A 68,815-nucleotide genomic window follows, 5' to 3' on the forward strand; every position below is an offset into this window, starting at 1 on the left:
CCCTCTCAGTCTTCTTAGGGCTGAACAGACCCAGTTCACTCAGCCTTTCCTCATAGCAGAGATGCTCCAGGCCCTTCACCATCTTGGTGGCCCTCCGCTGGACTCTTTCCAAGAGATCCTTGTCCTTTTTTGTACTGGGGAGCCCAGAACTGGACGCAGAGCTCCAGATGAGGCCTCAGCAGGGCAGAGCAGAGGGGGAGGATCACCTCCCTCCACCTGCTGGCCACGCTCTTTTAATGCACCCCAGGATGCCATTGGCCTTTTTGGCCACAAGGGCACACTGCTGGCTCATGGCCAACCTGTCATCCACCAGGACACCCAGGTCCCTCTCCGCAGAGCTCCCCTCCAGCAGCTCATCCCCCAACCTGTACTGGTGCATGCAATTATTCCTCCCTAGATGCAAGACTCTACACTTGCTTCTGTTAAACCTCATCCGGTTTTTTTTTGCCCAGCTCAAAACACATCTGGTTCCAGGAGTTAGTATGGCACATTGTTGATGAAACGCTGCTCCGTTGCTCAGAGGGCATGCAGCACGCCGCTTTGACAGGCACAACAGCGCTGCGGCATCCAAGCTGAGCAGCAAAACCTCCCCAACTCCCCTGGCCAACGCTGCAAGGGAAATGCACCGCCTGCAGCCCCACATGGCTCACTGCACGGACACTGGGGGGCTGCCTTAGTCTCAAGTGGAGGGATTTTCTTCAGAGTACCTGGTATGATGGTATGTTTGGGCTCTAGGAGAAAAATCACACTGATAGCACTCTGATGCTTACAGATTCTGATAAGCAAAGTTGCACAGAGCCAAGGCCATTCTCAGCAAAGCTCTCAGCAAGAGGCTGGGAGGGAAGAGAATGAAGACAGCTGATGTAAACAGCTAGCTGGACATTGGTTGGCGGGTCGTGAGCCACTGCTTGTACATCACTTGTGATTTATTCATATGTATATATATTCAAAGATATGTACACACGTAACTACTATCTTTTTATCTTAGTCAACGGTTTTATCTCAACACATTACTTCGACTTTTTCCACCCAATTCCATGAGGAAGAGAGGAGTCAGCGAAGGACCATGTGGTGCTGAGCCACCCGCTGGCTTAAACCACAACAGAGCTGCAGGGCAATGGGAGCAACATGAAGTGCACTGCTGTCAGGAGGAAATGAAAATGAGCTTGAGTTACACAATTCAACTGTTTCATTTTCCATAAAACAACGTATGGCGTCAATGAAACCTTTCCCTCAATAAAAACATTTGCAAGGATGCTTTGAATGACTGAGAGCATAGGATACCTTTAACGTCACACTGCTGACAAAATGTCCTTTTAGTGCAGCAACTCCTGGCACCAATACCTCTGAGTACAAGCAGCAAAGGGCACTGGGTTGCTCTGAATGAAGTTTGAGCACGGATCTGAGGCCTCCGTGGAAAGGCCTTGCGGAGCACATCGTGTCCTGCACCAGGCAGAGCGCCGTGCATCTCTCATCTCTCCAAGCCTCGGGGCTTTGAAGCTGCACAGTGTTTCTTGAGAGCTTGCCCCCCAGAACTCCAGGGCACACTGAGCTGTTCCCCTGCAATTCAGAACTTGCAGAGTGTCAAACACAACAAAGAAAGAAGAACAATACTTGGGGGGTACCGTGGGGTCATCGTGGGGCAGTGACAGCCTCATAGCACCCCACAGTGCCCCACAGCACCTCATTCCTCCCAAGAACTACTCCAGTGTCTCCATGTCTCCCCCACAACCCCCATGCTGCAACTCCCCTCACCCCCCTAGCACCATGCCCATGAGGACCACTGTGAGGAGCACCTTGGGGCTACCACTTCCTTCCACCCTACAGCAAAAGGGGATGTAGGGTGGAGGTGGGTGCTGTGGGGTGCCAAGGGGGCCATAAAAGTGGGGCACAGGGATCGGCAGGACTTGTCTGTAGGGAACCATGGGAGTCTGTGGGGACTGTGGGGGACCATTGTTGTGTCTTGTATGAGACTTTGGGGTCTGTGGGGAACCTCAGTGAGCACAGAATGGCACAGGGGCCATAGTGGAGCACGGGATCATAAGGGACATGGGAGTTGGTAGGGGAAATGAGGGACGTGGGGGTCTATAGGAGATTGTGGAGGACCATGGGGGTCCAAAAGGGGATGCAAGGTATGCAGGGCACCATGGAAGGTATTTGGGTTCACAAAGAATTTCGGGCTCCGTGGAGGGCTGTGGGGACCACATTGTGGATTCTGTGGGGGGCACAGGGACCCGGAGGCCTATAGAGGGCACTGTCCTGCACACCACTGCAACTGCAGTTGTGCAGCACATCACTCTGCTGTCTCTGCTCTGTGCTCTTTGTTGCTATGGTAGAAGTCCTCCAGGCTCAAACATGCACACACTGGGGGTCTTGGAAGGGCTGACTCTTTTGCTCCGTGTGGTCCTGATGGGCAATGGTTGGAGCTGAGTGTTTCTCACTCTGAGGGGCACTCGTGTGACTTTGAGTACAGGGGTTGACCCACAGATGCACTGCAGAACCCAGGGGGGCTCCAAGTATCTGACTGGGTAGACTGGGATACACTGGAGGTTCCTAGGGACTCAGGGCTATGTGTCAGTATTAAAATGTCTGCTCCCCTATCTGCTAGAAATGTCTTTGAGGACAGACTGTGATCCACACACATTGGTCATCGCAGCTCATCCATTGATAAACCACCCTTGGCAGACATTCATTTTACTTTTTTTTTTTGCCTTATGGCTGTATGGGAGCTGTGAGGTCACGACCTGAAGCAGTGACTGAGCACCTGGCGAGGGCTGCAGCTCTACGAGCACAGCTGGCAGCAGCTTACTTGCATGTCTGCAGCGTGATGCCGCCAGCGGCGCTTGCGCAGTGCGGTGCCGAGAGTGGCGCCGAGCCGATAAAGGCACACGGGCAGTTCTGTGCCGGGACTGGCGCTGGAGTGAAGCAGTGCCCTGATTCGTGCATGTGTATTGCTTTCCTGAGACTTCTGGTCCCGGGTTGCTGTGGAGTCGGTGCTGCTGCACGCCGGTACCGCGACAGCGAATCTCCGGGCTGCTCACGTTCCGCTGTCGCTGTGAGGGCTTTTACGCGGCTGGGGGACGGTGCGGGGCTGGGGCTGGAAGGGGCTTTTGCTGGTTCACCAGAGTGGCGAGCAAATTGCGTGGCACGAGGCGCTGTGGAGCAGCTGTGAGCCCAACCGCTCCATTCCTGGTTGGGTTCGGGCATAAAACGGCAGAAATAAACGAGGGGCATCCTGGATTAGAAGGGGGAGAAGATCGCTGAGCCGGCAGTCCAAGAATTGGCAGCTTGCCTGTACCTGTGGTGGTGTTTCGAAAAAATTGCCATTGTTAAGTTGATGGGCGCATGTTTGCTATTAGCTGGAGGACTGATCACCATAGAGAGTGGCGGATGAGCTGCGCAGAGCGGCTAAAATGCCACTTCCGCATTTCACAGAATGACAGAATCACAAGGTTGGAAACGACCTGCAAGATCATCCGGTCCAACCACGCTCCCATTGCTGTCATTTGTGGGCACACGCGCTGTGCTGCTGGCAGGACTCGGCGGCAGACAGCGGCAATTCCGCGCATTGGCCACGAGGTGGCAGCAGAGACCGCGGAAAGAACTTTTCCGACGGGACTGGGGGAGCGGCGGCGCAGCGCCTGGCGATCCGCACTGTGCTGTGAGGAGGGGAGAGGAGCACGAAGTTCGAAGTGGAGGGGTTGTGGGGGGAAAGAGGAAGAAAGAGGGAAACTACTCCAAACCCAGGAGAGCTGTGCCAAGTGCTTATAAATAGCTGTAAAAAAGGAGTTGGTTTTTTTTTCTTTTTGCCAGCGTCTGTTGTGTTGTTTCTAAATGTTTGAATACCAAAATGCAACTGCCCAGCAAATTTAATGATAATGGAATTAGAGCCCATTGGCAGAAAGCGCCAGGCCGTATTAATGTTTGCTCAGCCTGTCTTGTTTTTACTTCCACGTATTTTTTTCCAAGGACCTTTCTTTCACTGCAGGTTTCATTTTTGGCTTTTTGTTCTTTTCATGCCATAAAATGGGAAATTTTAGGTCCTAGCAAGTCTAAGCAGCCAGATCTGGCACAAAGCTGCAGTTTTGAGTTCTGTGTGGACCATTACAGTGTTCCTACAAAGATTCACAAAAACTGCAGTTCTCCCCCAAAGTTTACAGATGGAAAAAATTAATTCACCTGCCTAGGAAGAATTGATGTGTCACAGCTGCCATTGGCAAGACGGCCCGAGAGTTGTGTGGGTGCATCTAGCTGTGGAAGGACAGCTTGTTCCTCCCTCTGATGGGGGCAGCTTCTCAGCTGCCCTACCCTGGTCTTCCTGCAGCTGGACAGACAGCCCAGAAGGGCACAGGGTACGCAGACCCTCCCCGGCCAGCTGCAGCGGTCGCTCCTGCCAGCACTCCCTTTCCCCCCGACCGTTCCCATTTCGCAGGCTGGAGCCCTGTGTGGCAGAGGAGGAGAGAGCTGCAGGCAGAAGGAAAACAGGGTGCTGGGATTCCTGCAGCTCGCTGCCAGCTGTCTTCTCTGACATTTTGGGGGTGGGCAGGGGACTGTGGGAGCACCCTCAAGGCTCTGGGCAGGAGGGAAGGAAGCAAAGATGCAGCTGCAGGCAGCGGGCTGTGAGCTGGAGCAGTGCGGCTGGGCACCGTGCAGCTCCCAGTTTGGGCACACAGAGCAAGTTTGTCCAGCTGAGGGCTGCAGGGCTGTCCTTATCAAGCACTCCCCCATCCCACAGGTCTGCAGCGACTGCACCAGTTGCTCGAGCTCTTCTCACTGCAGGAGCTCAGAACTGACAAGAACCCTGACACAAGCAGGTAATGGCAACATATGCACACTGATACACACCTGATACAGAATCTGGCACTTGACAGTCCTCCCAGAGCTTCTTGCTGCTTTTTAGGCTGCTCTACAGCTATTCTGTCCATTCCCCTTCATTCCCCTATGTCTTGCCCCCTTTCTTCACCCATTCCTTTTTCAGGTTTTCTCCTTGCTCTCCTCACTTCCTTCCCCATGCCTTCTGCCTGCAATGGCCCCATGTTCTGCTGCTCTTCTCAGCTGACGATCCTTAAACCACACTTGTCAAAGACATGGGATCAGACCACATACTATCACTGATTTTAAAACAGCCAAAGAAGTACAGTATTACGTATGGATAACAAACTCCTACCTGCTGGAAAACCAATATCAGCTCCTCATCCTGGAGCATAACCATCGCCCCCAGGTTGGGCTGGTGCTGCTTATCTGCCCTGCAGTGCTGCTTGAATGGCACCGGCACCTCCTGGCACAGCCTGCCATCTCCCTGTGTCACCTCTACGTGTCACCTCCTCTCACCTCTGTAGTTCTAACTCCACACATCAAACCCATGTCCCCCCATGTCCTCACACGTCCCTGTGTCCCCATATGCCCTCTCATGTCCCCTCAAGTCCCCCCATGTACTCTGCCCCACTTTGCTCCTTGCTGATGTCACTGTGGGGTTGAGGATAGGGACAGGGATGCCTGTGGGATGCGTGGAGTCCTGGGACGAGTTGATGGCCGTGTGCAGTGGGGTGATGGTGCCCTCGGCGCACAGCTATGACACTGGGGGGGGGTAGTGCCCTGCAAGTGGAGGTCATTGCCCCCAAAATGGGGCTGGTGCCCCACGCACATGGGCAAGTTGTACGGGCAGTGCTTTCTGGAGATGATCTGTCTTTTTTCCAAATCTGCAGCAACTTCAGCAATCCCTCGTCGAGCCGCAGCAGCAATGGGGCACTGCAGCATATCAGCGATCTCTGGCTCGAGGAGCGCAGGGCTGCATGAAGGACGCACTGCAGCCTCCCTGTTTATGTGGGGCTTGGATTGCTGCTGGAGCCCAAAGGCCACATGCTGCCATACAGGCAGTTGCCAGGTTCACCCCCTGAGGACACCAAACCCTCCAGTAACGTCACAGCGACCTTGAATTGCTGTGCGAGGAGATGACGCGCGTTTCTCCCTGGGGAGCCGTAAGCTGAGCCCGGCAGCTGGGCAGCCAGCACTCGCTCCATTGACGCCGCTCATCTCAGTCCTTCTGCTGCACGTGCAGCTTCTCAGCACCTCACTGTATCAGCACTGAAATCTGTGCTCCCCTATCTATTAGAAATGTCACCAATGGCCATTGGGGACAGACTGGAATCAAAATATGTGGGCCATCCTAGCTCGTCCATCAATAAAACTCCCCTTGCCACACAGGCAGACCCAATTGGCTGCTGGTCATTTTTTTTTATTTTTTTTTTCCACTTCATGCCTTTATGGGAACTTTGAGATCACAGCCTGAAGCAGTGATGGAGCACCTCGTGAGGGGTGCAGTCCTGCAAGCACAGGTGGAAGCAACACAGCCGTGGGAGCAGATGGGGCTGAGCCTGGCTCCAGCCCTTCCTCACCTCATCTGAGAGCTGGCAGCCCCACAGGCAGGGTTTCTTCCCAGTGACCCCCCCCTCCTATGGGTTGTTGGGGGGCTCTGATTCTTGGAAAGAGGTAAGCAATTCTTTCTTTATTGTAGGGGTTTGGTCTTTCCCTTTCTGTGGGGATCCTAAGCTGGTTTAGAGTAGCTCTATCTGCTTTGCCTGTCTTTATGGTGCCTTTCAATTGTTTTCGGGGGAAGTGAAGGGGGTATCTCCCTTTCTCTGAACTGGTAATGCAGGGACTGATGCTCATTTCTTTCTTTCGCTCTTATCTCATTTCTGGAATGCACCGATCAGCCCCAAGGTAACGCTGGTTGGCTGACTGAATTGCAACTCTGGAAATGCCTGGAGCTGATGCTCTTTTCTGTAAAGCGATTCTGTGTTCTGCAGATCTTCTTTGCAGCTCTTTTTAAACTCAATACTTCTCCTGAAGTCTCTGCTCCCTCTTTTGTGGGCACGTATTTAAATTATGTTCTGTGTCTCTTTGGATTTCATTCTGTTTTGCAGCTCGATGGGGTTTAAGGGTTTCTGGGGCTCCTCTGGTTAATGGATTAGGCACTGTGAAATCTGTGGAGCGGGCAATGGAGCCCCTCATGAGCCCCCTGTTCATGCATCACTTGTATGCAGGTGGGTTTTGTGATGGCTGTTGGAAGCTCACTTAAAGATGGAGTGGGGGTCACAAGGGGCTCCCTGGGCTCTGTTCTTCCAGCGCAATAAGTGATGTGACTGGTGATAGAGTGCGGTGCATCCATCAGGCTGGGACCTGAGCTTAAGAAGATCTCTGGGCCCCAGTGGCCCTTTTCTTCATCCTCACTTAGTGCAATGCAGGCTCCACTACTCGAGCACACTGAACACAAGCGTTCTGTTCCTGTTTTGTCTGGTTCTCTCCTGAATCCCCCTTATGAATTTGTAACAGATGCCAGGGCATGGAGCTCAGAGCATGCTGTGGCTGACCACCCTGAGATCCTATGTTTTTTTCTGTTTCTTGCAGATCTTGTTTTGTATTTATAGAAAACGTATTCAGAGGAAAGATTTCCCTCTTCTGGACCACTTTGTCCGGATCAGCCCAGATCTCCATCCCAATTGTCAGGGGATGCTCTTAGTTTCCTAATGATACCCAGCGCCCCCCTTTCTTCCACCCCCTGATTCCCGTTAAACATCTAGCTCTGCAGCTATGGGACCCAGCAGTGTGATGAAACAAGGCCTCTGGTCTGCTGAATACTGGGACTGCCATGGACAGGCTCTGTGCTGATGTGGATCTGGTTGGACTGCTTGCTGAGTGTCCCCAGAGCTGCTGAGCACTCAGGCTTCCCTGCCTGCCCTGATTGCTCACCAGGCCATCGACGTCCTTTGTGTTGCCATTCCTCATGGCATCGGCTGTCACACCATAGACTCCTTAGAGTTGGAAGGGATCATTTGTGACAATCTAGTTCGTCTTCCCACAAGGAACAGGGGCATCCACAGCTAGATCAGAGCCCAATCCAAGCTCACCTTGGAAGGGACAGGGCATCCAGCACATCTCTGGGCAACCTGTTCCACTGCCTCATCACCCTTACTGTAAAAGATATTTTCCTTACATCTAACCTAGATTTTCCCTTGTTCTTTCCTTTTGCTCCAATTTAAGTATTGAAAGGCTGTTACCAGGTCATCTCGGAGCCTTCACTTCTCCGTGCTGAACAGCCCCAGCTCTCTCAGCTGTCCTTGGAGGAGAGCTGTTTGATCCCTTGGTTCTTTATTTTTTTTTGTGCCCATCCTCTGAAGTGATCCAACAGGTCCATGTCTCTTTTGCACTGAGGACTCTACATTCTGACACAATCTCCAGATGTGGGATTGTGCAGAATATGGACTCAGATAAGGGAAGCCTCTTTACTTCACAGGTCCTACAGGAGCTGATGAGAACTTCAGAAATGAAGTGGGAGCTCCATACTCCGTGGCACCCTCCTTCTTCAGGGAAAGTAGAATGAATCAATCAGATGCTGAAAAGGCACTTGTCAAAATTGGTTTTAGAGACCAAATTACCATGGACAAAGTGTTTGCCTGTAGCCCTTGTCAGAATATGAACCACTCACAGAAAAGGCTTAGGAGTATCACCATACGAAGTGCTGCTTGGGTTGCTGTACTTGGGAGTGGTGAGATGCCTCTTCTTGAAACCAAGGGTAAGTTTCTTCAGAACTGTGTGCTCGGGTTGTCTGCTGCTCTGTTACCCCTTAAGGAATGTGGGCTGTTGGCTCAAACTACACCTCTGGAATTTCCAGTGCACTCATCCCATGTTGGAGACTGGTCCTAATACACACCTGGAAGGAATCAAGGCTTCAGCCTGACTGGGAAGGACTATTTCAGGTACTGCAGTGGATGTTGTCTACCTTGACTTCAGCAATGTTTTGTTACAGTCTCCCTGTGACATCCTGGTAATGAAGCTGAGAAAGTGTGGTAGATGAGTGGATGATGAGGTGGGCTGAGAACTGGTTTACTGGCTGAGCTCAGTGGTGGTGATCGGCGGCGCAGAGTGCGGCTGGAGAGCTGTGAGCGGCGGTGCTCCCGGGGGTTGGTGCTGGGTCTGGTTGTGAAGGAGAGATTGTGTTTGTGCTGTAGAAGCTTTTAGTATTTTTTGTATGTAGTATTGGCCTTTATTGAACTTACAGCCCTCTTGTGAAGGAGATGTTTGCCTTCCACTAAGAAAGTTGCTGAGCAGAATGAAAAGATAAAGATTTGGGGTGTTCTGAATTGAGCCAGGCACAAAATAAGGCAAATGTGCAGGGTGGAGAGAGAGAGCCCAGCACAGGGCAGAACAAACGTGCTCACTCTTGGTTGGCACACCAAAAGCCTGTGCTGCCATTCAGGCTGGGGAGCTGGGCAGTATCAAACCAGATGAGATGCCACAAAAGCAAGTGTTGAGCCTTGCACCTGGGAAGGAATGGCTGCAAGTATCAGTACAGGCTGGGACGTGACCGGCTGGAGAGGAGCTCTGCAGAGAAGGACCTGGGGGTCCTGGTGGATGACAGGTCGGCCATGAGCCAGCAGTGTGCCCTGCTGGCCAAGAAGACCAATGGGATCCTGGGTGCTTAAAAGGAGCGTGGCCAGCTGAGCAAGGGAGGTGATTTTCCCACTCTGCTCTGCCCTGGTCAGGCCTCACCTGCAGTACTGCATGCAGTTCTGGGCAGAAATGACAGGGATCTCCTGGAGAGAGTCCAACAGAAGGCCAGGAAGGTGATAAAGGGCCTGGAGCATCTCCCCAGTGTGGAAAGGCTGGGGGTCCTGGGTCTGTTCAGCCTTGAGGAAAGAAGACTGAGAGCAGATCTGATTAATGCTTATGTATTTGTTAAGTGTGGGAGTTCAAAGGACATGGCCAACTGGTTGTCAGCGATCTGTGGGGACAGGAGAAGGAGAAATGGCCACAAACTGGAGCACAGGAAGTTCTGCACCAAAATCAAAGGATCCTCTTCACAGCAAGGATGATGGAGCACTGGAACAGGCTGCCCAGGGAGGCTGTGGCTTCTCCTTGTCTGGAGATATTCCAGACCCTCCTGGATGCCCACCTGCGCAGCCTGCTGTAGGGAGCCCGTTTTGCAGGGGGGTTGGACTCAATGATCACTGGGGGTCCCCTGCAACCCCAATTCTGTGGTTCTGTGATTTTAATCCTTGCTTCTTGCAGCGATGCAGTGTTTCAGAAGAGAGAAAAGCACGGCGGGCATCAACTGGATTTCTGTGGTTGGTAAAGCTGTGCTGAGAACTGGGCTGGCTGCTGCCCCTGGAAATGTGTCTGCAGACTTTGCACCCAGAGGAATGACTTTTCCCTGCAGGCTGGGCTTGTCTAAGGTAGGTCACTGCTAGGTGAGCTTCGGCTTTAAAACATCAAGTTGTATAAATAAGGAAACTTCAAAATCAAGATTGCCAATTCTTTTTTACATAGGTGATTTTTTCACAAGGAAAGATTTGAAATGCTGTTTGCTAATGGAAGATGGAGAGAGGAAAATCAAGTGAAAGGCACGCTGTGCACAGCCAGCACGTAGCATCTGCACCGCTCTCCCCCTGCACAAAGGAGGAGCAGCTCAGCAAGCTTGGCCTGGGCCATTGAAGGCAGCACACAGACATCTGGACCAACCCCAGCGGAGCTGCTTCTGCAGGTTGGTTGTCTTCCACTGTGTGTCTGCCATCCTGTCCTCCGGGGTAGGTTTGTTCATGTTCAGTTCATGGATCTGAGGTCTGAGTTTAAGGCTGTGGGCATTGTCCAGGAGTTGGGGTAAGGTATGAGGCAAGGAAAATTACGGTAAGAGGATGAGGTTTAGGACCAGGAACCTCTTCCATCACTATTAGCTCTTCTGTTCTCTTTTTGGCTCAGGAATCCATGTGGGTTTTTTAATGAAGAACAGACTCGTTGTGCAGCTTGTGAGTGAATTCATTCACACCTGTTAATTGGCATTCTTCTCTACGTGGAGCTGCAATTGCAATGGATGCTTGTGGTCTGATGTGCAGCCCCCTCTGATGTGCTCAGATGAGCCAAGTTGGCAATGCCTGGCTCTCGGTTGGTGAGTTGTGCCCAAGGTCAGAGAGGTGACTCTTGTCGGCTTTGAGACACATCTTCCAGTTGCACACTGTGTTCTTCCTGTTGCGTTGAGCTCTTGAGATCCAGCCCTAAGTGAGGATGCAAGCGCTACCGCAGAAGGAACGGGTTGAGATGGGAAGTGCAGTGCAAAGGGCTGGAGCCAGCAGGAGCAGGGATGTGATCATCCCCTGTACTCAGCTCTGGCGAGCCCTCACCTTGAGTGCTGTGCTCAGTTCTGGGTCCCTCACTACATGAAAGACATTGGAACCCTGAAATGTGTCCAGAGAAGAGCAGTGAAGCTGTGAGGGATGTAGAGCACCAGTCTTATGGGGGGGCGGCTGAGGGAACAGGGATTATTTAGTCTGGGGAAGAGGAGGCTCAGGGCAGACCTTATCCCTCTCTACAGATAGCTGAAGAGAGGTCATGTTGAGCTGGGGTCGTCCTCTTCTCTTAAGTAAGTAGTGATAGGACTGGGGGGAACGGCCTCAAGTTGCACGGGGGGAGATTGAGGCTGGATGTTAAGAAACACTTCTCCACAGGAGTGGTCCAATGCTGGAGCGGGCTGCCCAGAGTCGTGCAGGTGTTCAAGAAACATTAGATGTTGTCCTGAGGGATGTGGCTTGGTGGGAAATATTGGTGGTGGGTGGACAGTTGGACTGGATGATCTTGGAGATCTTTTCCATGCTTGCTAATTTTATGTTTCCATGAAAGGCATCTGCTGGGCGAGTGCTTTGGTGGGTGAGCATCAGGCTGCTGGACAGCAGGCAGCTGTTGTCTGTGCAGACAGCCACATCCATGGGGAGTGGAGGCTCTTTGACCTTAACGTTGTCTTGCATGTCTCATGTGCAAAAAGGCATGTTGTTATAAAGCAGCATTGTAGGGGCAACCTTGATTTCCGCAGGCACCAGAGCTCTCCCCCATGCTTCTCCCTGTGGTGTGAGACCATATTGGAGGCCGTGCAGAAGCCTGGGCAGGTGAAGTCCGTTGCTCTTTCTTTCTCCCCCCAATGCTGGGAATAGCAGGGAATGGGACTGGGGGACATCCCAGCAGTGAGTTCCTACCTCAGCAGAACCGAATGGCCGTTCTGGTGCATGTATTTTGAGTGAATCTGACGCCAGTTAGAGAAATGAGGGGCCCGTGAACAAAAAGAATGTGCTGCTTTTTGCAGTGTAAGATGTTCTCTGAGCTTCTGCTAACAGTGCCCAGCATGCTTCCTTTTCGATGGGGAGAGGTTTAGCAAGGATTTTTTTAAATGAAAATAATTAATCCCATATTTACTTTTCATTGATCTTTCTTTCATCTAGTTCTTGAAAAGTTACCTTTGGATTCTACGTTACTATTGATTACTGAAGAGAATACACGTGCAACCTGCGCTTTTCATCTGTGCAAAGAATCTTGTAAACCTCTGTGTGTGTGTTTCTTCTTGGCACTGAGATGAAGCTGTGTGGAACACAGACTTGGATGACTTTTCAATCAGGTGCAGGGACGTGTAATACTCATCTTAGATGTTGTGCTGATAAGAAGAGCAGAGAGGTAAATTTTATAGGGTTGCATGCTATTTTTTTTAATTTTAATTATTTTTCAGTCATAACCATGGAACCACAGAAGTGTTACCCAGACAGAAGGAGCCTTTGTCACCTGGAATTCCTACCAATGACGCAGGCAGTGGAAGTCAGCATCCCAAGCATCCATGAAACCCCTGCACAGCACTGGTGAGAGTTACCCTGGTGCCGTCCTTTGGCAATCTCAGGCCTCTCTGTAAGCTCCCACGCTGTGTCGTAACTCCTCCCGTGGTGCTGACTCAGCTCTCCCAGTCTTTTGTGGGGGAGAGCTGGAGTTGAACTCCTTCCTGCTTCCTGCCTCTGACCTCCCTGCTTTGCCCATGGCCCACTGAGCCTCCATCCTTGTTAGGTGTCTTGAATTACTGAGTTGCTTAAGGATTGGGTGGACCAATTAAATTCTTAGCGATGTCTCTAGATCCACGTGTGCACAAAAGCACACTCTAATGCAGTCAGTGTAATGATGAATACACGCCTTGTTTCCTTTAGCCCGTATTTTTAGTTCAGGAGAACAGATTTCTGGAATGATGTTCAGCTTGGCACCAGAATCCCCTTGCCGCCCCCCATTGCGGTCACTCACTAGGGCTTGAGATCCATAGGGAGGAAGTATTGCCGATAATTACAATCCGTGGTTTTAAAAGTGATTTAATCTATGGTGTATGATATGAATAGTCGTGGTGAATGATGTGGTGAGGCATCTCGGCAATTTTCAACAGGAATACTTCAAGGCAGCTTTTCAAGGTTTCTTTGAGAACTTTCCAAGTCTACAGGAATTTTAAGCGCCAAGGTTTCTTAGCCTTCCGAATGGCAGTGTTTCTATCTAAGCTGGCAGCCTTTAAACCCAAACCCAAAACGAAGCTTGCTCATCTCAGTGGAGGTACCTTAGCTATATTCTAACGCTGCGGGCAAAATGAGTTTCACGTTCACTTGTCCTTTCTGACTCGCTACGTGTTTGATTGCACAGGAAGAAAAGCTTGATGTCTGTGCCAAGGGAGACGTACACCGCACTTGCGCTGCCTGGACGATGTGGAAACTGGAAATTGTGGGGTGTGCTGAAGCATGCCCTCTCAGGTCAGTCTAAGCATACATAGAGTAGACCTGTCGAACAAAACAGGGAATAGACAGTTAAACCCATTCTGTTGGGAAATACTCTCTCTTTCTAAGTACCTTTAGAACGTGAGTTTCTTCAATTAATTACTCAACTCATTTGCTTTTCCTGAATGATCCTAAGTTCTTCTCTCAGGCGACATCTGCACTCTGCTCAGTCCAAGGAGAATCCCTGCCCGCAGATGCAATGACACAGCATGGCTCACCACCTCATTTTTCATTGCTTACTCTTATGGTAGCTGCCATCCATGTCCACCCTGCATATTCTTAGAGCTCTTCTGGAGTCCATGGGGCAGACTTATGGTTGAACTAAAGGGAATTTTTTCATATTGCTCTAGCTCCAGATGATTATCCCTAGTATCATTGTATTAAAAAAAAAAAAAGGCGTTTTGAAGTAGTGCGATATATCTTCTGTGCCTCAGAATGTGGCACGTGTGGCATGAGAGAGTTTTGAGGCCACGAGGACTGCCCAGACAGCATGAGAACTGTAAGAGCAGAGAGCTATAGGTGATGCAGCGCTATTGGTGCCACCCGCAGGAAGCGGTAGCTGGAACAAAATATGGCCAGACGAGTGATCAGATTGCGTTTGGTAAGGAACTATTTCATTAGTTGTAGAACTTTGACAAAATGTATATTCAGGATGATGATCAGCATGCCAGGTGCTGGGACCATGCCGAAAGAGAAATGGTCTGAAAACGTCGGTGCAATTTGCAATATATCCCCTTCCACAAAGCCCTCAGATCCATGCTGCAACTGCATCCAAAGCAACGCAGAGCCCTGTGCTTGTTGTACCCGGAGCTGTCGGTGCCAGGAGTTGCTGCTGTGTTAGCAAGGACGTTGTGTCAGCAGTGTGCCGTCAGTGGGGTTGTTTGATGGCAATGAAACCGCTGAATGGTGTACCTCAAGACTCAGAAAGAAGATGGTAGTGGTGACTGTGTGTCTGGGTATAGATAGCTTGATACAGATCGATAGGACTGCAGTGTGGATTGTACATAGGCCCTGCGCTGCGAGGTACGCTGTTGGGAAGCAATGTCCATCTGCCCGAGGGCAGGAAGGCCCTGCAGAGGGACGGCCTGAGGCCAGCCGTACGAGGCTGCACAGGAGCAAGCGCTGGGTCCTGCGCTGTGGTCATGACAACCGCATGGCAGCTTGTGCAGGATTGGGCTGAGGTAGAATTCCAAGGGCCCACTGATTCTAGAATGTTGGGTGCGGTGTTGGCATCTTCTGGTCGTGTGACATGGTCTTGCCTCCCCACCCTGTCGTCATGGCGGAGCAGCCTGGTGGCCCTTAGTGATGTCACAAGAGGCTGGAATGAGGGGAGGAGCAGTGCGTGCTGCGTCCCTTCATTGGAGCGCTTGAGCTCTGCGTGAGTAGCTCGCTTGTTGCCCTTGTGCAGCGACTGAGTGCCTTCATTTTCAACCCTTGTGTCTTGTGCAGCATCTTGTAGGTAAGCTGAGACAGGGCGTGGGATAGAGGGGTGGGCAGTGAGCTGCTGAAAACTGCTGGCTGGTGGAGCTCCTAGCAGCTCGTACTGCTTACTCTTGTCCATCAGACGTAACTTTCAGCCAGTACCTGCATTCCCAAGCGATCCACAAAGATGGCATTTGTCCCGTGGCTTTTCCCTTGTTGTCTTTGCTACATTGTGCAAGCTCACAGACCTGTTCCTTCTCTCTCCTCTACCCGCTCCCTTGGTGCAGCTTTCGCTCGTGGAAGCACAGAGCAAAGTAACAAGAATCAGCTGCGAGTTCAAGGAATTGTCTACCTTGTTCTGATCTCCTGCCAGGTACGTGCCACGCTTTGTCCCCCCACACGGTTTAGCAGCTCGTGTCGCACCATGTTTGGTAACACAGCCTCACCCAGCGTTGATGGGACACTGGTCCCGTGTGGCTTTTTTCCCTTCCCCTGCAGCTCCGCCCTCAGGAGGATGCTGTGTGTGGTGCTGTGACCAGCTGGTCTGAAGGAAAGCAATCCCTTAGGCAAAGAGTCCTAGGCCCAGTTTGTGCCGAGCTGCACAGCGTGACCCAAGGTCACAAGCACGCACGCTTGGCCTGTGAGAGTGTGCGCGGCAGCTGTAGGGAGCACAGCAGAGATGCGAGCAGAGGAAATCCTTGATGTGCGGGGCTGCAGCAGGTGCCGGTGGTGAGGCTGCTGGGAGCCGGGGCCGGGGAGCAGATGCACCTGCAGCAATGATTCCTCTCACTGCCCTGCTGCTGCGCTGTCAGAGCGCCCTGGGCGAATGCATCTGCTGCTTTGTGCCAGTGCCCATCTGCTAGCAGAGGGCCAGCCGCTTGGTCAAATGCTGCCTAATGGGCTGTCCCATTTGAACGGAGTGAACAGAGTGGTTGCTTCTAGAGCACCCGCCTGTGCCAGAGGATAGCCAAGGGTAGTTCTGAAGAAGTCTCTCAATAGTGTGGTGTGTGAAGAGAGAAAACATGAGCGTGTTTCTCTTCAGTTCCAGCTTGTCGTGCCTGCTGTGATGGGCATCGCGTGCAGCGAGATCAGCTGTGAGCCTGGCATGACACGGATGGAGGTAGAGTGTGGAGCTCTGATTGGTCTTTGTTCCCTGACTTGAGCCAGCAGTGTGAGCTGCAGATGTGCTCTCCTGCTTTTCAAGAGAGCGAATCCTTGCGGCTCTATCGGTGTCACTGAAGTGCTGCCTTCAAGGCTTTCTTTCCTTGCTGCGGGCATGTTCTTAGCCTTGCCGTTCCTTCTTGTGTGCCCATGATAAGGACGGAGTGCACTTCCTGCAGCTTTCTCTGCTGACATGCTCCTCAGCCTGAAATCCTCCTCGTTTGCCCTCAGCTCCTCACCGTGGCCTGTGCTCTCTGTTTCAGGCTGAGAACAACGGGAAGCCCCTGCTGGTCCGTGAGGAGTCATCTCTTAATATCCCAGCTATTGCTGCTGCCCACGTTATTAAGAGATACGTTGCCCAGGCACCGGGTGAACTCTCCTTGGAGGTAAGCAGTTAAGGGCGTTCCTTGTTGTCCTGTACAGAAGAGTATAACGTGTGAAGCTATCAGGAATATTCTCAGACACCTTCCGAATGTTTGGTGAGGTGAAGCCCGGAAGATGCGGTTCCAGATTAGACTTGCACTGGGTTGGATGCAGGGAGGAGTTCAGCCATCTCTAAACTATGGCTCCATTTGGCATTGGAATCTTGTGATCCAAGAGCTACTGCCCAGTGTGGTAGCCTGGTCTCTGAGCAATGGCAGAGCAGTGTATGGAGTGTGCAGATCTGTTCAGGATCTGTTTGGCTGACTTATGCCTGCGGTTTAATTGGAGCTCTCCCTTTGGCAAAGAGCCTGCTGCTTCTGAGAACCATTTCATACTGAACAGCTGAATTCTGTATGTTGTGTATTGGAGTGACTCTTCTACTTGCACATTCAGTTCAGTTCAGTACGACTGCAAATGCCTGAAGAGCTGCACTGGTGCAATGGCTCTCAAGCTTGACGATATTGGGCAGTGCAGAAGAATGCAGTCATTTGAGCTGCGCTTTCCTCCCAGCCGTGCTGAAGCTGGGATTGACGTTGCAATCTCTTGCAGGTGGGAGACCTCGTGTGCGTCATCGAGATGCCGCCTCAGGAGCTGAGCCCCCGCTGGAGAGGCAAGCACGGCTTTCAGGTAGGCCCAAGCTTCAGACGTGAGAGCGCAACTTCGGTCGAGGCAGGAATCTCAGCTTAGAGCTGCCCTGCCTGCACAGCATGGCTCCACATGGAAAATGGTTTCCTTGTGCTGGTGTCAGAGGACTTTCCCTTTTGCTGTGGGCTTGGGCCAGAGCTGAAAGTTGGTCTTTGTAGGAAACTTAGAAAGAAGAGCCCTCACAGCGTGCATCAGGTCACGGCCACTGAACCGCACCTTTGGAAATGCAGCAGCTAGGACACGTGTTTCAGTGTCTCTGAGCTCTTGTGCTTGCACCCATGCAGAAGGTGAAGTCAGTGACTTTTAGGAAGTCGCTGCCTGTCAGCTGAGATGAGGCAGGGTAACAGAGCCTCTGCGCGCTTGCTGCTGCTGCTGCTGGCTGCAGAACGCTGGGTAGCTCAGAGCTGGGGATGGCAGCTGCATCTCAGTCAGCAAGCAGAAAGTTCATAGGCTGTGCTAACTCAGATCTATCTGCATCAATCTATCATAATGTATAACTTCTACATGAAGTCTTTGTGTCCAGGTGCGCTTGGGGTTTAGGGGTGCATAGCATACTTGTCCCCTCCCTGCTTTGTACGCTGCTTTCTGCTAATGTGGAATGCTTGTTACTTTGAAGCAGGGCTTTTTGTGCTGGATAGCCTTCTGGAGCATCCGGCAAGCACGTTCCAAGGAAGAAGTTATGTGGTTTTTGGTTGAAGCGTTCAGGCCTGAGAAACGCTGCATTCAGTAATATACTTCTCTTTTTGCTCTTGTTACAGGTTGGATTTTTCCCTGGTGAGTGTGTGGAACTCATTAACAACAAAATTCCAGAGGCTCTCATCAATTCAGTACCAAAGCCAGGTACGATGATACATTTGATGGTGCAGGGAAGCAAAATGAAGTCCCTTTTTGTGTGTGCTCCATGTTTAAACCTCCCTTATCCATCCCACGTTATCCTCTGTGCTGATGATCCTTCAGGCGTTCCGTGGGGCGTACGGCTGGTGTTTTGTAGGCAGTGAGAATGAGGGAAGGCAAAGGCAGTTCTCCTGCAAGTCAGTACAAGGCTGAGAACAGCCAGCGTCCCTGGTGGACAGATAGAGGTCTGGTTGTGCTAGTGACACGCTTGATCAGAACGTGGCTTTTCAAGAGGATCCTTAATGCCCAGGTTGAGCAAGCTAAGCAAGAGGAGTGCATTAAGCTCCATCAGAACGTGCAGAGATTTGCCCAATCCTCCTGTGTCCTTTATGACTGGATTTGGGAAAATCTTAGAACCCTCATAGAATCCTGGCCTGGGATGGAAGGGAGCACAAGGATCATCAAGCTCCAACCCCCTGCCTAAGGATGGGCTGCCAGTATCCACATTTAATGTGGGACTGGACCAGGCTGCCAAGGCCCCATCCAGTCTGGCCTTGGACTCATCCAGGGTTGGGGAAAATCCATTTTGGTACGCACTTGCTCATCATGTTCTTCCCGTTTTGAGGTGCTCTGTAGAATGTGTTGTGCTCGGCCTCGTCCAACGGAGCCAAACCTGAGATGAACTGGTTTCTTCCTTTTGTTGTGCAGTGCCAAAGAAGCGCGGCAAGCTCCTCACCTTCCTTCGTTCCGTGGTGAAGGCCCGCCCAAAGCAACGGAAAGAGCGGGAGGTGGAGAAGGAGAGGGTGTTTGGCCGTGACCTGGGAGAGCATCTTCTGCACTCTGGGCGTGATGGTAAGGGACAGCCCATTCCTGAGCGCTTCCCTGTCTGGGGACCTAGAGATGAAAGGGAGATTGTATCTAGCAAGGGGCAGGTTGATACCAGTGGAGAAACGGGGAATGGGAGTTGACGACTGAAAGATCACCTGAGTAGGTGATGGCTGCAAGGGAAATGCTCCTAAGGGACCAGCACATTTGTATTTGCTTAAAGCAAAGCCTGTAAGCCAATCCCCTGGTAGCCTGAAAAGAAAGGAAGCCTTTTGGCCAAAGAGAGTGTCCTGCATCAGTTTCCCAGCTCCTTGCGGGCGTGAGATTTTCCACCTCCATTCCCGTGGGAGCTGTGATGGGACTTGCAATGTCTGCGGCTTCCCCGGAATTACTTTCTCCAGGCTGATTCCTAGGTCCTGGCATTTCTTGAGTGCAAAGAACACATCTCTGTCCAGTTTCCTCACCAGCTTCTGCAGAGGTGTCCCTGACAGCTGTCCCCTTCAAGGAAGAACCAAGCAGTAGCCTGGCTGGGCTTAGTGGATGGGATGTGACGGGAGCGCAGCCTGAGGCAGGACTTGACTAAGGAGCTCCAGTAACCGCCGGCACGTGTTCTTTAGTCCCCCAGGTCCTCCAGAGCTGCGCCGAGTTCATCGAGCAGCATGGCGTGGTGCAGGGGATATACCGCCTGTCCGGCGTGGCGTCCAACGTCCAGAGACTGCGGTAAGAGTGCTGCGACTGACAGACACAGCTGCCAGCAGGGGCACGTGCCCTGTTGCGGGCGTTCAGAGGCCTGCGGGCAATGCCTTAGCACAGAGAAAAGGTCTCCTTTGGGAACATCCCATCCAGCACGGCTGACGTGGTGCTGGTGGCCGAGTGTTTGTGTTCTCCTGTACATCAGGAAGCCCTTCCAACTCTTGATTGCATTGGGTGTGGCTTTTGACTTGCTTTCCTCTTTCTCAACCGCTTTCGTGTCCTTCTCTGCAGCCAGGAATTTGAGTGTGAGCAGGTTCCTGAGCTAACCGTCCGCGACGTTCACAGCGCGAGCTCCCTCTGCAAAATGTACTTCAGGGAGCTCCCGACCCCCCTGCTGACCGACCAGCTGTACGACAAGTTCTCGGTAAGCACGAGGCAACGCCTTTCCTTTCCCTCTTCGCTGGGCCTCTTGGGAGATGGCTGCAGCAGGGCCCCGGCTCTGAGGCCCTTCTTCTGTTAGCCCCATGGGGTTTACTCGCATGTCTTTGCCACATCCTGCATCGTGCTGATGCCGCTTCTGGTGGCCCCAGGAGGTGGTTATTTCCATATTCACAATGCTTTGTGAGAATTCCTGTGTTGTTTGTTTGGCTGGTTCGTTTTTGCTATTCCCCAATTCTTTCTGGAACAGGAAGGGGATTAATAGCCAAGTGTACTTGGAGATGAATGCCCCCTGCGAGGAGCTGAGCTGCCCAAGCAGGCTGTAAACCGGCCCGGTGCTTGGACTCCTTGGCCTTGGTGGCACCAGCTGCGTGCCGCTATGTTTGCCAGATGCCTCTGGGGAGGCCTAAAATCTTTCTCAGTGCTGACCAGCAGCGCGCTGTGCCCAGGGTTCCCGACCCTGCGGCAGGTATCTCGCCTGATTTGTGTCTCAATCCCTTTCTGCCCTTTTCCAGGATGCTGTTGGTGCCACTACAGAGGAGGAGCGGCTGGTCAGAATGCGGGACGTCATCCAGCAGCTGCCCGCTCCTCACTACAGGTCAGTGCTGCCCTCAGCCTGCTGAGCTCAGCCCTGCTGCACTTCAGAGGGCAGTGGTGCGATTCCAGGCTTTGTCTCACGCGAGCAACACGATGCCTGGGTGTGGTGAAACCCTGCATGGGGTTAATTTGTGGGGTCAGTTCCTGGGCACAGGGGCACGCTTGGTGCAGCTGATGGCTGTGCTGTGCTGTGCTGGGGCTGGGTGCTGCAGCGTGGCACTTGGTCAAGTTGGGTCTCCTTCATCTTCAGCATCAGTAGCAGTAAGAACAACTAGTGTGAATTGAGGTTTGCTTTGTGAGTGGCAGCACGGCATGCTGGCTGGTGCTGAACATTTGCCGCTCTTGTTTCCCAGGACCCTGGCGTATCTGATGAGACACTTGGCCTGTCTTGCTGCAAACAGCTCTGTCACCAACATGCACGCTAAGAACTTAGCCATTGTGTGGGCTCCAAACCTCCTAAGGTAAACTTCTTTTTCCGTTTCAACAGAACGCTTACATCTGTTCTCCAGTAGAATAAAGCAATCCCCCCTTCTTCTGCACCACATGTGCTCTTCTCCTGTAAAATCTGCAGTGAGTGGCTGACAGCAGAGCAGGAGCCTGGACTGTTCTTCAACCCCACGGGCACAATTTCTAGATGAGCATTGCTGCTCTCTTGTGTAGATGGGACTGGTGTGTCCTTGATCAGCCAGGAGTACTTTTTCAGTGGCATCACTGGTTGCCCACTGCGGAAGTCTCCGGAGCCCAGTTTGACAGCTTTGGGCTGCAACAGTTCAGACCTGGGGAGGCGATCTTGGCTGAATGACTTCTAAAACCTGCCTTTTCTACAGATCACAGCAGAGCGAGTCTGCCTGCGCCAGCGGGAGAGCTGCCTGCACGGAACTGCAGACGCAGTCGGCCGTGGTGGAATTCATCATCGACCACACAGACGTCCTCTTCTGCTCCACATCCGGATCGGACATTGCAGATGGAGCAGGTGAGTGTCTTCCTCCATTAGCTTTATCTTGATCAAACACCTGGATCAAATGCAGGCCTTCTCCAAGTCCTTTGAAATACACTTTTACTATCAAAGGGACAGCAGACTTCTGGGCTTCGGTTAGAATCTGGCACCCTATTGCTGGATGCTGAGAATGTGCAAGCCCAAATGTGACAAGGAGAAATCTGTCACCGTCATTATGATGTTTTGCAAGCAGGTGAAGCTTGATTAACGTGTGGCAGCGGAGCTTTCTCAGTTCCCTGCCCCCATTTTCTAGGGATTTTGTTTGCCTGTTTCGATACAGGGAGCTGCTCTTAATGATGACTGCGTCCTTTGCCATAGACACACCTCTGAGCACATGGTTGTTTTGAGCTGCTCTTCTTCCAGTGGCTCGGTTAAGCAAGTCTGAGGAAAACACAGCAGCTCCCCCGGACCTGGGATGGCTGTGCTGCCGCTTTCTCATCCTGGCTCTCACCTGTGGTTTTCCCTTCCAGGGCACAGTTCTCTCTCAGGGCCCCAGTCTGTGCAGGCGTCTTCTCCTGCCACAGAGCTGCTCAGCCTGGAGGAGGCGCAGGCACGGAGGCGAGGCCACAGCAGCTCTCCTGTCGTTGTGACACAGAGCAGTGACATAGAGGTGGAGGAAGGCCCCGCAACTTTACCGGGCAAATTCCACACTATCATTGACTTTCCATCTGAAAGGTAAAGAGGAGTTCCTTTTCCAGCACCTATCATCATTGTTTGGGTGGGTTTTTGTTGTTTGTTTTTGCTTTTTTTCCATTATTTCTAGTGCCAAAGCTTGCTGAGACCAAATTAAAGTGACGGTGCCTGAAGTGTTGCAGTGAATCTCCCCTCCCTTTGGACTGTGAGATTCAACTAACATTGAGTTGCCCGCCGGGCTCAGTTTAGCCTCACAACGGTGCCGTTCCTTCCTTGCTGGGCAGGCAGTGACGAGATGCACAAAGCCACGCTGACGTCTACCCTGGCCTGTGCTGGCTGTACCTGGAAACGTTGGGGTTTTCCGGACTTCAGGGTCACATGCCTGAAACCAGTTCCGGTTCTCCTCGAAGCAGAGCTCTTGGTCAGACTTGCTGGCACTAGAAACTAGACATGGCAGTGAAATGGGCTGATGAGCTGTCAGTGTCAGAGTCAGAGATGCTTCTGAAGTTCCCTTATGGCTGTGCAATTCCTCAGCCAGCAGTTACGCCTGCCAGCTCAATCAAAGCCACCCTTTGATGCTGTCCTGTACAGGTGTGGAGCCTGTGGACCTCACATGCTCTGCATCTTGCTTGGCACAGTTGAGGGGAATATAGCCAGCAAGACTTCAGGGCTGAGCTATAGGAATGGAACCATCCTCAACTGCTTGAAACGGAGCGAGTTTCTAAGCTGTGTTTCAGCAGGAACCAGGCGGTGCTAGGAACAAGCAACTGTTGGCACGAGCTCAGTGCAGCTCTTCCCTCACCCTGCACCACGCACGGCTCACACCATTCCCTGTTTCCTCTCTCCAGACCAAGTCCACCCAGCAGGATAAAGGAATCACCAGCTGGCTGTTGGTGTTCCTGCTTCAGCCTGGGAAAACCATCTTCTGGGGCCAAACACCAGCTGCAGTGCAATGCCAGGGAGCCTGCAGAAACAGACATTGTAGTACTGGCAGGTAAGGGTGCAAATTCTGCTTCCAATACTCTGCTTCTCAGCAACGTAGAATTCTTGCTGTCAGTGGGCTTGTATCTCCTTCTAGCTATCCAGCCCATACCTGACACCTTCAGTTCTCCCTTGATCAAGAACCACTTTCGTAATTCAGCTTGTGAGTTTGACACCAACCCCTGTTCATTCTTTTATAGGTGATTCGTGCTCTTGTCAACCAAGCAGAGCCAGAGCATGTAGTGATGCTGGGCTGTGTGCTTCCACCAATGGAAAGCTGTTAGGAAGCACAAATGGCTGCGGTTCAGATGACAGCCTTCCGCATAACAACAGTGATGGACACGAGGAGCTCATCCAAGTTGAAGCCCTCATTTCTCCCGGCTGTGCTGAAGATGCTGACCTGAGCCTGCCAGACACCACAGGCACCAGCCTGGACTGTGACCCGGTGCCTCTGCAGTGCAGCCCAGCCCAAGCAGAGCCCGAGTGCCCCGACAGCAGCACCTCTGTGCAGGAGCAGGTCAGCATCAGTGAGGAGAAGCAGAGCCTCTTGGAGGGGGACTTGGAATCCAGCCTCCAGTCCCAGGCACCGGACATCAACACCGACAGCTCTGAGCCACTCTGTCCATGAGCTTTCCACCCAAAAGAGGACGATTCCCATCTTTACCTGGACCTCTCACGCCCTCCTGTCTTTTCCTTTACTAATAAAAGCACACTTATACTCACTCAACACCTTGACTGCCTGTGGAGTCTTCATTCACGGGGACTGGGATGAATGCAACACACAGCAAAGCACCTCAGCTTGCAACGCTGAGGCTGTGGGGTGCATGAAGCCCAGCTTCCTGGCGGTGGCTTTGTGATGCCTTTCAGGGCTTTTTGATGCACTGTGATGCCTTGGCTGCTCCCTAACACCTCTCTCCTCCGGCCGCGTCCATTCCTGGCTCCCAACCTCCCAGCTGCCTGCACAGATCATCTGCAGACCTGTCATCATCATGCTGTGGCAGGACGAGCTCACCCTGACCAGCATAGTGCTGTTCTGCTTGGTCTGCATCTCAGTGGCTCTTGCAGAAGAATCATACTGCAGAATCTTTTGCTCACCCTGCAGCACCCAAGTGCTACAAAATCAGAAACAGCTTGGGAAGCTCTGGGTCTGCAAGACTGCATGGACATCCACTGACTGCTTGATGGTTCCCTCCCATCCTTGATTTTCTTCTCTCCTTCTCCTCATCTGATCCCACTGATGAGCTATGAACAAGCTGCCCAGTGTTGCAGAGCATCACACAGAGCCGTGCTGGGTCACCTCCCCTTCCCCTCCTGCGGCTCAGCGTGCAACCTCACCCACTTCCTGACCCCACATCCGCTGATTCCACGCATGCCTTCAGGATGCTATGGCACAGATGTGCCTCTAACCCAAATCTCCTTCCCACCCTCCCAAGAAAAAGCAAACCAACTGCACTGTCACTAGCACTGTCCTGCAGCAGACAGCAGGGAATGCAAACAGCTTCACGCTGCTCCCCTTCACTCCCATCGTAACTGTGAGCACATGGATAGGCAGAAGGATGGGGTTGCAGGTTAACCTCTGCTGAGGTGAGTGAAGGCTCATCGTGTGGCTCTGTGGTAGATTTGTTCCTGTTCAGTGCTAACAGGAAACTCACACAACACTGAAGGTCTTGCAAAAGTCTGGCAAGTGATGTCAGTTGCTCTTCCTTTTCCCACTGATGCTGTTACTCCATTGTGGAAGGCCACCAAATTGACCAGGCTGCATGTCTCAGTTTCTGCATTTCCTCCTTGTTGCCATATTTTCCCCAAAGCAAAAGAACTTGGAGGTAACCACCTACAGTTATGTGAGAGATTTCAGCATCTATTTCTGATTGTGGCAATAACTTCAGAGGTCACAGTTAATTTACGTTGCCTGTTTTAATTCTGACCAAGGTTGTAGTTGCATCTGACTTCCCAAGGCTGCAATACATGGTGGTGACACAGCCTTGGGCTTCTGCATTTGTGCTAATCCCACGTTCCCTATCTCTGCCTCGCAGGTCAGCTTATGCTGGAAGCAGATAGTATCCCAGAATGAATGAAGGTCAGTGCAGGAGCAGATGCTGATGGGAGGAAGAAAGTCCATGCTAATCAGCTCTGAAGCATCTGCAGGTATGGTACTGGAGGAGGCAACGATGATGTTGGATGGCTTCCCAGCAGGAAGCTGTCTCATCCAAATACTTGCTGAGTGTTTGGAAGCCCAAAGCTTTCCAGTCTCCAAGCTGAAGGCAGCCCAGAAGCAACATCGCCTTGGTCTGATTGTGTGGTGCCGGTACAGGAGGGTGATCTGAGCTGGATGCAGAAGAGTCGTCTTAATTTATCTGTTATTTTACTTCAGATCACCCCATTGGGTGAACATTCCGTTGGTTTCTTAAAATTTGGATCTAGGAGGTGACCCCTCCCTTTGCTTATGATGAAAGCACAGAAGTGCTGAGGGCACTCACCAATTTTGCAATCATTGCTGGGGGGGAGCATTTGTCCCACAGCTGGTGAGCAGAGCTGGTGCTCTGGTGAGCATGATGCATGTGGAAGCAGAGCTTTGGGCCTCGTTGGAACAGATCACCCTGTGAGAGACCGTCAGAAGCACTGCTGCGGCGTGTGCGTGAGCTGGGCACAGCTCAGGCTGACCAGAACATACAGGTGAGCTGGGTTTGGTGCTGGGAAGAGAATTCAATGCCTTAGGTGTATCTTAGTGAGAAATGTTGGCATTAGCTGTCAAAAATCTTTTCTCCTCAACTGCAAAAGGACAGCGCAACTCAGACTCCTTTACCTGCTGGAGCAGGGCGGTAGCAAAAAGTGGGCAAGCTCCTGCAAGCTGTGCTTGGTTATGGTCTGCCAGGTCCCTACTGCCTTAGATTTCTTATGAGAAGTTTGTTCTAGCTGCTTGGAGTAGTGAAAGGTGGGGAAGAAGTGGTGATCAAGAGCAAAGACTGCATGGTAATTCTGGATGGATTTAACTGTGGTATCTGAAGACACTGTTTCTGTCAGAATTATCCCAGCACTGTGCAGGTGTCTCAGCTGAACCCCCTGAGCTGATGTCTGAGAGCAGCTGCCTCCTCCAGCTGAGCCATAGGAAAACTAACTGTGCCCAGTAATTATAATTTTTGCAGATGTTGTGAATGTGCTCCCAAATGTTTCCTTTAGCGATAAGTAATGTCTCAGCACTCTGATATCCCATTTCTGGCACAGCTTGGAACCTCTCTGCAAACCTTGGCTGCCCGTTCCCACCAACATTTCTTCCTTTCTCTCTTTAGAAGCACTGTGGTGCAGCTCCCTGTGTTTGTGAGCAGCAGCCAGCGGGCTGCCGGAGACCCAACAGCGCCTTTCAGCACACAGAGGAACGCGATGGGGACGGACCGTCCTTACTGCAGAAGGGAGTTTCTGCAGTTCTCTGTCATGAAGAAAGAATAAATTTTGAATGTTAATTCTGAGCAGATGCAGTGCTGTAGGGGATGTCAAGTAACCATTCCTTTTGGGGTGCAGGAAGGAGCAGTGAGAAGTGACATATTGGTTTGTGTTTCGGCTGTCAAAGAGGAGTTATGTTTTTGGGAGCAGAAATATGGGCTAAGATGGAAAACGGCAGTCTCTGCTCTTACTCAGCCAACAGCAGTTCTCAATGGGAATTCTGAGAACAATAGGCTAAGCAATCATCTCCAGCCATCATCTTCTTCCATTAGGAGGAAGTTTTTCACACAGAGGGTGGTGAGGCACTGGAACAGGTTGCCCAAGGAGGCTGTGGATGCCCCATCCCTGCAGGCATTCAAGGCCAGGCTGGATGTGGCTCTGGACAGCCTGGGCTGCTGGTTGGTGACCCTGCACATTGCAGGAGGTTGGAACAAGATGAGCATTGTGCTCCTTTGCAACCTAGACCTTCTAGGATTCTGTGATCTCTCATTTCTGTGTGGTGGCCATTGTTTGTTTGGCAGTAATGATAAACAGAGGTTAATGGTTTTGTTTTGGTTGGTGGTGGTTGCTGTGGGTAATGACAAAGCAAGTGTCACTATGTAGACTTTGAGAGGCAAAAAATGTGTCTTTTGCAGGAGATAGCATTTTGTTTGCTGATGCACTTTTGCTCGGCAGAATTTAGAGCTGTCAAGCAGATTGAGGTTCACCTGCCATCTGAGTGGGAACAAGACTGGTAATGTTTTTTGTAAGCGCATTGCAGTTTAAACATCAGTTTCTGTTCTGGCTGTAGAACAGTGCCCTTTGTTTTTCGGGGGGTGGACATGGGCTAACAGGACAATGCTGTTCCTGGTGTCTATGAAATCAACACACAGTCTGTTGTTGCAGGGATGGACCCTGAGCATTCACGGGATGGTGCAGGGTGTGGGGGAAAATGGAAAGTCTGCCCAGGTAAGAAGCTCTTGTGAGCTGTGGTGTAGGTACTGCCTCTAAACAGGGCTGCATGAAGGCCTGTGTGTGATGGAGGAGAGGGGAAAGGGCGCTGGAGTTCTGTGCTGACTGCAGAAATGGCACAACACTCTAGCAGCAGAAAAGCAAATTGAAGAAACTACTCTTGAAGACCAGAAGTTTGTCATTGACTGTGCTAAAATCTTCCTGAGGAGATGCTCTTCAAGTATTTTTTGTTTCCTTTCTGTCAGAAGCTGATGCAAAAGCAGTCTTCCCTTGAAGTGCAGGGGAGGAGCACAGAGTGTGGCACAGCATCAAAGATAGGCTTTCTGTCCTTCCCTGGGACTGTTGTGTTTTGCTTCAGGTCTCAACCCCTGGGATTTACAGTTACCTTTCCTGTCCTGATTTGAAATGTGAACCCACAGTTCACCCAAGATCCTAAGATCCGTTACCATGAACACAGCGATTTCCTAGTACTGTGGCCCATTTTGCAGTCTGAAAGTAGTTTTGAACTCTTCGAATCTGATTATAGCAGAGAGAGGTTCTGAGCCAAATGGCAAGATCTAAAAGATCTAATTGATCTAAAATCCAATTGGCGACTCTGCACATAGCAGGGGGGTTGAAACTTGATGATCACTGTGGTCCCTTTCAACCCAAGCCATTCTATGATCTACATGAAAGCAGTGAAAGAAGTCTGTTCTGAGGGAGCTCCTCTCCAGGCTGGAGTGCATCCTGGAATAGCAGGTCCCAGCTCAGGGAAAGACCTTTCCCTGCAGTTAACATCCACTCTTTCTCCAAGACGCCGGCTGGAAGAAAGTGCAAGGACTTGGAAGAAGAGAAACAAAAAGCAGAGCTGTGGCCTGCAAGAAACAAGTGAAGGTAGAGTGCAGAGGGGAGAATGCTCAGAGGATGCAGCAGAGCACAGATGGTGTGCCAGCTGCAGCGGTACACCCTGGGCCTGATCCAGCGCCACGTAAGCAGTTATGGACCTCAAAGTTAAGAGGAAAGAAGGTGCTGTGGTACCTGCCCTGGTGAGCTGCTACTCTTATCAATCACATTGAGTTTGCTTAGGGTTTGCTTAGCATTTTCCTTCTCTGTAGAGCGGAAAAGAGTTGAAGGCTACAAAGTTCAAAGCAAGAATGTGTAAGCCCATCTTTTCCCATTAACTACATACTGGTCTTCTGTATGCCCCACTGGAAATATTCCCTGAGAGGCTTCCTAGCCAAATTTCCTTTTTTTTTTGCTATCTGCTTCTGTGGTACCCATGTTTCTGCAATTTTGCTGTTGACAAAATGAATTTATCTTTGTACTTGCTTTATAGCAAGAAAAAAAGACAAAAAGAGAGGATAGCAGAAATGAAGAAGGCTTCTCTGAGAGCTGCTGCTGAACGTGCAAAGGTGAGTCCTTGGTGGTTACAGGGCAGCACTGCAAGTGCCACTCAACTCGGCACTCCAAGTCTCATTGCAGTCAATAAACAATCACAATTACAGACTTGCAAAGAGTGCATGGCCTGATTTGTCCAGCAGCACTCAGAAGCTGCTGCACCACCTCCTCGTTATTCGTCTCGTGGTGCTGGGTCAGAGCTCCCATAGCTCAATTTGTGAATGCTGCAGTCAAAGCAATGGCTGCACCAATCCTCTGCACTGCCCACAAGTGCACTGTCTGCAAAGCATGTGCAAGGAATTACGAGTAGCACAGCCTGGCCCCAGGCATGCTGAGGTAGAGAACAACTTTATAGAGATTTCTGAGTTTTCCCCAGGGCAGCACTCAGCATAACTGCACGCGTGCACCTCTCTCCTGGCTGGTATCTCTGCTGGGGGAAGAGAGGCTCTGCCTGCTGACTGATCCCAGAAGGATCAGGTCTTCTGACCTCCCTCCAGTGGTTGCTTCCCTCATCTTCCCCCCTCTCTTTAGCTGTTTTTATACTACTTTTTACCCTCCATGCAGAGCTTGAGTGCCTTTCATCATTGCATACCTTTGTTCTGGGTGTAAAATTCTCTTGCTTTGTTTTTAAAAGCCTACGCTAAAAACTCCAGATGCATATGCTCACTGAAGGGTTGTAGCACCATGGAAGTGGATAACTTTTGGCCTGGAGGTGTTTTCTAGTTTTATAATGAGTGTTTTTAGTTTTATAATGAGCAAATACAGTTTCAAAGTGTAAGACAAAATGAAGAAGAAAGCTCTAAAGCAGGCAGTTGGGATGCTGGCATGATGATGTTACAAATGTCGTCAGTGCCATTATGATATTATAATTGATTTATGAAATTTACAGAATCACAGAATCACAGAATCACCCGGGTTGGAAGGGACCTCAAGGATCATGTAGTTCCAATCCCCCTGCCCAGCAGGGCCACCAAACATCCACATTCAGATCAGGTTGCCCAGGACCCCATCCAACCTGGCTTTGAACACGGCCAAGGACGGAGCATCCACAACCTCCCTGGGCAGCCCGTTCCAGGGCCTAACCACTCTCTTTGTGAAGAACTTCCCCCTAACATCCAACCTAAATCTTCCCTCCTTCAACTTTGATCCATTTCCCCTCGTCCTGCTGTTGTCAGCCCTTCTGAAGAGTTTACTCCCCTCCTGGCTGTAGGTTCCCTTCAGGTATTGATAGGCTGCACTGAGGTCACCCCGCAGCTTCTCTTCTCCAGGCTGAACAAGCCCAGCTCCCTCAGCCTGTCCTCATAGGGGAGGTGCTGCAGCCCCCTGATCATCTTAGTCGCCCTCCTCTGGACCCTTTCCAAGATCTCTCTGTCTTTCTTGTACTGAGGGCTCCACACCTGGACACAGGACTCCAGATGGGGCCTCACAAGAGCCGAGTAGAGAGGGACAATCACCTCCCTGTCCCTGCTGACCACCCCTCTCCTGATGGAGCCCAGGATCCCATTTACCTTTCGAGCTGCCAGAGCGCACTGCTGGCTCATGTTCAGTCTCTCGTCCATCAGGACCCCCAGGTCCTTCTCTGCCGAGCTGCTCTCAAGGCCCACTCCTCCCAGCCTGTACGGGTGCCTGGGGTTCTTCCGGCCCAAATGCAAAACCTTGCACTTTGCCGTGTTGAACCTCATTAGGTTCACCCGAGCCCAGCCCTCCAGCCTGTCGAGGTCCCTCTGAATGGCATCCCTTCCTTCCACCCTATCAACCGCACCACTCAGCTTGGTGTCGTCAGCAAATTGCTGAGGGTGCACTCAATTCCCTCATCGATGTCATTAATAAAGATGTTAAAGAGCACCGGTCCCAAGACAGACCCTTGGGGGACACCACTTGTTACCGGCCTCCACCTGGACATAGAGCCATTGACCACCACCCTCTGTCTGCGGCCTTTCAACCAATTGCTCATCCATCGGGTCGTCCACCCATCAAATCCACTTCCCTCCAATTTGGAGATGAGGATGTGGTGGGGGACCATGTCAAAGGCCTTGCTCAGGTCCAGGTAAATGACATCGGTCGCCTTCCCTTCATCCACCAATGCCATCACTCCATCATAGAAGGCCACAAGATTAGTCAGGCATGACCTTCCTTTGGTGAGGCTGTGCTGGCTTCTCAGTCTCGTGCTCGCTTCTCGGCCTTTTGGCTAAGATCAAGTGTAGTATCATGTGTAGTGTAGCAAATTTATTCCACCATTTCTGCTGCCGTCATCTGGCCAATATGCGGAACGGCAACGAAATTTATTCCGTGGTCTCTGATGCCCCCTCACGTGGCCAATATGCGAAACTGCAATAAGTTTTTTCTCTGGTGTCCCCGCGTAACCAATCTGTGCCCAACAACGAGCATGCAAAAACAGATGTGAATTTTGCACCAACAAGAGTCCAGTGGGGACTTGCTGCTTGCGTACTGCGGTGAGGAAACTGACGCATGCGCATTGCCATGTCCAGGAAGGCGCATGCGTATTACCGCGCTGCAGCTGGCACATGCGTGCTGCATGGCAGAAACCAGCATGTATATATATAGCGCGTTACAGAGCCCGGATTTGCTCATATGTATTGCTTTCCCAACACATGCTCGTGTCAGTGCTGCTGCACACCTGTAACGCAATTGAGAATCTCCGAGACACTGCGAGCTGCTCCGCCGCTGCGAGTCGCTCCAAGCAGGAATGGGGCACTGCAGTACATCAGCGACCTCTGACTCAAGGACTGCAGGGGCTGCAGGAAGGACACACACTGCAGCCTCCCTGTTTCTGTGGGGTTTGGGATTCGGTGCAAAAAGCAAATCCTTGGCTTTGCTGCACACATCTGTCAGATTGACACTGAGTTTTTCATCACCTCTGATGACGCTGGTTGAAAACAAACTAGAATAAAAAGCACGACAACATCAATTTTCTAGTGATTATTTATTATTTATTTATTGACAGATATTCATAAGCACTGAGTGCAGGTTTGCTGGCTTTGTCGAAGTTTTCCTCGTTTTCTTCGTCGTCTCCCTTACCCCCAATTTCTTTTCTGTGTTTTCACACATTGGAATTTCATTCCGCGGTCCCTGCTGCCCCCTCGTATGGCCAATATGCAGAACTGCAACGAAATTTATTCCCAGGTCTCTGGTGCCCCCTGGGAAGAAATTAGGGGCAACACAAGGGGGCACCAGAGACTGCGTAGTAAATTTCATGCGTAAATTTCATGCTGTGCCAATGTGCCACCATTAAACCCAGCAGAGCTGTGCAATGTGCCACCATTAAACGCAGCAGAGCTGTGCAATGTGCCACCATTAAACCCAGCAGAGCTGTGCCAATGTGCCACCATTAAACCCAGCAGAGCTGTGCCAATGTGCCACCATTAAACGCAGCAGAGCTGTGCCAATGTGCCATCATTAAACCCAGCAATGTGCCACCATTAAACCACAAAGTGTCAGCAGTCCCAGCAGTGCCTGTCTCCAGTCCTGCCCCTTTCGAGTCCCTCTCCTGCCTCTGATGTTGTCCTGACCAGGCCCTGTTCTGCCCCCATTCCGTTTAGCCCATTCCTGTTCTTGTCTTGATCCTCCACCTCACCTTGCCTGTGTTCCTGTCCCTACCCCGACCCTACCACTACCTTCACACCTACTCTCAGCCTTTTCTTTATCCTGTCACTGCCCGTCCCCCTCTTTTCCCTCTCCTGCCCATCTCTCCTGCCCCGTCCCTATCACTCGTCCTGCCCCTACCCCTACACTTTTCCCTATTGCCCGCCCCTCTCCCTCTCCTGTTTCCTTCCCTTCCCTATCCCTGTGCTGTCCTTGCTCCAGGCTGACAACAGAATCCCCTGGCAGCCCACCACAAAGTTGAAGGGAAATTGTAAGCCAGGAGAACAGAAGTGTGATGAATGAGAGGGGAGGACAGAGAGGGCAGAAGAGAAGAAAGGATACAGGTAAGAGGAGCAGAGCCAATGGGGCAAGGGAAAGCAGGAGATGGCAGGGGAGAATGGACAAGAGGGAAGAGCAGAAAGGCAGTGAAAATAGGATTTCTTGAAAAGAAGTGTTTACAGCTTTATTACAAGACAGGATGCCTCACAATAAGATGGATGGTTTTCCAACTCCTGAATTACAGAGGATACATAAACAGAGAGGGGTTAAGAAACCTAGCAAGAAAGTGCCAAATTCTAAAGCAAAAGACCCAGGAACAATTCCAGCTGCTGCACTCCCTTGAGCGCCTCAATGGGACTCTCATCTGCTCACAGGGCCCAACGCGAGAGGATCAGCTGCTCTGAGGGAGCTCCAAATATTTTGGAAAAATGGATCCTCGCAAACTGTAAGAGCCCTAAATGACCCCGGAGCAGAGGCCTCCTTAACATATGGGAACCTCAAGAAACATGAAGGACATCTGGTAATTATTATAGGGTTGGGAGGGAAACAACCTGAAGCTGTACAAACACAAATAGAAATGAGAATAGGAAACCTCCCACAACGACTGCATCCTGTGATGACTGTCCCCACCCCAGAATACATCACAGGGATGGGCATTCTAAAATGACTAACACTGAATCTCCCCAGCGCTCAGCCCCAATTTGGAATAAGGAATTGCATTCGTGCTCCAACAATTTCAGTGGGAAAAGTAACAATGCCTGCTGTGCAGATTCCTGCTGCAACTGAAGTAGTGACAATGAAACAGTACAGGACCTGGGGGGAGGGGGAGCATGAAGAGATATCAAGGACAATTAATGATTTAATGGGTGCAGGAGTTTTGAAGTCAACTACTACAGCTCGGAACAATCCAACATGGCCTGTCAAATAGCGGTGGGTTTGGGAGGAATTAAACAAGCTCACCCCGCCTCTCACAGCAGCTGCAGCAGGTAGTGTTGCTTTAACAGCAGAAGCTCAGAACCATTCCAGAGCAGGGCATGCTGTAATTGATTTAGCTAACACTAGCTTCTTCACGATCCCGACTGCGGAGGAACGCCTTCCCATGGCAGAGGTGACAAGATCCTGTCTGTAGATGGCCTCAGGGACGGCTGCACAGCCCAACCATCTGCCACAGAACTGTGGCTGAACATCTGCATGACACCAAACTGCCTCCTCACATGCAAACAGTTCATTACGTAGATGACGTCCTGACTCAGGGAAACTGAGGAAGAGGTGCAACAAATGCTGGAATTGGTTGTGGATCAGATGAAACAGAAAGGCTGGGAAATTCATCCTACTGAAATTCAAACAGTGACATTTTTAGGAACTCAGAGGCATTTGGGGCATTGGGGAATACTACCCAAAACCCGACACAACATTCTAGACTTTGCAGTACCCTAAAATATGAATGAGGCACAGCAGTGTATTGGGCTGTTTGGTTTTTTATGTTCCATACCTAGGACAAATTTTAACCCCATATATATACAAAGTGACAAGGAAGAGTTGGAGAGGGAAACGAACAGCAGGTTGCCTTTGAATTAGCAACAAAGGCTCTTCAAAGGGCCTCAGACTTAGGGCCCATGCAAAAAGCAGAAACAGAGTTAAACGTGTCTGCAAATGGGGCACGTGCCAATTGGAGCTTCTGGCAAAAACAGGGAAAGAAAAAGGTTCCCTTGGGTTTTGGAGGAAGAAAACTCACGTCATGAGAGGAGTAATGGATGCAGATTATTAAGGATAAATCAAATTCTGTTCAGCAATGGTGAACAAGATTTAATTATTCAACCCATGACAGAACAATTACTGATATTGCCAGTTTTAAAAACAGTTGTGAGAAAAGGAGATCCACCTCAGATCACCACCGCTCTGGAGAACTACGTACGTAGTACGTAATTTTATTTTGCAGATCCTGCACGACTGGATTTACCCGCCTACCAGCACGGTCCATTTGGAAAAAGATACCATCTGTGTGCCTGGATATGAAGAACGGCCTCACCTGAAATTATCCCCAGTGCCTCCTGTCAGAGCTGGTGACCTGAGAGCAGTGATGGCATTGCTAACGGCACGCTGCCACTGTGACCAAGGCACAGGTTGGATGAACAGATTGATAACTTTAGGACAAGGTTGAACAACTTTGCTCCTTCTTGCTAACTGCCATGTGTGTGGAGGCCCAGGAGGATGGGAACACTGGACGTGGATGGCCTGTGCAACCCAAATGGTGGGACAGCAAAACGAGTGCAGCCCATGAGGGAACAGAGCTCTGGGCCAGGACAGCAATCCCCGCCAGATGCAGCAATACAGAGAAATGATCAGAGAAACGGGGAAAAATACACAGAAATTGAAACACGTCCAGATTACTTCACGTGTCCCACACCTGTGGTGACTCAAAGACCACACCTGCCACGTCTCCCACAGCGAGGTATGTCCATATCAGAATTAAGTTTTGATACGAGATTTATGACTTACGAATATTAACGCCATCTTCACAGTTTGAAGGAAAGGCCTGAGCTGCTGGAGGCTCTGCTCAGCTACATTTCTGCCCATCGAGTGCAGTTTGAGTGTAGATTTCATACACAGCAAGGTGTGAAGAAAAGCTCCCCCTCCGGTCCTAGAGATAAAGAAAGTTCAAGCAGTAAATATCAAGCTACAACAAAGCCCAAGCTTCTGATTTAAGGACATCCTCTGAAGTCTAATTTAAGGCAGTAAAATTCACCTTCTTGCCTCAGGTTAATATCTCCAAGCTATTTTCAAAGATCTTTTCATACCTCCTGATATGTTTGCATACAGCTAGTAGAACAAACAGAGCCAATAAAGAGACCCAAACACATACAGTGAAGGCATAAAGTCCAGCATGGCGAAGATCAGAAATGAGGCAGGAGAAGCCTGACAGATTGAGAGCAATTAAGTGTCTGAATAAAGAAAGGAACAGAAGGAACAGACATTGCTGGAGTCTATCAGACGCCAATCTTCATTTGAAAAACATCCTGTACATGTAGAACAAAAAGCAACACAGGATCAACCCACAACTATTTGTTCCACTATCTCAGTGATGATTGCTATTATACAAACTACACATTTTTAATACTGCTGTTTAAAAGAAAAAACAACACAAATTCCTCCTCCAGTCTGTAATCAAATTCAAGTTCATTTATGAGTTTAGGTAGGAAAAAAGACTTCTGGTCTCAGTAACACAGCTACAAAAGCACTGTACAGGATACTCACAGATACGGCATAAACCAAAGCTGGCTCTTTGTAACAGCACATTTCCTTTGTCTATTCCCCTTCTGTTGATGTACATTACCACAGCTTTGATGACAGTAAGGTTTCCTGGGCCATCTGTCATGGCTGCAGAGCTTCCACCTCCTTTAAGCGTCCGTCCACTCACAAGTACAACCAGCCTGGCTGAGTAAACTATGCTGCGTGTGCTGAGATGAAATGGAACAGAGATCAGAAGAAAATAATTGCATCTCAGTAAAAATAGCTGTGATTTCTAGTCCGAGCAAATTAATGTCACATACAAAAATTATTTCCAACGTAAAGTAACCACATTTCCAAAACAAATTCTATCCATAGAAGAAGATTACAGAATTATACTACAGCACATCTTAAAGCATCAGTTCCGTGGCAGACAGAGTAAAGAGACCAGCAAGAGAAAGCACAGAAGGGCTTCTTCCTAAGGAATAATTGACTACAGGAGGTAGAGCTGTTTGCTGGGGTTTTTTAGTGAGAGTGAGCAGAAAAGAAAAAAGTAGGAACGTGACCTCAGGACAGTCTGAAGTAACATGGAAACGGGAAGAGCTGCCCAGGTGCTCTGAGCTGTTCAGACGACATGACAGCCATTTTCTTGAATGCTGTTACATATGCAGAGACAAGCAGAAGAATGAAAATCAAGGCATTTGCCTTCATCTTAATGGCACTGTATAAGCCACCTCTCTGCAGGACTATGGCACAGACAGTGCAAGACTACTAAGAACTGCACAGCAATTGCCAAGCCACGTTTTCAGAAGCCAGCGTGACAAAGTACTTCCCTTTTCCCATCCACAAAGAAATGCTGGCTTAGACACCAATCTCCAGTGGGATAAGAATACGGAGGTACTTCATGCTGTTTTCTCAAACTGAAAGGTATCAAATGTCTACTTAAGGACAAAATAAAACCAGCAACAAAGAACATGGAAAGCACACTAACCTTGGCAGGCACTTCAGATCAAAGTACTCTAACAGCATTAACTGCAGCAGGCAGTAGCTTAATTCTGCACGTGCCTAGCAGTCTTTCTGCTTGTTGTTGAATTAAGCCTTCTTTTTCTCTAAGGTATTTCTCACACTTTCCACAGAACTGCTTTCATGCTTTACAAAAAATAACACCTGGAGAAAAACGACTCTGACAGTTCTCTGACAATACAGGGATGCAAACTTCCTACCTGTCACCCAAACAGGAGAAGCACCCACCCTGAGGCTCTTGTGCTGGCACTGCACACACTGAGCACAGAGGAATCCTTCACAGCAATCAGCTGCTGAGTTACTCGCAGTCATTCTGGGAAAACCGGTTTGCTGCCTTTGTTGTTCACACGCATAGCACTACACCAAGTTAGCACAACCATCTACACCTCCTTTTCTCCACCACACAGTGGTGTAGCTTTCTGGCTAAAAATAAAAATACCCTGCAATGCAAAGAGAATGTTCCCAGATAAAACAAGGGAAAACAATCCAACAAGCAACCTCCCTCCTTCCCCTCAGCCCACCATCCTTCCCCTCACAGAACAGACAGAACAAACCCACAGGAAAGGAAAAGACACCACATGCACTTCCTGAGCCAATTCCCAGTGTTGAGAACTTAATAAAGAAAAAAAAAAATACATTCTCTGCCTGCATCACCACAAAAAGCTGCATGGTAAATGAAATGAGCAACTGAGGGTTACAGCCTCCAGCTGCACCTCCTAACCAAAGCAGCTGGGAGAAAAAGTAAAAGTCTGTTTGCTAGTCTGTTTTTTAGACTGGAGCCTCAGAGAGTTGTAGAGATACCCCAGATAACAAAACCCTCACACCCATTCTTTGTAACTGCAGAAGCACAACCTGAGAGAGACCCTAAGAAACATACAGTTAGATTAACTTCATTATGTTCTTTTCCTCCTGTGCTTTTCGTGCTAGCTCTTAAGAACATCCCCTTTTTGAATATGGTTCAGAATCTGAACCACACCTGAACTCAGCTGCATGGGCCAAGGTGAAAACGTAACTCAAAAATGCCCTACAACTTGCACAACGTTTTTCTTACAGCAGTTAAGGACAGCTGTCCTGACACCTCAGCGTTCACAGCTTTAGGATCACGAGAAAAACAATCACCGTTGAAAGTACAATTAGCAGATAACGGCCACGTGGTGGCGCAGGGGGGAGAGAGTACGGGGGAAAAAAAAGCAGCACGAATTGAAATCCTTCTCAGTTCTTCCTCAGACATTGCTCACAGCGATCATAGACGCATTTCTACATCGGGGGGGGGGGGGGGGAGGAAGGAGAAGGAGAAGAGAGCACCGTCTTCGGAACGCGAGTGTAAATTTCCTTCACGAGTCTGCAGGCACCAACCGATGTCTTTCGTGCAGCCTCAGCACAGCCACAGAGCGCACGCGGCACAGCTCAGCGAAGGGAGCGCGGAGGACGCCTTGCTGCAGCATCACCGCCACCAGAACCCGCACAGCCCCCAGACGCCGGATGCCCGGGAGCTCCAACCCCCCCCCCCCCCCCCCCCCCGCAGGACGCGTAACGGGGCGCCGAAATTCGGCCAGGGAAAGGAGAAAGAAATCAGGCTGAGGACAAGAACTGCGGAACAGAACGTCGCTCGGAGGACGCTCGCTCTCCCCTCCACCGGCTCCCCTCCCCGCCCGCTCGCGCCCACCGGCCCCGCTCACCCCGCTGCCGCCGATCCCGGCCCTCCGGCACCGTCCCGTACGTAAGCGGCGCCATCCACGGGAGGCCCGGACCCCACGGGAGCCGACCGCACAGCACGGCCAGGAGGAGCGGGCAAACGCGGCGCGCCGCCCGGCACGTGACCGCGCGACGCGGCCGTCATCCGGGCAAAGCGGCCGCGGGATGAAGCTGGCGGCCGCCATTTTGAGAAAGGGCACGGCAAGTTCAGAGCGGCGGGGAGGCGCGCTGCAGGGGCGCTGAGGAGCGGGTGAAGCCGTCGAGGAGCCATGTTGGGTGTGGGAACGCTGCCGGGCGGAAGCGGCGTGTTTGCACCGCGGCTGGACGGAGCTTCTAACGTTCTAAACTCTTCTAATTCGGTAATTGGTAAGCGCTTCATTTACGTATATTGCGCACGTGCAGGGAAGTCGTGATTCCTTGAAATTAAGGGATCCAATATTCGTGTAAAGAAATACAGTGGAGGCAAGGTGATGGCAAATGTATTTCTCAGAACTCGGGGAACGTCGTGGTGCTGCTTCAGCTCGGTCGGTGGCTTTTCCCTGTAGCACAAACAGGGCGAGTATACAAGCACTGTGAAATGACATCGTACCTCGATTCGGGCGCCTGCTGCGATGCTGTTGGACAAAGGGCACTCGGTGCTGTGAGTGCTGCGGCAGCTCGGTCACACCGTGGGCATCAGCTGGGAATTGCACGCAGCCTGTTGAGCACAAGGGGCACGTGGAAATCGCCAGATGAAAACACGTGGCTGAAATTCAGCAGGAGGAGAACTTACACGGGTAGCAGGCAACGAGGATGAGGGTAAAATCAAGATGTAAGGAATGCTTGAGTCCTTTTGGAGTTCTGTACGGCAGACCCGACCGATTTCAGTTTAAAGGGGAAGCTCTGAGTCAATGAGGTGAGAATTACTGATGTCCTACCGGGCTGTGATGCTGGAGACAGGAGAGGACAGGGTTACACACACCTACAGGATGCTCTCCTGCTGTGTCATGAGGCCACCCCCATTGCTGTGTGAACTCTGCAAAGCATAGAGGTAAGGTTCCTCAGCACGGCTGGATCCACTCCTAGTCCCAGACAGTTTGTGTCTAAGAGATCCTAGATAGATAGATAGATAGATAGATATAACCTTAGTGAAGCTGACAGATCTCAAACCAAACTATTAGTGGCTTACCGAGGATCCGTACCAGCAAGGTGTCTTGACATCAAGGTAGAAAGGATCTCTGTGCAGGTGTGACATCAAGAGGCATCCCTGCTCAAGGCTGTAGGAATGGAATGTTGTTCCTGCATTAGATATTAAAAAGGGAGAATTGATCTGAAGAAGCAGAGCACAATGTACTTGTATTTTGTAACTTGTCCTTAGAAACAGGTAACGTGAAAAAGTAGAAATACCATATATGTTAGTAACCTACTTTAGAAATGCAGTTGCTGAATTGTGTGATTAATTCTTGCTTGCAAAACTGCAATAGCTCTTAACTGTTCCAAATAGTGTAGGTATAGTATTATGGACTAGAAAGCATACTGTAGGGCTATATTGGATAAGAGACCCTCAGCAAAAGAAAAACAGACTCAAGAAACATCAAAGAAGCCAGGGCCTCTACACAAGGCTGGCTTGCCTTGCTCTGTGGGTAGGTTGGAATGCAACAGGCAGGAATCGAGATACTCCTCCCTATTCTCCTTTTCTCTATGCAAGGATGAGCAGAAGTCTAGAAACAAGGACTGAGTGTTGAGTGAGCAAGTGTGAGAAGTTAACTAACTAGCGATATATGCTTAGCCAGCAACAATTGATGTTTAGCCAGTATCCATATGTTCAGTTGAGCGCTGGGAAGATTGTGAACCTGAAGTACTCAGCCAATGGGGAACCAGGGAGAAAGAGATAAGTATCGAGTTATAGGGCGTAAAAGATGTAACGCTGTTTTCTGCCTGCTCTCCTGCTTGCGTGAGTTAAGAGAGGACAAGGTAAGGGTTAACCATTGTATAGGAATGTAAGGAGAGGACAAGATAAGGGTTAACTACTGTATAGCAATGCAGGAAAGCAGGATGTGAGGCCAGATAAGAAAAGAACATCAGAGTGGGCTCATGCTTGACATCTTGTAAACAGTGTTGAAAAGAAACCTCAAAATAAACACACACAGCCTTTGTAGACCCTCCCCTCCAAAATCAGCACATTTTGCACAGCCAGAGGTGCCTTCCCAGTCTTCTATCTGTTGGCAGTTTTACTTCATCTGTTTTTTCTTCTGATCACAGCAGAGTGAGTCTGCCTGCATCAGCAGAAGAGCTGCCTTTGTGGAGGTGCAGATGCAGCCGGCTGTTGTGGAATTCATCTTGACCACTCAAATGTTCTCTTCCACTCCAAATCCAGCCCGCTCTTTGGAGATGGAACAGGTGAGCGTCTTCCTCCATTACCTTTACCTTGATCAGACACCTTGATCAAATCCAGATCTCCACCAAGATACTTGACGTACGCTTTACTGTTGAGGAGACTTCTGGTCTGATGTGAGAATATGGCAAATGTGGCTACCAGTATCTTTCTGGGAAGCCAGGGATGCTCTATGAGAACATACAGCTGAAAGTTTGGCTGCTGCTGTTAGGGCCACACACTGAAAAGCTGCACAGAGTAACTTAAATCTTTCCCCCTACTCTTTTCTTTCTAAAATCACTTTCTTCAATGCTTCTGTGTGCTTTCCCACTTGAGCTGTCTTGCAGTACAACACAATGCATGATCTGTTGATCCTTACAAGCATCTTAGAAGACAAATGGCAATCAGCAGATTTAAAGAAAGCTCTTGGTATTCATTAGCATTGATGCTGAGAAACAGAAGTCTGCTCTTAATGTGAGATATTCTGACAGCTGCTTTCCTGGTAGTTTCTTCTGCCCAGTCTCTGTAGGTTAATCAGCAGGGCTGTCCAGCTGCATGGCAAAGACTGCATGGGCCCTGCAGCTGTTGCCCAGTTCTCTGCCTGCACAGCAGAGCTGTGGCTTTAGGATGAGCCTCAGCTTAGGTGCTAAGAGTGAGGAAATAACTGCAAGGTGTTTGTGCTCAGCTCTGGAACCTACAGCTGTCCTTGAGTGACTGCTAAGACCATAAGTGCACCTGGTCCAGTGGAAAGAAACAGAGCTGCACCAGGAAGAAAGTTTCCTCTGCTTGTTAGATGAGTAACTGTGAAGAGCACAAGCAATTATTATTCTAAAGGAGCGCTAAGTTTGTTCCATGTGCTTTGATACCCTGACCTTCCAATGAAATTTGCACAGTCACTGCAGTTATTGCCACCGGTGGAGTACAGATAGCTGCTTTTCCACAATATTTGCTGCTTCTCATTTGATACAATTGTTGCTCTTCTTTGGATAACACAGTTGCTGTAAGTGCAGCTTTTGTTCCTACTGGAAGGCAGTTTTTATGTCAGCAGGATGCAGGGGCTAGCTTGGCTGAACAGGAACAGCCCACAGCAGGCTGAGCTCTGCTAGGGGAAGATGGACATGCAAAGCACCTGAGCCATGTGATGATCCAGGCTGTGGAATGGAGCATATCACCTTGGCCAGTTGTTTAGTGATTCAGACGTTCACATTGTCTGCTTCCCCACAAGCAGAAGGATCAAGGGATGTCACAGAGGATCAGCTAAGCTTGGCAATACTGCTCTGGCAAGGCAGCCCCTGTGAGCACACAAAGGACAAACAGGGACAGCTCTTAGAGCAGACTCCTCGTGCTCACCTGCACTGCCCTGCACTGAGAGGCTTCAGAGATCCTGGCAGCTGGCACTGTGAGCTACTGTAGTAGAAATCTAAATATTTGTCTGCAAAAACAAGCACAGGCTGAAAGCAGGCTGAGAGCAAGGCACGGCCAGATTCAGTTCTGTGTCCACCTGCACGCTGGGTTGCAGCTGCTGCAATTGTGTGCAGTCTTTTATCTGTTGCTAAATGCTGAGAGCAAACCCAGACCTCATAAGAAGGAAACTGTAGCTATCATGACAATATTTTGCATGCAGACGAAGCTTGATTCAAGTATGGCAGTGAAGGTTTCTGACTGACCTGTCCTCACTGTTTCGGAGTTTTTTTTGCTTGCTTAAATACAGTAAGCTGCTCTCACTTATGGTATGTCCTTTGCCATAAACATCCCTGTGACAAAATGATTGTTTTGACATCATCCTCCAGAGGCTAGGATAACCAAGCCTTAGAAAAACATAGCACCTCCCCCAGAGCTGTGATGGCTGTGCTGCTGCTTGCTGATCCTCCTCTTATCTGTGCTTTTCCTTTACAGGATGCAGTTCTTAATTGTGGCCTGAGTCCCTGTGGGTTTCTTCTCCTCCCACAGAGCTGCTCACCCTGGAGGAGCACAGGCACGGACACGAGGCCACAGCAGCTCTCCCGTTGTGTCAGACAGCAGAGACATTGGAGTGGAAGAAGGCCCCACAGCTTTACAGGGGAAATTGCACACAGTCATTGACTTTCCATCCAAACGATGAAGAGGAGTTTCTTTTGCAGCACCTATCATAATTGTTTGGGTGGGTGTTGGTTTTTTTTTTCCATTATTACTAATGCAAAACTTGCTGAAACTAAGTTACCTTAACCAGGCATGGAGTGTTGTAGCAAACTTCCACTCACTTTGGACGCTGAGGACTCAACTACCTTGCAACTGCCTGATGGGCTCAGTTTAGCCACGCAATGGCACCGTTCCTTTCCTGTTAGGAGCTCAGGTGTCTAAAGCCCTCTGATGTCGATGCTTGCCAGTACTGCCTGCACCTGCAGACATCAGGATGTTCCAGATTCCAGGACCACGTGCCTGAAATAAATTCTGGTTCTCCTGTAAGCAGAGCTGTTGGACTAACTTGGTGATGCTAGGACTGGGAAGAGGAAGGGCTGCTGCAGCCCCAGCCCCACCTGACATGGGTCTCTGTAGGGCCGGGCTGCTGGCTTTGTTCCGTGCACTGCAGGGCTCTGTGACCAAAAATTACCCCCCAGAGCTGTGCTACCAGCTGTGCCCACACGTCGCTGGCATACATGGCTGAGAAGCACCTGCACATGGCCAGCCAGGAGCTGCTGCCCTTCTGACCACCTCAGTCAATAACTGCTCTCTGCTTGGGTGCACATGCTGGAAGCGATTACTCAACAAATAAGGCAAATGTAAGAAATAAACACTAAACAGGGCTTATTGTCACAAGGTAGCTGGACAAGAGGAGTGAGAAACTGCGTAAGCACTGGGCATGTAAGCACTGGGCATGCTCTCCTAGTTCACTTGGGTGCAATTTTATTTAAGATCCTCTCAAGATCTTCTGAGCCTGTTTCAGCCTTGACGGGCATGAACAGTCCAGCCATGAGTATTTCTTTACTGGGAGACCTGCCACATTTCAGTGGGAAGGTTACTGCTGCCCTCTGCAGCTGAGGAGAGCCCAGACCTTTAAATTTGGGCTGTGGCATTGTTGTTTTAGTAAATCATGCCTAGTCAAGGTTTGGATTAATTTGGCATGTACAACAATCTGTGTATGCCTACCTGTTTTCCTATGCTAGATTGCAAACGTTTAACAAAGCAAACCCCCTCACTTTTGCCAGTGGTTTCCCTTCTGGTTACAAACTCATCACTTACTGCAGTAAGAACACCACATTTTGCTTCAGCGTTTGCCACAAATTCCACACCTTGCTGTCATTCCTTCCTCAGCTTCATTTTCTCCACCCTTCACTGCTATCGCACCTGTTACCAGACGCAGCGCCGCTTTTGGCACAAGCTGCTCTTCTGTTCAGTGAGGGCAGAACCCTCCTGGGCCCTGCCAGCCCCCCCTCCCAGCTCTTCCTGCGGAGATCTCTGGGTCCTAGAGCCCTTCTCTCAGCTCCTCCCTCCTCAGGCTTCCCGTGCTGACACTGGGTTACCGAGTTTCCTACATCTCTGCAGATCAAGGCTCTTCTCGCTTCCAGTCTTTTGTTTTCGCCCCCACTCGCCATTAACGCCTCGTTTGCGTTCTGGTTACCAGCGGGGGAGGAGCAGTGCGGGGATGCGTTCTCTTGCCGGCACTGATCTGCTTTGGCTGGAGCAGATCACAGACTCGAATATTTTAACCCGCTGCTCTTCTTTAAATTTTGTGCTGATTTTTGTCTTCCTTGTTTTGTTTTTCACAGTTCCACTATTTGTACCCTCCGTTCCGCTTCCATGTACCGTTCCTAATTCCACTTCCATGCAGCACTGATGTTTGCACTTCCATACAGCACTAACATTCACACTTCTGTGCACCGTTAACAATTCCACCTCCGTATACCATTAACCATTACATTTCCATCTGCCATTTACATTTACACTTTCATTGCCATAAGCGTTTACCAATCACAAAGACAGTGACAATGACCAGTACAGTTTATCCTCAAGACTCTTCCTCTCTCCCAAGTTATCAGTGGGAAATGAGCCTTCCCGTTCACTTGATTCTGGCAGTGGAAATCCCACCCGACGGCGGCGGCCGGGGAGCCGATGGCATTGTGGGCTGAGCAAGGACTTCATTCAAGGCTGGATTCCTACATTTATTGATGAATATGTTTAATTTTGGTGGGCTAATTCATATGCTGACCAAATATACACATTCTGGGAGTGGGGGTGGGGCACACGACTGAGGCATGTAAGTTTGCAAACCAAAGTACTAAGAAAAAAATGCATCTGATTTCCAGGTATAAAGTCTACAGACTGCACTGAATGTTCGAAAGTAGGCAACCGGTGTATTTGTATCAGATGAAAAGCAGTGGAAAAAAACCCCAAGCCCACATCATTCTGAAGATGGAACCAAGCAGTCCACTTCTGGAAATGCTACGAGATGCCTACAGAAAAAGGTCTTCTGGTTCTTATAGACAGTCTCTTCAAGGTAGGGGCTGCAAAGGCTGATGTGGATTCATGGTTTTAATTAAGCTGGTTTGAACACCAAAATATATATGCTGCAGAACTTCATAACAATAAAAAGAGAAACCCTACTCATTTTCCTGAGAACGTAAAGCTACAGGATTTTATACATCCTCTGCTCAGGGAAAAAGATTTTTGTAACGTAGGGAATGAAATGAATTGTATTCGGTTCTTGTTTCGCGGGGAGTAAACTCAGTGTGAAGGATCATCATCATCATCAAAAAAAAAAACCCCACCTGTGTAAACAGACTCATGTAAGGATGCAGATTTTGCACAGAGAGAAGCAAAAATCTGCCATGCAGCTGCTTAGAGCACATCCTCATGCCAACAATTTGAGCTGACTTAGGTAAAATCAGCTTTGACGTTCATATCCTTCACCCAGTTGCTAAAACAACATTGAGAACGTCTGTATTCAAACTCAAGGGTTTGAGGGAGGGAATGTCCAGCAGCTCAGGGTGCTGTGCCACAAAGCTCTGCCTGCTGGCTGGTGCTCCGTGGACCCTACCATGACTTCATAAGACTGGAACATCAGCAAATAATTACAAAAAATATAATTTGAGTTTTACAGTTTAACCCACACTTTTCTGCAGCTTTGAGCTCCTCTAAAGATGCACATGGTTCCCTCTACGATTTAAGGGACATGAAAAAATGACTCAGGGAGGGAAATACCTCTACATACATCTCTTGTGTAGCGAGATAGATATGCCTCCAGATTCATCTCTTGTGTAGACAGGGAGAAACACCTCTGCGCTGTGGCAAGATTGATCTGCACTGCTGGAGCGTCCTGTATGGCAAGTGTGCTTGTGTGGCAGGAGTGCAGAATGCCCCAAAGGCTGCTTGGGGCTTTGGTCACAGGGATGTGAGCAGTTCCTTAGATGTTCAACAGTTGGATGCGTTCTGTAGTGAGAAGAAATACAAAAGCCTTAGGAAAAACTCATCAGCTCAGTGTCGAGTCAGAACTGCACATCCATCTGCCTTCAGCCCCATCTGCGCTCCTCCGCATCCCACGCAGCCCTTTGTGCTCCCAGAATCTCAGACATCTCTGCCCATTCCCAGTGATGCAGTGGGGACCAACCTCATCTACAGCGGATGGGCACTTGCCCAGTGATGCTGAGGGTGAGCAGGAAACTGTGAGACAGGAAACACGACAGTGGGCTTGTGCTCAAGTCCTGAGCAGTTTTAATTGCTGCAGCAGCCAGCAGCTGGGAGATTCTGCCAGGCTGCCTGGTGAAGAATGGCAGTTCAAGAATCAAGAGTAGGAGTTCAAGCAAATTTGTGTTACTGCTTACACCTGGCTTATGGCCTCCTCGACAGGCAGGGGAGCTGGTAGACAACCAGATGATGCCATGTGGCCCCTATGGGATTCTATAAAAATCAACTGGTTGGAGCAAACAGCCCTGAAGCTTTAGTTTTCATTAATATCTGTCTTTTGATTAAAACCCACGTAGCTCTTGCTAAAAAGTGAGGGCAGGAGCAGCTGATCTGTGTTGTACTGGTGATCCTCAGCAGTAGTTATTCCTCCAGAGTCAGACTGCTAGAGGAGCAGATGAGGACAGATTTTTGACCTGAGAAGATTCAGTGCTGAAACACTTTGCTGTCCAGCCTGCCTACAAAATACCTGGAGTGGCACGTGAAATAGAAAATCACTTTAAAGTATGGACATGAGAAAGTATGACTTGCTTCCTTGAAGCTCAAAGAGCAATATGAAAGCATGTGGGAGAAGCTTTTTGAAAGTAATGTTATGCTTTATAAAACATCAGTTTTATAAAACACTCATTTATCCTGCTCATCTTTAAATGCTGCCTACATTCAGCAAAATGTAGTCCTTTAATCTTGGGCTGAGGAGAACTCTGATGACAACTACATAAGTGAGAGGGTTAGATTAAGTCTATAAATGCACTGGAAGAGGAGAACCATGAGGTTTTCCAAAGCATAACAGAATAAAGTTAGCAAAAGGAATATTAAGAATTTCACAGAATATTTCCTGACAGAAAGGGCTTTAGACTGTGAGCAAGCTACTTGAATGGCATGCACACTATGCTCGATGGGACCCACAGGTCTGTTTCTAAGGTGGAAAGGTCACAGTTAGATAACATACCTTGTTGTTTGTGCACCCTTCATTTGACAAGAAGTAGGCAGCTTGGGTCTGGCAACAGAGTTGTTTTATTTTTGTGTTTTATAAGATATTAGCTGCAATGTTCACTGATTTTGGCTTTCACACGTCCCGTGTGTTTGATAAAACGTGGCCTTGTGAATCTTAAAAGCTTCGCAGAGCAATGGTGGCATCTGGGTAGATTTTCATTTTATTGGATTAATGTTAATGGGCTGCCTCATAACCAGTTTATTTATTCATTGCAAATGCTCTAAATGCTGGCAAACGATATAATTAGACTATAAGCTATCAAGGAATCAAATAAGAAGCACGTTTCTGATACTCTGCACAACATTCTGTATAATATTCTATTTGCCCCGTGTTTTCCTTTCAAAATGATATTGAACTTTAAGTTGGGAGTTTTCCATTTTCCATGCTAGAATGTTCAAAACCAACAGCCAGCATTAGCAGGAATCTGCCATCAGCTCTGGCTCCTGGCTCCCATAACTGTCCTTCTCACAGAGCCATAGAATCACAGAGCAGCTTGAGCTGGAGGGGACCTTAAAGCTCACCCAGCTCCAACTCCCCGCCGTAGGCAGAGGTGCCAGCCACCAGCTCAGGCTGCCCAGGGCTCCATCCAATCTGGCCTTTGATGCCTCCAGAGATGGGGCACCACAGCTTTTCTGGGCAGACTGTGCCAGGGCTTCACTACCCTCTGTGTAAAGAATTTCTTCCTGACACCTAACCCAGACGTCCCCTCTTTTGGTTCAGAACTGCTCAGCCTTGCTTATCTCTAGCACACCACGTAAGAAGTCAGCCCCCCTCCTTTTTATAAGCCCCCCTCAAGGTGCTGCACTGCTACAATGGGGTTTTCCAGGGCCTTCTCCAGGCTGCACAAGCCCAGCTCCCTCTGCCCATCTTCCTAGGAGAAGAAAGGAGGGAGACAGCCACTTCCCTTGCTCTGCTAGCCACTCTCTCTGGATGCAGCCTCAGTCTCTTGTTTCTCTTCCTTCATCCTCACCACTCTGTGCACCTCTGCCTGCCCCCAGCCACATCTGGTGGGGAGGCACCTCCTGGTCAGAGTTTGCTGACCAGAGTTTGCTCCCTTCTCCTGTGAACGGCGATGCTGTGCAATCCTTCCTCCAACAAAGTGCCTTTTTACATCTGGAGAGAACAGGGTCTCAGTGATCTAATGGACCTCGGTGTTTGCACCCCAAAGCCGCAAAAGGGACAGTTTCCACCTGTTTCCACTTTGTCTTTTATTTAAGCAGTTCTGTTGACTGCTGCTGGTCAGTTTGCACACTGGTCATACGGATCTTCTCACGGTGGTGAAATATTTATGTCACGTGTTCTGCTGTAACTCCTCAGTTTCTTCTCTTTGAGCTTGCAATCTTCACATTTTCAATGGTTTGGTTGGTTGGTGCCTCATAGAGCAGAAGTGCTGGGATTAAAAAGTACATATAGTATATAAAGTTCTTCTCCATCTTGCAATTTCTGTATCTCAATTATGTATTCGCAAAGTGAGTATGAAATATTTAACTGTCCAAGTCTATCTTGTTAGAAGCCTTTAAGAATGCAGCTTCTTTCAAATGTCAAATGTCTTTCAATTTTAACATAACTCATGGTTAGGAATTAAACATGTAATTAAAAAAATAAAGTACAGATTGTTTCACATTTTCTAAAGAAAACGTTTGACCTTGAGTCATTTCCCCTAAAGATGCTGAAGGCTTTTCCAGTCGGAAGTGAAGAGCAGATTGCTGGTAAGCTGCCATGGGTTAAAAAGCTCCACATGTCATCTCGGCCCCAGGTTGGTCCTTTTTCCCTTGATGAGAACAGCCCTATTAAGCTGGACGTAGTGATCCATGACTCTTAGACAAAGCTGGTAGCTGGGGCCTCTTACTGGAATTTCGTGCCTCTGTTCGTGTAATTTCCTGAGCATTCTCACTGCTAAGTGGGATGCCTGGTCTTGTTTTGTTGACTGCACCAGGCCACATGAGGCAAGGCTTGCAAGGCAAGTTCCTCCTCAGGGCTGAGCACAGCTCGTGTTCTGGGGACATCGCCACGCGTTCCATCACCTGGTGTGTGCAAAGAGCACCAGAAGCAGCACATCAAAGACAAGACGCCTGTGACGTACCTAAAAACACCATTTAAAGTGCCAACATTGTAGCTCTCAGAACAGCCAGGGCCAAAGATGAGGGTGGGAGCTGGGCACAGCCCCTCCTCCCAGCACTGTGGCTGCTCACAGCCCCTCTCAGCCCTGCAGACCATCTGGGTGCAGGGCTGGAGCTGTGGCTGGGCAGCACTTTGAGCAGGCGATCAGCTGCAGCTCTGCAGCGTGCACTGCTGACACACTGTGCTCTGCAGTTGTGTGTTTTCTGCTTACGGCTGGAACAGAATGCAAAATTAAGAGATGAAACAAATCCCACTTGAAAACCTTTGAGAAGGAACCCAGTCAGTTCTCCTGTTACGGCTCTACAGACTTTTTTAAGTGACAAAGTGATGTTTTTCATTTTTCCTTTTTTTTCCCTCTTTCTTCTGGCTCAGAGGAAGAGGAAAGTCTTGTTATGGTGGGTGAGCATTTTATATATTTATTGCATTTCTTACATTCTTACATTTCTCTGCTCAGGCCCCCCTCCCCTGAGGAGGGAAAACTCCAGCACGTGGAAACTGGCCTCATGTTGTAAATGCAGCTCCTACAGATCGACAAAGAGCCTCCTCAAAGGACAAAGAAACTACAGTTTGTAATTCATTGCCTCTTCATTTGTGTAAAGTGATGCCTGTGTCTCTGATGTTTTTCAGGAGAAATATACTTTGTAGGATATTAGTTACTAAACACATCCACTGTAATTCTGTCCTTCCCAGTGTTTTCCCCATAGATCCCTTTGTTATTTCCTCTGGGTCCCTCTTATTGATCCTTTTTGGCAGCACTTTATCTCAAGTATTTTAAGGTCTGCTTATCCATATATTGGTCACAACAGCAGCTGCATGAATTTTCCTTATTCCCCCTATCCTCCCTACTCCCCCCATATGCTGCATGCCCCCATACCCCCCCACTCTTATGCCTCTCCCACCCCCCCATATCTTCCCTACCCCCCTATTCCCCTCCGTCCACCCCATGCCCCCCTTTCCCTCTCAATCCCCCTCATACCGTTTAAATCCCCCCAAACCCTCTGCCCCCTTATTTCCCCCCATCCCTCGCCCATCCCCCCTATCCCCCACACCCCCCCATTTCACCATATTCCCTCCCATGCCCCCCACCCCCCTTAAATCCCCCTTTCTCCACCCACCCCCCTACATCCTCCATTCCCCTCTTACTCCCCCATTCCCCCCATTCCCTCCACCACTCTGCATTCCCATCTGCCCCAAATGTTTCATATGGAATTTGAATGGAAAAGTATGAGCATCAGTATGACACTTCCATAGTGGTAATTATTGAACCTTCGCATTCATTATCAGTGGTTGTGAAAACAAGGAAGTAACATTCATCAAAGGCTGGATCCAAATCAGTTTCTTAAGACAGTACAGTGCAGGAAAGAGCAGACGACTCAGCCTTGTGAGTAGAGATCATAAACAGAGAGAGATCTGGAGAAGATTGGGCTGTGCTTACAGAGGAACGGGAAGGAAAATGAAGTTCAGAGTCAGTGCAAATCCTGCTATGCTCTCATCATGCAAGCACAAATGTCAAGGCAGAATGCAGGACTATTAAAGCTTCTCACTAAACAGGAAGTTTCTTGTCTATATTTATTGGAAAGAGCCTGAGATGGTGAGAAAATCTAAAGCAAATGACTAAAGAAGGATGCAGCTATTAAATTCCATCAAGTGCTGACCCATGAAAGACGTAACGATAGAAAGAGGTGGAAAGAAATTGCTTATATTCATTGCTGTGCGATCAGAAAGCTTCAATCCTAACGTGAGAAATGTGCAGGTGTGCAGCTCAGAAACACGTGGAATCATAAAACATGTAGGCATCTTCCTTCCATTGGTCAGAGAACTGTGCAGCACAGCTGCAGCTTCTCCCAAGTCTTTACTGCAGGAAGGATTCCGAAAAGACATCAAGAAAAAAAAGAAAGGAAAAAAAAAAGCCTCTCCCTTTTCTTCAGGCTTTTTTTTCTTTTTTTCTTTTTTTCTTTTTTTCTTTTTTTCCTGAAAACAAAAAGCAAACAAAAGGTACAAAGAAGAGATTTCTGGGGATGGCTGGAATAAACTCCACTCAAGCTCAGCATTCTACACAATGCTTCTGTCTTAGGAGTAAATCAGTGGCAAGTTCCAGGCAAGGCCCAGCTGGCCAAGTGCAAGTGCTGGCGACTGACTGAATGAGAAGCTAATTGACTCTCTGCAATTAACTTCCAGTGCTCATTATCACTGTGATATTTAAGGTACTTGTAAAACTGATGAATCTGTGCTTGTGATTTCTTTTAAGTGAGAAAATAAAACAAGTTCCAGATGAGTAGCGGGGTGATGATTATCTGTTAATATTGTTCTACATGTTAATTTTGGTAATGGCTGTATTTTATTAAGGACTAACGAGTCACCTTCAGTGCTTCCAGTCCAGGAGACAAGGAAAAACCCAGCAAAGGACAGTTACAACCCACGGCAGCAGCAGCAGCACAGTGCTTTGGTGCAGTTCTGTTACCCAAAGCCTCCTGAGGAGATGACATTTGGAGATCAGCCGAGTGATGTTTGTGGAGCAAGCTCCTCTCGGGAAAATTAAGGAAGCAGAAATGCAAATGCCCAGCACTCGGCTCCTGCAGGCATTTGGAACGCAGTCGGCTTTGCCATTCCTTTACATTTTCATTTTTTCAGGAAAATGGTCGCATCGGTTCCTTACGCCGCTTCTCCGTGTCTCCTCCACGCTCACAAAGGCGGGTCCGCACGACCGCGCTCAGCGCGGCTTCCATCGGCGACGTCACGGGGGGGGGGGTTGACGATCGCGGCGGTTATCGGCTGTCGGTTGGCGCCATCAGGCGACAGCAGTCGGTCGGCGCGCAGCCATGCCTGCTTTCCAGCCCGTCCTGCGGCGTCGCTGCCACTTCGCCGACCACTGCCGGAGCGTGCGGCTCAGCGGCAGCTGGGGGCGCCCCTACCCAGGTAATGAATGGGCGGCGGGGAGCCGGGGGAGGAGCTGCCGCGCGGAGCCGCGCCGCGCCGGCGCTCGTCCCCGAAACGCCGCGTCTGCGACCGCGCGTCCGGCAGCCGCCGTCGGGAAGCGGCGCGGGGCTCCTCTGCCGGGCGGCACGGCCGCTGATAGCCGGCGCCGTCCGCACGGACCGGAGCCCCGCGTGCGCGACCGTTCCCGCCGCTGCCGCTCCGGGCGCGGGGCCGGGCTGCGCGGAGCGGCTCCCATCGCGCGGGACGGCCGGCGAGCCGCTGCGGGCACTGCGATGCCGCGGCGGGGGGCTGTGGTTCGCCCGTGCCCGGGTTGACTCGCCGGGAGCGCGTTTTCACAGAATCACAGAATCACCTCTGAAGAATCCTCTTCAGGGGGACCTCGAGAGGCTGGAAAGGTGGGCAGGGTGAACCTGATGAGGTTCAACACGGCAAAGTGCAAAGTTTTGCACTTGGGCCGGAGGAATCCCAGGCTGGAAGGAGCGGTCCTTGAAAGCAGCCCTGTGGAGAAGGACCTGGGGGTCCTGATGGATGAAAAACTTAATAAGAGCCAAGAGTGTGCTCTTGCGGCTCAGAAGGCAAATGGGATCCTGGGGTCCATCAAAAGAGGGGTGGCCAGCAGGGAGAGGGAGGTGATTGTCCCTCTCTACTCTGTTCTTGTTAGGACCCATCTGCAGCACTGCGTCCAGCTCTGGAGCCCGCAGTACAAAAAAGACAGGGAGCTGTTGGAGTGGGTCCAGAGGAGGGCCACTAGGATGGTCAGGGGGCTGGAGCACCTCCCCTATGAGGACAGGCTGAGGGAGCTGGGCTTGTTCAGCCTGGAGAAAAGAAGGCTGCGAGGTGACCTCATTGCAGCCTTTCAGTACCTAAAGGGAGCCTACAGAGAGGAGGGGAATCAACTTTGAAAGGGTTGATATGTGTAGGACGAGGGGAAACAGTTTTAAGTTGAGGGAGGGGAGATTTAGGTTGGACATCAGGGCGAAATTCTTTACACAGAGAGTGGTGAGGTACTGGAACAGGCTGCCCAGAGAGGTTGTGGATGCCCCGTCCTTGGAGGTGTTCAAGTCCAGGTTGGATGGGGCCCTGGGCAGCCTGGTTTAGCATTAAACGTGGAGGTTGGTGGCCCTGCATGTGGCAGGGGGGTTGGAGATTCATGATCCTTGAGGTCTCTTCCAACCCTGGCCATTCTGTGATTCTGTGACTCTGTGATCACAGAATTGTAGGGGTTGGAAGGGACCTCCAGAGCTCATCGAGTCCAACCCCCTGCCAAAGCAGGTTCCCTACAGCAGGTCGCACAGGTCGGCATCCAGGCAGGTCTGGAACATCTCCAGAGCAGGAGACTCCCCCCCTCCCTGCAGCCTGTTCCAGTGCTCCTCACCTCACTGCACAGAAGTTCCTTCGCACATTGGTGCAGAACTTCCTATGCTGCAGTTTCCGGCCGTTTCCCCTTGTCCTGTCTCCACTCCCCACTGAAAAGAGTCCGGCCTCGCCATTCTGCCCCCACACCTCAGATACTGATAGACCTGGATCAGGTCCCCTCTCAGCCTTCTTTTCTCAAGGCTGAACAGACCCAGTTCACTCAGCCTTTCCTCATAGCAGAGATGCTCCAGGCCCCTCACCATCTTGGTGGCCCTCCGCTGGACTCTTTCCAAGAGATCCCTGTCTGTTTTGTACTGGGAGCCCAGAACTGGACGCAGTGCTCCAGATGAGGCCTCAGCAGGGCAGAGCAGAGGGGGAGGATCACCTCCCTCGACCTGCTGGCCACGCTCTTTTAATGCACCCCAGGATGCCATTGGCCCTCTTGGCCACAAGGGCACACTGCTGGCTCATGGCCGACCTGTCGTCCACCAGGACACGCAGGTTTTGCTTCGGACTTCTTGCTGGCTTGGTCGGCGTTGTGCGAATGGCTTTGCATCCTTTCTTCTTCGTTATCAGGTCCCGTTGGAGGAGCCAGAGGAGGATGGCCTGCCGCTTCCCAGAGACACAGAAACGCTGTCCGGGCATCCGTGCTCCAGCGTTTGAGAAGACGTGGAGGAAGATGGCGTACCATAAACCAGATAAACACAGTCCTCATCCAGCCCACAGTAATCCAGCATGTGGGAGGGGCTGTAGGAGCATGGGGTACCGGTGCCCAGACTGCCATGATCGTTAGCCAGCCCTCCATGATGCAGCATATGGGAGGAGCTGGAGGAGGATGGGGTGCTGCTACCCTGAGAAACAGGTACATTATGCGGGCAGCCGTGTTCAAATACAGGAGAGGAGCCGTGTTCGAGTACAGAAGGCAAGCTGTGTCCAAGTACAAGAGATCAGCTGTAGGAGGATGGGGAGACAATACTCACACAAATACACATTTTAGCCAGCCCTCCATGATCCAAAACAAGGGAGGAGCTATGAGAGGATCAGGAGACATTGATCAGATAACCAGCATGCTCAGTCAGCTATCCATAACGCAGCACACGGGAGGAGCATTAGGAGGATTGAGAGACACTAGCCAGATATCCACACTCGTTAGCCAGTTCTCCATGATGCAGCTGACAGAAGAAGCTGTAGGAGGATCAGGAGACACTACACAAAGAAATATAGAGCATGGCCAGGCACCCATGATGCAGCACATGGAAGGAGCTGTAGGAGGTTGGGGTGCTGCTACCCCGAGAAACACACACATTATGCCGCCAGCCATGTTAAAGTACAAGAGAGGAGCCGTGTTCGAGAACAAGAGAAGAGCTGTAGGAGGATGGGGAGATGCTACTCCATCAAATACAAATCCTAGCCAGCTGCCTGTGCTCCAGCACACGGGAGGAGCTATAGGAGGATTGGGAGATGCTACACCAACAAATACAAAGCTTAGCCAGCCACCCGTGATGCTGCACATGGGAAGAGCTGTAGAAGAATGTGTTGCTGGTACCCCAAGGAAGAGAAATCCTATCTGCCCAGCTGTGTCCCTGTATAAGGAAGGGGCTGTAGGGGGATCTAATGCTGCTAACCAGACAGACACAAACTTTTGCCAGCCACCCATGGTTCTGCACAAGGGTGGAGCAGTAGGAGGATCGGGACATTCTACTCAGACAAACCTTAGCCAGCCATCTGTGCTCCATAACACAAAAGGAACTGGAGCTGGATGGGAGGGCACTACTCCGACAAATACAGACCTTAGCCAGCCACCTGTGCTCCGGCACACGGAAAGAGCTGTAAAAGGATTGGGTGATGCTACCCAGATAGACACAAATCCTAGTCAGCCACCCGAGATCCAGCACACGGGAGGCGATGGAGGAGGACGTGTTGTTCGTGCCCGGAGAAACACAAACCTTTTCCAGCCAGCCGTGCTGCAGTGCAAAGGAGGATCTACAGGAGGACGGGGCGCTCCTGCAGCCGTTGTGCAGCCTCCTGTGCTCACAAAGAGCTCCTCAGGTGGCAGCCGCGATGGAGGAGGATTCTCTGATGCCTCTGGTGTTGGAGCAGCAGGCAAGAAAGGCGTGGTGTCCTCGCAGAAAATGAGCTCTGCGTTAAGCGGTGCAAACCCGGCTGATGACTACAGAGATGAACAGCAGAGACTCGTGTAAGTGACGGCCCTGTCCCCTGGGAAGCGCTCGCAACGAGCTGCTGAAGTGCTTACTGGCTTCCTCTGGATAATGGAGAGGATGCGTTCCGGGGGATGGAAGGTGGGACGTGGGGGGGACCATAGGAAGCACGGGGGTTTTGTTTCTCTTCCAGACCTGATGTGATTTACTCGTGATAAAACGCTTTGTCGGACATCTGTGTGTCCAGCAGAGCGACTGCTGTGTCTTTCAAGATAGCTGTAGCATTCCTCAGCTGTTCCCTCTGAGCAGCGTCCTATGGAATTCATTGGCGCGGCTTTGGCTATTTGAGTTTGACTTTGCTTTTTGCCCTGTGGCTTCTGACTGTGTGATTTCTTCCTTTGCTGTCATGTTGTGTTTTCTAGAGACTGGGTAGCAGAAGACATGGCGACCTGGGAATCTTCTGGTCAGTGGATGTTTTCGTGTTACTCTCCTGAGAAGGGCAAGCCTAATGTTTCAGGTCAGTCCCATTTTTAGCCTTGCTGCGTGCTGCGTGCTGCTACTGTTCAGGCTGCATTTCCATCCTTGTCCACACTGCTGTGCCTCAATGGAAGCACTGCAAGGTGAGGACGTGCCTTGTGATGCAACAGGTAGGGGCACTGGATTACGGCATTTCCTTGGTGTGTTTGCACCCCTGAAGTTGCACCAGGAGTCCTTTCTGTGTCTCCAAGTCGAGCTGACTGGTGGCAGGCGGTGCAGCAAGGGCAGTTTCTTGTGTAACTCTATAGAGGGCAATTTTGTGTTTGTGTTGCATTCCCTTTGGAGCATGCTGATTGTTTGCCTCCCTGCAGACTTTCCAGAGATCTCCCCTGAGGAGCTGCGCCTGGGGTATTACATCTGCAGAGCCAAGGAGGGCACAGGACTCTACGTAAGTATTTGGAACAACTGAGCTTTCTGTGACGCATTCAGGGTAGCAGTGGTTCCTGTGCTTCAGGTGGCCGCTCTTGACTCAGTGAATACCAAACTCGAGGGGAATGCAAGAATGCCCTCATACGTTCACTTTTCTGTGCAGCGAGTAGAAAACAGCAGGAGCTGCTGGCCTGAAGGCTTTGCCATCACTGAGCAACTTGATGTGGCCATAGGTGTCCCTGTTCACTGCAGGGGAGTTGGGTCAGATGGCTTTAAAGGTCCCTTCTGACTCAAACAGGTCTATGATTCTCCCTGCCTCTTCCTGATAACTGCGTGGCACAGGCCTCACCAGTGATGCAGGCACAAAACATATTATCCAAAGCAGGAGTTTCTGCTCGTAAAGTGGGGCAAGACCTGAATTGTCCAGTCTGAAATTTCCTTGCAGTAGCTCAGATCACTCTTGTTCCCCCTTTTAAAGAAAGGGGAAAGAGGAAGGGGGAAAGGGGAAAAAGACCAAAATAAGAACAAACCAAAAGCCATGCTTAACAAAAGCATGTTTGTGTTTTCCCACATTTAGATAATCGCTGTCCATCAGTATGTGCAGCAATGGAGAAACAGGCTGCAGGAGCTGAAGGCTTTAAACGCCTGGAGAACAGCATCGATGGTAAGTGTTAAGGAAAGATAAAGTACTTCTGTTCCTGATATTGCTTTTCTCTTAAATATCGAGTGAAGGTTTTTCTTAGGATTCCCATTTAGGCAGAGCTCAGGGTTCAGACTTCAGCACAGATGATGGTTCTGCGCTCAGAGAGCAGACTGAGCCAAAGCAGCGACACAGATAGAGTCATGAAGCAAACTAGAACAAGGGAGAGGAGAATGAGAGCTCCAGAGGTTTTGGTGATGGCAATTACTTTTTGCCCGTCAGTCAACAGATTCCTGCTTCTGGGGTGTTTGCAGACAGTAGCCTGAGAGCGTTTTGTTTAAAGTAGCCATTGCTCGTGGCCAGCGTTTGGTTCAGTTTCTCAGTTACGTTCAGTTGGTCGGCACACGTGGGTTTTTGCTTTAAGCGTGGATTGAAAGATGCCTGCCTGTGCTGGAATGTAGTTTTCATGGATGTATTTGGAACTTTTTCAGCTACTTTGGAGAGAGAAAGCGGTCACTCCACCATCACCTTCTCTTGGACTGGGAGGACAGTAAGCCCCAAACACTGGGTTCCCAAGTAAGTTTCTGCATAAGGAACCAGTGATTAAACAGGTGCTGATAAGCGTTCTTCTGCAGCACTGAAGCGCAGCAGTGTTTCTGTATGGCAGGTGCACCCATACCGAATAATGTAATTATTCCTTCCTGTCCATTTCCTCACTGCAGGCTCTCCAGCCAACAGCAGCAGCGGTGCTGCCCGCTTGTCCCTGCACGCAAATCCCAGCGTCTCATCTGGAAGCGCTCCAGCTGTGGGGAGCTCTGCTGCTGCCTCCAGTCCTCCTGCCCTCGGAGTGACGTCCTCCCACAGCTGTCCCCATCCCGTTGGCACTGGGGATTCTTCGGCTCCATCTGCAGCCTCACTTCACGCTCCTGGAACGGCCGCTGGCCATGGACTTCTGGGCTTCTGGGCCCTGGGAGCCCTGCTGCAGCAAATCCTTCCAGCACTGCTCCACTTGCTGTCGCTGCTCCCAAGGCAGCTACAGAACCTTCTCACCCGGGTGCAAGCAGTGCTTTGGCCGCACCGACTGCCGGTGCCTCTGCACACAGCGCCGCGTCTGCGCCTCTGCATCCACATGGCATCAGAGCAGGGCAGTTACACACACCGAGGAGGGAATTAACAGCCGGAGAGCTGGAGCAGTTCAGAGCCAACAAGTTCACACTAGGAAAGGTCCGTGAGACCACCACCAGCAGATCTTTTATATGATAAGGATTTAAGTTAATTCTGAAGTTGTATGCCTTAATTCCATAGGATTCTGAAGTTATATGCCTTAATTAAATAGAAATAAATATATTTTATTGTTTACATATGCCTTAATTAAATAGAAATAAATATTTATTTACATATGTCTTAATTAAATATAAATAAATATATTATATTATATTATTTACATAATACATACATAAAAGTTGTTATGTGACTCTTCCAATAAACAATGTTGTGATGGAGCAGTGAGTTGGAATGCTTTTCTATGACTTAAGTTCTCATTTAATCTCTTCAGTCTTCTGTATAATCAATGATGATCCAGGTGCTATAATTAAGAAACATACAAGAGAGTTTGGCTATGCAGGTTATGACACCACAAAGAAGAGACGAAGGGCTTACCCTTATCCTGGGCTCACTGGAAAGCTCCAAAGGAGGGATCTCCAGCAGAGACCCTTCCCCGCTGGCAGTCAGATCTCGAATGGGGTCCAGGAGAGGCGCAGCCAGGCTCCGTCCCTCCCAGCAGCACAGCGCATTGCCTTCACTGTGCTCCCAGGGCTGATCAGCGCTCGCCTCAGGTGATCGACCAGAGGCTCAGGCTGTGATTCAGCAGCTCCCATACAGCCTTCACAGTCAGATACCTCGTGGTATCAGCATTTCCACTGCACCGGTCCTAGGCTCACAGATCCTTGAGCACTGGCCAAGCAGGTGGCTTCTGCCAAATGCTTCTCCCACTGCTTTCGTGTTCCTCCCCCCATTGCCTCCAACATCATTTTCAACAACCCACTGTGTACTGTTGGATTTTACCAGCAGCTGGTGCATGCAAGGGAAAATGAGATCAGTCCACTCGGTGCCAAGATCTTTGGCCAAAGTATTTGCAAGGGAACTTTCAAAATGTGTCTCCCCATCTGACTCAATTCTTTCACTGTAGAGAAGACCTAAAATATTCAATCCAGCAACTGTTTTATGTGCATCTATCTATCTATCTATCTATCTGCTCCATTCCATTTCATCTTACCCATAAGTCTTGTTAAGCACACACGTAGAAAGCAGGGTTGTTCAGCTGTGCCCTTCCCCAGGTCACTCTGCTCTCCTCAGACCCCCAGCTCTGTCCCAGAAGCATCTTTCATCTGCCCTTCCTAGAAAGAGCTGCCTGCTTTTGCAGTACAAATGGACTAGTTGATGGTGAACTCCTGACTTCCTCATGCCTGGAACAACTCCATGGGCCTCCTCAGCCATCTGCACCAACCCTGGATGTTGTTTGTCTCCACAAACAGCACCCCTACCACCGCATCTTCTTTCCAGAGTTATGTTTCCCCATCTCTGACTAAGGGAGAGAATCTGCTCTGGATCTTCTCCTTATACACAGCAAACTGAATGCCAGAGCAGCACCAGAAGGGAGAGTCCAGTTTGTTTGCTGCTCCAAAGCCGTGCTCGGGATACAGCTGGGACTTCTGTGCTTGTTAGCTACAGAGAGGCAGTGCTTTGTTCCAGAAGAGCCACCCAGCTCCACGTTGGGCCCACTTGTCTGACATGAGAACCTGTGACCACCGAGGGTCTGCAGCCCCCCACCGAGGGAGTCCTTTCAAAGGGGTAAGTGGAAAACAGAAAGGCTTCACCTTGTATGTGCCTAAATAGTCAGTTCCACAGCCCTTGAGGCAAATATTTTAATTTGCTTTCTCTGCCCCACTCTGTAAAATACAAACATTTTAGAAAAAGCATAGGGAACGTAAATGGATATGTGCATGAAAAATTGTCCACACGATGCAAAACAGTGTTAAATGAGTTAAACCAGCTCCCGTAGAGCTCTGTGACGAATATGAAGCAGTAATGATGATGTGGCACTTAGAGGCCGATGTGAGTGTTGTCTGCCCCTGTAAAACTGTAATACAAAAGGTGAGCTGTACAACTGGGAGAGAGACTGTGTGTAACTGTAATGCCCATTCTTGGTAGTTAAAACACACAAACATTTGGCCAAGAGATCACAGAATTATAGACTCCTCAGAGTTGGAAGGGACCTCTGAAGGTACCACTGCTGGATTTGGGTGTCACAGCTCTCAGCTGACTTCATCCTGGGCTGTTTTCTCAGTAATATGAATGCCAGTGGAGTACTGCAATGAAGTGCTTTTATTCATTTGAAATTGCCCAATGCCAGCTTTGAAACACGATTAAATGATTATTCTGCTTCTCCGTTGTTTTGTACAGCTACACCCTGAAATGCCAAACAAAGCCAGATTTTGGCAAAGAATCCACGAAGTTTGAGCTAGTAGCGTGTCGGCTCAGTAAGAACAAAGCAGTTGGTATCAGAAGACAGAGGCTCAGAGGGGATGTGTGGGTCTATGAGAGATTGGTGGAAGACGTTTTATCCAGCTGCCAGGTGTGACTGCTGCTCAGAAAGCCACAATGTTGTACTGAGACTTTAATCATCATTTTAGAAAAATCAGTTTGGAAATGTAATTTGTGATCTCCTTCACAGCTGTGTTTGAGAAATCTTGTCAGCTCTTACAGTTTTAACCACCCCCTTTGTGTATATGCCCACTGCACGTTTCCTTTTCTTACAAAAACTCAACTTGTGCTACATGTTCCACAGATGTAACTCAACTGAAATAAAATTCCTTAAACTACCCCCTAGCTCCACTGCCCCATTTTTCATATCTGCTATAAAAAGAAAGTTATTGGTGTTGATATGCTGAGGCTCATTTGTGATACGATTCCAGTTATCAAGTAGATGTGGTACAGAAATGCATTTGCATAATTCTCTTCTTGTCTCTGTGTAAGTAGGATTTATTGAGATCATTAACTAAGTCACAGCTGTGGATCACAGAGTTGAAATATGTGCTCAGTGCCATACCAAATAGAGCCATCTTCAATAAATAGGAAGTTGAGAGGGCCAGGACTTAAACTATGATCCTATGTAAAACACTGCTACAGCTCATTACTAAGCCTCTGTGATGCTTAAAAAGTAAGTGTTCTTTCTGATGCTCCCCTGTTCCCTGGTTGTCATGCTAAGGTAATTCAGCACCTTTAAGTTGTGGTGAATGAAGGAAGCATTTCTGTTAGGTTTTACAAGCAGCTGAGAAGGGATGGTGTGACAGTGCACAGAGAGCAGAGTGTGGCGGCCTCCTGCAGCTGCTGCTGCCCCACACCCCTCCTGCCAGGCTGCCCAAGGTCTCTGCCCTAGATGGGGACACAGCCCCCACTTCCCCCTTTGCAACAAAGCTGAGCACATAACCCAGAGAAGCGCAGACCCCTGGGGAGTCCTTGGCCAGATCACCCTGTCTATGCTCTCAGATGGTTTCCATCGCTTGCTCACTAACTTACTGCCCTTAATGGCCAGGTACACCTAGAGAGGACTCTCCACAGCTCTTCAAATGCTATTAGCTTTGCTGAGTGTAAGAGGCAAGCACTGACCCTATGTTAATACAAGTAACTTCTGAGATCTAGGAAGGAAACACAGGAGTTGGTAGAGGTGTTAGGATATCCCTCACAAAACAGTACGTCTCCAAACTTGATTTTTTCTGTTATGCAATTATACCTTTAGCCTGCGTCAGGAATGTGTGATGAGAATGTGAGCACCACCAACCACACTGATATCCAACTAAGCATCAGTGTCAGAGGGCAGTTCTGTTGGAGATTTCTGCACACAAATGCCCACCTACACCTAGATAGGGACTATGGCTCACAGCACTGTGCTGCAGGTTTTCCTTCATGAAAGGAACTGTGAGTCTGTTCTGATGTGAGCCACATTATTGGCTCTTTCCTGGATGACACTTTCTCATCCGGAAGCTACTTACAGGGGCTACAACGATGCACAGCCCTTAATGCATGAACCAGAAGGATATATTCATCAGAATGGCTGACTAAGGTAGAAGTCTCCATCACTTCTTTCTAATTTTAAGTTACCACTTTGCTGCTCTTCAGGCAGGGGAAGAATTGGGAATGTTTTCAATGAATTTCAAGGGTTAAAAATGTTACTAAATTTTTTCTGTTTCTGGTCCAGAACTCTTCAGATGCAAAATGACATAAATGAGGAACACTTCGCAGGACACCAACCTGACCAACAAGTGCAAGGAAAGTGCGAGCCCAGCCTGGTCAATGGCTTTAACTGACAGGTGTGCATAGAATGTGTGCCCATGGTCCAGGCCTGATTCCACCTGGTTCCGTGACTGATGGGGTGGGGGCCCACAGACCCATGCCTTGAGATGGGCCTGAAAAAACACAGCAGCAATGAGGTTTAAGTCCCTTAAACTTTAATGCAAACAGTGATTGCCACAGAGTGAGATTTTACAGGTGGTACGACCAGCACAAGGGTTGAGCTTGATAATAACTGATTAAATTTTAAAAAAGGATAATAAATTGAGTTTGATAATTGTTGACAAAGTGTACATAACATACAGTTCCAAAAAATTTAAGTTTTGTATCAGTGCTTAAATAGTTCTGTGCACAACCCCTCCGGCTGCAATGTTAGGCCTCTGTCTGGCTTTCAGATGTTGACATTTAAGCCTCCTAAATATCAGAAATCAGCTAACGATGCCAGCACTGCAGCTGAGGGCTGTAACTGGCCCATAGCTGGGCTGCTGTGCAAGCTCTGATTTCTGCTTGCTTGCTCTGCTTTCTGGCATGAACACAAACCTCTCCCAAGAGTTCAGATTCTCCCTGAGACTTGATCCGAGTTGCTCTAAGCCTAGAAAGTGGGAGAGCTGGCTGCATGTGGCATGTTGAAAACAGCCTCGTTAATGTCTAGCAGGGCAATGCCACGTGTATCTTAGAGCACTAATCCCAAGTGGTTGAATAATTGAAATTTTTGCTTGTTTTGACATTCCCTGAGTTTTAATTTAAGAATTTAATACAAAAATAACCTTACATTTTTAGTGTATTTTGTTTTTTGGCTAATGTTTCTTGCTGTGAATGAATGACCACTGGTGGTAGGAACCAGCAGAATGGGTGACAAGCAAGATTCACTTGTGGGTTGTTTTGAAGCTCAACTACACCCATGGTGATAGATTATTTTGTTGTTATTCTGGAATTCTATTGTGTCAGCTTATCACAGGTAGAACTGGGAGGGAGAAGAAACTGTGGGGATTAAGACTTGTGTGTGTGCCAAGCTTACGGCAGTACCCACACACAGGGTCAGAACGTGTGTTCTGCTTCACTGAGTTCTAATCACTCCTTTTGCGGGCAGACAGGTTGCACACAGTCATACATGTGAGTAAGACTAAATGGGTTGCTGTGCTGTGCCTAGGAGGCTGTTCTTACTCCTTTCCCTTCGTTAGGATCCTCTGTTACACACCAAGTTTAATTGATGGTCATTGTACAGCAGTGTGTTCTGGGTACTGCTGCTTGGCTGAAATCTTAGCTCTCTACGTTACCATTTCTCTGAGCATATAACTACACTTGGCTTATATTTTTTCCATTCAAATCTTGACGTAAAGACATTTCTTAAATACCCTGCTTAAAAATTCTAACATATAAAATATTATTTTTCATAGAGAATGTGGTTCTGTTTTTCTTCTCCCCGCCTCTTTCTTCATAACTTGTTTTGTTAGATGGTTTTGCAGAACAGGCAGGAGAATAGTAAGGAGTCCTAAGTGCAAAAGAAACTGACAAAGAGAAACTGTGAATAGCCTCTGCTAGGGCCGGGACAGATATGCGTAACTGGGGCTGACAGAAAGAATTAAATTTTGAGGAGAAAGGAGAATGGAAAGATGTTACCATACTGAAGCTAAAGTAGTGCTTGGGTCCACAGAGTGAGAGCTGGTAAAAGCACAACTGAAAAAAAGCACCACAGACCTGTTTATCGTGCTTGTTTAGGGCTGAGGCTATTAGAACAATTTGTTTCCACTTTGTTTTATGTAAATAATGTTTTAACTAAGAAAATTAGTATTCTGACATGTATAATTTATGAAAGTACTGAAGAGTTGGAATTATAAATAGGAATGCCATATAGAAAGCTTCTCAAATATCTAAATCCACTGAGTTTTCTTGAGAGGGTGCAGCTCATTTGCCAGTAATAACCAGTTCCTAAAGATTTAGCCTTGGGGTAAAACTCTCTGCTTGAGAGCTTTAGGAATACACTGGCTTCAAAGAAACTTTGCTTGCTACTTTCTTGTCCCCAGTGCGCATTTAATGCTTGGGAAATATTTTCTGTTACCTCAGAATACACTGCATACATTCATGGATTCATTTTGTCACCAGGGCCTTTGTCCAGTTGTGATTACGTGAGACTGCACAGTGCTCATCCACAGCCCACACTGAGCTCTTAACACTTAGTCCTGATATTTCAAGAAAAGGTCCCTCACTGCTCAGTCTCCTACAGATTTCATGATTTTGTAGATTCTCCTTGTTCTGAGCACAGGATCAGGAGGAAGATCCTTCTCTTTTGGAACTGTTTTGCCCCGCGTTCTTCAGGTTTCTCATTCAGTTTCTTCTGGGTTTTCTCACTATTTGCAGTGTTGGTGCCAGATCACACACCTGCAGCTTTGGCACTACTGCATTTTCATCCAGAGAGTGTGTTCCTTAGTGTTCTGTGAAAGCCAAGAGCACTTTAAAATATCTTTAACAGAGCTTTCATAAGACCACAGGAATCTGCCTTTGTGAGAAGCAAAGGAGGCCAGCAACACCGGGGGTGATGTTAGGAGGAGCAGGTCAGTGCTGGAGAACCTTCCCCGAGTCCTGGTGAAGCTGTCCTGCAGAACAGTCCAGTTCTGGGCTCCGCAGCACAAGAGGAGCAGGGAGCTTCCATGGAAAATGCAACCAAATGGCAAAAGATGGGGAGGCACCTCAGCTCTCACGCGTTTCCTTCTATGAGGAAAGACTCTGGGGGAGCTGGACCTGTCCAGCCTGCAGAAGAGAAGGCTAGTGGGACATTTCATCAGTGTGTATGAATGCCTGAGGGGAGGCTGAGAAGAAAACAAGGGCTTCTTAGTGGTGCCATTGGTGGGACACAAGGCAATAGCTGCTCACATTGCTGAGAGAGGTTGTGGAGTTTCATCTCTGGAGATATCCCAAACCCAACTGGACCTGACCCTGACCAACCTGCTCAAGGTGATCCTTGCTTGAGAAGGGGAGTGTGCTGAGCAATTCCAGATTCTTTGTGTGAATGTAAGTACAGTGGAGGTGGCAGAAGCAGTCATAGCCTATTACCTTGTTCTTTACTAAGTCTGACTTAGACTTGCAGGAGAGTAGCATTTCATTTCAACATCTTGAGTACCTTTTGAATCCCAAAAGCCATACAGACCTGCATTAAGTCTTGATTCAAAATAGTGCATGGATATGCTGGGTTTTTTTCCTTTGGATATGTATGTTTAAATAGATTCAAATAAACTTGTTTACTAAATTCTGAAAGCATGTTTTGCGCAGCTAAAAACTTGGACGGATCCAATTTTCCACAAGCGGGCAGGTTGAACAGAACACATATTTTCTAGGAGAAGATGAAAACTGTACAGTTAGATAATGTGACTGCAGCTGCTGTACAACATGTACTATCATCTACATTGTTTGTCAGTTAAAACAATTATCAGGCAGATGTGCTTATTTTTGTCAGCCACCTCAAATAAAATCGTGTAGACTCAGATAAGCAGTGAGCAGTTGCCTGGGTTTAAAGGAGGACTGTGCTTTGTTGAAGAAAATATGATATACCACAGATGTTTTTGTTTACATCATCTTATGCTTTTGGCAGAGAATTTATTCAGCTTCTAGTATCCGGTTCTTCATGCACTGCTCACTAGCTTTTCTGCATTCCCTAGGAAAAGCTCCTTTAAAAGTCCTACCGGGGCACCACATATTTTTGCTAGACTAGCAAATAGTTATAGTTTCAATTTAAATTGAAATGACCAGACAAATCACTCTGGGATCTATCGAGCTCTTAATTGCACCTTTCCATTGCATGCATGCATAAATATTTATTTACTGATTTCCAAGTGCGCATTCTGAAATACTTGCTAGTTTGGCTGTTGTTTGTTGTTGTTGTTGTTTTGTTTGTATTCTGCACTTATTTAATATTTTCTTATGGTTAACAACTTCATGATTAAGCTTTAATGCTAAATATAAGTGGTGGAAACAATAAGCCTATTCAAGTGTTGGGAAAACAAGATCTGTATATATTTTGACATTACTTTAATTCAAGCAACTTCCTTTGTGGAAGGAAAGCAAAGAAAAGCAGTCTCACTTATTGCAGTGGGCACCTTTCATTTCCCTAGCAGAGAATGAACAATCATGCTTCATCTAGTAGCTTTTCTTCAGTCCTTGCAACTCCATTTAGAAGGTAACTATGAAATAATAAAGAAATGCTTTAAAATCCTATAATCACTGCATCATCTACGTTCTGACCCAACATGCAGCAGTGGTGAAGATATCTCAGCTTGTCAGCAGGTCCTTCTTGCCTCTGCAGAGAACTTGCTATGAGAGATTCTGACACAGAGAGTGTCCTGCTGTAACTCCACAGAGGGGGGCTTCCCTGTCTCCCAGGGGCTGGCAGGCATTTTACGATAAGTTGGAGGAGAAAGGGGTGTCCCACAGTACTGTCCACACAGATACATTTCTGCTCCGGGAGCACTATGAAAAGCTCTTTCTTCTCACCTGCTGCTTGGCCTGTGCTTCTTCTGTGGAAAATGTGGGCAAGTGTCCTCAGGAGGCCCAGCAGGAGGGATGCACAGAGCAAGAGCTGTATGGCTGCAGCCTGGGACTGGGGAAAAGGCATGCTGCTGGAGGATGAGAGCAAAGCCCTGAGAGTGAGGTGCTAGGAACTGGTGGGTGGAACCTTCTGCAGCAGCAATACCTGTGGACAACACTACATGCATGGTCTTCAGTATGCTCAGAATCTGAGCATCTAAATCACAGCAGGCTTCTGGGGATGTAAATAGGAAGGCTGGGTAAAAAAATGTGCAAGTGCACTCAATTTCACTCGAGCACAAACAGGCATAGATTTTTTTTGACCCAGACATGGAATTCTTGGCCATTATTGCTTTAAGAACGTGGCAAACTCATCTCACAGAGGCATGCCTGCCATATGCAGTCTGCGCCCTGAGAGCTGCTGAGTGCTGGTGTGAGGCTCTTGAGGCTCACGTGTGTGATTATTAACCTTGAGCTCACACCTGTCTCTGCTGAGCCTGAGGAGATGGGAGCACTAAAAGCACAAATTGCTGGGGCTTTGTTGGGGCGGAGGGGCGCTGAGCCCTGCAGTGAGCAGCGCTGAGCAGGTGTGCGACCACAGAACCCCTCTGCTGCCAGTGTGCTGGCAGGGGTTTTTTCTCTGTGCTCTGATACTGACCATTCTTGTTTTCCACAGTGCTAGGAGCAGATCTGTGTAACTGATCTGAGTTTTTGTTTCACTGGTCTTCTTTCTTCAATAAAATGTAACTGGAAACCACTGTAAATCATATGGAATTGAAGCAAAATGTGATTCTTCTTTGTTTTCAAGGTCAAGGGAGACTTTTTTCATGAAATCATAGATTTTACGTCCCCACAAAGGCCAGGCTGAGAGAGCTGGGGCTCTTCAGCCTGGAGGAGAGGAGGCTCCAAGGAGATCTTATAGCGGCCTGCCAGTACCTACAGGAAAGCTGGGGAGGGACTTTTTACAA

At 49.4% G+C, this 68,815-nt stretch overlaps 2 protein-coding genes, 4 long non-coding RNA genes and 1 pseudogene across 14 annotated transcripts; 6 read left to right on the top strand and 1 right to left on the bottom strand.

Annotated features, from left to right (window-relative positions):
• The first annotated feature begins 9,828 nt into the window (after positions 1-9,828).
• On the top strand, positions 9,829-14,433 carry LOC128089775 (uncharacterized). Of its 4 annotated transcripts, none has more exons than XR_008210666.1 (6): positions 9,829-10,232; positions 10,327-10,540; positions 10,756-10,942; positions 11,499-12,671; positions 13,483-13,589; positions 13,762-14,433. It is a non-coding gene; the product is annotated as an uncharacterized LOC128089775 (long non-coding RNA). The 4 variants fall into 4 exon arrangements; XR_008210667.1 differs by lacking the exon at positions 13,762-14,433 and having other exon boundaries at positions 9,830-10,232; positions 11,499-12,436; positions 12,545-12,671; positions 13,483-13,748; XR_008210665.1 differs by lacking the exon at positions 13,762-14,433 and having other exon boundaries at positions 13,483-13,748.
• Positions 14,434-15,246: 813 nt separating this feature from the next.
• LOC128089343 (rho GTPase-activating protein 32-like) lies at positions 15,247-23,890 on the top strand. Its single transcript, XM_052700632.1, has 14 exons — positions 15,247-15,408; positions 16,078-16,155; positions 16,460-16,582; positions 17,169-17,288; positions 18,023-18,104; positions 18,777-18,950; positions 19,541-19,643; positions 19,908-20,040; positions 20,570-20,652; positions 21,005-21,112; positions 21,479-21,624; positions 22,119-22,323; positions 23,130-23,275; positions 23,463-23,890. The coding sequence occupies exons 2-14, from the start codon at positions 16,102-16,104 to the stop codon at positions 23,888-23,890; spliced, it is 1,905 nt and encodes a 634-aa protein (XP_052556592.1). The 5' UTR covers positions 15,247-15,408; positions 16,078-16,101.
• Positions 23,891-31,196: 7,306 nt separating this feature from the next.
• On the top strand, positions 31,197-31,268 carry LOC128089822 (uncharacterized; annotated as a pseudogene).
• Positions 31,269-31,974: 706 nt separating this feature from the next.
• On the bottom strand, positions 31,975-37,207 carry LOC128089773 (uncharacterized). 4 transcript variants are annotated; one of them, XR_008210662.1, is made up of 3 exons: positions 36,166-37,207; positions 35,410-35,551; positions 31,975-32,150 (listed from the first exon to the last, which is right to left on the bottom strand). It is a non-coding gene; the product is annotated as an uncharacterized LOC128089773 (long non-coding RNA). The 4 variants fall into 4 exon arrangements; XR_008210661.1 differs by lacking the exon at positions 31,975-32,150 and having other exon boundaries at positions 33,069-35,551; positions 36,166-36,794; positions 37,130-37,207; XR_008210660.1 differs by lacking the exon at positions 31,975-32,150 and adding an exon at positions 33,069-34,243.
• A 1,877-nt stretch (positions 37,208-39,084) lies between these two features.
• Positions 39,085-39,848, top strand: LOC128089776 (uncharacterized). The gene is made up of 3 exons (XR_008210669.1): positions 39,085-39,215; positions 39,402-39,751; positions 39,799-39,848. It is a non-coding gene; the product is annotated as an uncharacterized LOC128089776 (long non-coding RNA).
• A 123-nt stretch (positions 39,849-39,971) lies between these two features.
• LOC128089774 (uncharacterized) lies at positions 39,972-50,853 on the top strand. Of its 2 annotated transcripts, XR_008210664.1 has the most exons (4): positions 39,972-41,235; positions 43,106-44,050; positions 45,493-45,683; positions 50,437-50,852. It is a non-coding gene; the product is annotated as an uncharacterized LOC128089774 (long non-coding RNA). The 2 variants fall into 2 exon arrangements; XR_008210663.1 differs by having other exon boundaries at positions 39,974-41,235; positions 45,493-50,853.
• Positions 50,854-56,638: 5,785 nt separating this feature from the next.
• On the top strand, positions 56,639-58,946 carry LOC128089765 (nucleoporin NUP42-like). 2 transcript variants are annotated; one of them, XM_052701492.1, is made up of 5 exons: positions 56,639-56,951; positions 57,283-57,359; positions 57,918-58,004; positions 58,464-58,556; positions 58,703-58,946. In XM_052701492.1, exons 1-5 carry the CDS (start codon positions 56,876-56,878, stop codon positions 58,829-58,831), a joined length of 462 nt encoding a protein of 153 aa, XP_052557452.1. In that variant the 5' UTR covers positions 56,639-56,875; the 3' UTR covers positions 58,832-58,946. The 2 variants fall into 2 exon arrangements, with proteins under 2 accessions (XP_052557452.1, XP_052557453.1); XM_052701493.1 differs by lacking the exon at positions 58,464-58,556.
• Positions 58,947-68,815: the final 9,869 nt, after the last annotated feature.

This window comes from Tympanuchus pallidicinctus, unplaced genomic scaffold, assembly GCF_026119805.1.
Source record: "Tympanuchus pallidicinctus isolate F22 unplaced genomic scaffold, pur_lepc_1.0 scaffold4, whole genome shotgun sequence".
NCBI classification, from domain to species: domain Eukaryota; kingdom Metazoa; phylum Chordata; class Aves; order Galliformes; family Phasianidae; genus Tympanuchus; species Tympanuchus pallidicinctus.

Coding starts and splice junctions, on each gene's coding strand:
- LOC128089765 (XM_052701492.1), top strand. CDS start 56,876: ATGGCGACCTGGGAATCTTCTGGTCAGTGGATGTTTTCGTGTTACTCT. Junction 56,952..57,282: donor GGGCAAGCCTAATGTTTCAG/GTCAGTCCCATT, acceptor GCCTCCCTGCAG/ACTTTCCAGAGATCTCCCCT. Junction 57,360..57,917: donor AGGAGGGCACAGGACTCTAC/GTAAGTATTTGG, acceptor TCCCACATTTAG/ATAATCGCTGTCCATCAGTA.
- LOC128089343 (XM_052700632.1), top strand. CDS start 16,102: ATGGGCATCGCGTGCAGCGAGATCAGCTGTGAGCCTGGCATGACACGG. Junction 16,583..17,168: donor CGGGTGAACTCTCCTTGGAG/GTAAGCAGTTAA, acceptor AATCTCTTGCAG/GTGGGAGACCTCGTGTGCGT. Junction 20,041..20,569: donor AGCTGTACGACAAGTTCTCG/GTAAGCACGAGG, acceptor GCCCTTTTCCAG/GATGCTGTTGGTGCCACTAC.